Below are 72,089 nucleotides of genomic sequence, written 5' to 3' on the forward strand. Positions count from 1 at the left end.
CTACTCTATTAACAACCAATTACGACTTCAAAACCTAATTCCCAAATTCACAAACAACAACATGCTAAACTCAATTTGAGGATTATACAACCTAAAATTAGAGAAAGTTAATCCCACCCTTACCTTAGATTGATTGATTGCAAGGATTATACAGACTTCTCTTCTCTGACTCTTCTCTTCTCTAGGTTTCTCCTCTTTCTCTAGGTTACTCCTCTTTCTCCAAAACAGTTTTGCACGTAATATAATTTTCTAACTCTAGCTCTCCTTTTTATATAAACCTTAACCTATTTATTTTCTCTTAATTCCATTTCTGCCCCAAAGCCTCATTATTCTAAATAATTATATTTCCCCACTAAATATATTCTTCCACTAAATATATTTCTCCACTAAATATATTCTTCCACTAAATATATAAATAGGGGCTACTAATAAATATTAACACACAACAAAAATATCATTTATCAAATATATTAATGAATTTATAAAAGAAAAGACTCTAAACTCAAACAAATAAATAAATAATAAAATAGAGTGTTACAAGAGACACCGCTTTCAAAGTTATTTAGAAATAGAACGCGCCTTTTTAATGTTATTTTGTTAGAAAATTACACAAAAAAAGAGGTTTTAAACTGAGCTTTTCAGACATATATTTTTGAGGCAAATTTAGGACTAAAAGATTTTTTTATGTAAACCAGGTGTCTTCCGCACGTACAATTGCGGAGACTACTATCTCGAGCTTTCTGAGACATAAATGGATGGCAAACTCTTCCCTAAGAGTTTTAACGTTGCTGAATGTCTGAGGCTGAATTCAAACCCAACACCTTGATTAAGCTAGAAAAGGTTAACGAAATGACTCACCATATAAGCCGCTATGATTGGTCTAGAGGTGAAGAGTTTAAGTGGTAAGCAAGCATGAGGTCCTAGATTCAAACTTCATTGCCTCCATTGTAAAAAAAAAAAAAATGCTAACCATATATATCAACCACAATTAGCATTTCACATTAAATCTCTAAAATTGCACACGTTAAACTTCTTCCAAACTTTTTGTAAATATTGTTTTGGATAAATTAAATATTTGTTAATAAATATATTTAATTTTAATCTCAAATATATAAGGTATACCAATACCGTAGATAGTCCATCAAAATCTTATTTTTTTTTAATTTAGCCTTTGAACTTTTTCAAAAAGAAGGATTATTGAATCATGCATGTCTATTGTGTCTTACAATAAACCACCAACAATTAATGTTTTTTCTATTTTTCTTCATCTTCTTCCCTTCTATTTTTCTTCATCACGATCATCATCCCTCTTCTAACCCAAAAAATAAAAAAATTAAATACTCAAATTATTTATATAAAAAAAAACTCAATCTTCATCTCTTGTTCTCTTAAAGACTCAAACATCCCCAAATTAATTTTTCATATCAAAGATGGTACCGAAAGATCATATTAAAAATATTAATTAATAGAGCTGTCAAAATGAGCTATCACAACCGGCCCGTTAAACATAGTAAATTACAAGATTTAGACTTTAAACTTTTTGGCTCGAATTTTTCTTTTCTTGGGATTTTTAGCCTTGCCTTAAGTAATCCGCTACCCATTCGGGTTAGCTTGTATGAGCCACATGTAGGCCGTATAACATTTATAACCAAAAAAATCTAAAATAGATGTGTATTTTAAAATAATTCTCTGGAATATTGATTATAAAAGTAAAAAATAAAGTGAACAAATTTTAATTAATCAACACACAAAAATTATAATAATAAAAATTTGTATTCGCTCGTTGTTAATAATTTCAATAGTCGAACATACATATCGACAATCAATACGAATTAATTTGACCGTAAGTGACATAATTCAAAAGATACTTTGTACCACACTTTTTTTTAAACATACTTTGTACCGCACTTGTAAAATATAAAAAAGGCTTAAATATGTGTCCAGTCCCTGCAAATAGGCCTCAGTTGAATTTTAGTCCCTGTACTTACTAATCCTCCCAAACCTTCCCTGCAAATATTAATCACTTAAAATTTGGTCCAAATTAAATTAAACCGCCTACGTGGCAGGTGATTAGCGACGTGGCGCCTACGTGGCATCTGGTGACTGGGAATGTGTTAGGCTGACTCAGCTTTTACCACTTGAAGTTCCATTTTTGCCCTTAATGAAATCTGAGATGCGCGAAAAGACAATAGTACCCCTGGCTTTCCACTTCTTTCTACCCTATCTTCTTCCCACTTCATTCTGAACATTTTCTCTTCTTCTTATTCTCCTTCACCTCCACAACTCCCTCGACCCAACCACCGACACTCTCTCCTCCACCGTCACTTCCTCCACAAAATAAATAAAGAAGCTCTGAAGCTCTGTTGCAGAGATGAGGCCGTTCTTGTCCTTGTCGTACAGACCAAAGGCACCGCGAAGCTCATAAAGCGGCGAACCCAGCAAACCGACTCCGATTTCTTCTTCGGCAACTTCACCTCCAACACCAACTTCCACTGTAATTAAATATTGCACTGGCAGTAGAACCGATGACCATGCAAATTTACCAAGATACCCTTGTCTTCTTCCTTCTCCAAAACCCATTCAGATTCAATCTATTTTCTTCTCAGGTGTGAAACTGCAGTCGCTCACCTAGAACTTGAAACGAAGATGCAAGTGCGCCGAAAACTACAAATCGAAAGTGAGAAGAGACAACAACGGTTTGAAATTCATCACCACAATCATCAAAACGGCGGTGCTGTCACAAAATGGTGGTGAATCGATTTCAAAACGGCGGTGTTGTAACTTGATGGTGGTGAATCGATTTCAAAACGGCGATGATGTAACTTGATGGTGGTGAATCGATTTCAAAACGGCGATGCTGTAACAAAACGGTGGTAAATCGATTTCAAAACGGCGGTCCTGAATCTTGGTTCATGATTGTGTATTGTGCGAAAATAAATTTTTCTGAATTTGATTTTGTGTTGTTGGCTAATTAACTTTTCTGAATCTTGGGGGGGGGGGGGGTAATAAGTAGTTGGATTCAACTTGGTTCTATTTGTTTTGAATTTGATTTTGTGTTGTTGGCTAAATTATGATAAAATTCGGTCCTGGTCCTATTTGTTGGCTGAATTTGTTTTGAATTTGAACTTGGTTCTATTTGTGTTGTTTTGAATTTGATTTTCGGTCCTGGTATGTTTGACTGTGAAAATTCGGTCCTGGTCTTGTACTGATTTTTTTTTGTTCATCTTGGTTTTTTTTCCTTTCATATGGGTTGTTGTTGTTGCTGGGTTCATTGAGGTTGGTGGTGGTGGTGATGGAAGAGATCAATGGTGGTGGAAGGAAGAAGGAAGGGGCATAATAGTCATTTCCCCTTTCTCTACTTTCATTAAGGGCAAAATAGGAAGTTCAGGTGTAAAAAGCTGAGTCAGCGAGGTCCTTACCCAGTCACCAGATGCCACGTAGGCGCCACGTCGCTAATCACCTGCCACGTAGGCGGATTAACTTAATTTGGACCAAATTTTAAGTGATTAATATTTGCAGGGAAGGTTTGGGAGGATTAGTAAGTACATGGACTAAAATTCAACTGAGGCCTATTTGCAGGGACCGAACACATATTTAAGCCTATAAAAAATAACTGCTATATTTTTTTACAATAATTTTATTATATTAATAGTAGATACAAGTTAACAAAAGATCAAATTGTTTGACGTAATTCAAAATCAAGACATATTTGGTCTAGTCACAAATTTCAGATGCGTAAATGTCTAAGGTCTTTACTTTCAAGACAAAATAATGAATGATTTTTTTTTTTCCGAGTATTTTAGTGGTTAGATCACGCATTTTTAAAAATGTGGAAAAATAGAGAAACTGAGTTTCAAACCCCATTCAATCACCCGGTCCCTTAACTTAATTGATTGTCTCAATTTGGTCTCCTAACTATAATTTGTACCAATTTGGTCCCCTATGTTTTGCTTCGTTATTAGTTTTAGTCCTTTCTGGTAGTTTCTCTAAAAAGAACGTTAACTTATGTACCAATTTGGTCCCCTATGTTTTGCTCTGTTCCTAGTTTTAGTCCTTTCTGTTCACGTTTTTTTGAGAGAAACTAACAGAAAGGACTAAAACTAATAACAAAGCAAAACATAGAGGACCAAATTGATACAAATTATAGTTAGGGGACCAAATTGAGACAATCAATTAAGTTAAGGGACCAGGTGATTGAATAAGCCTATTGTTTTTATAGGTATCAACTGAGTTAAACTTACGAAACGGACCAAATAGTGATTTTTTTATGACAAAAACAAAACGATATTCATTCATTCAAATCGATAGAATACATCATTCAACACTGCTAAAAACATAAAGGATGAATCTGCGAACAAACTCACAACATTTAAATTAATAGTATAACGACATAATGTACAAAAATATATGATAAAATTAAGGGTCTTGTTAACGAGTGCCCCGGGGCACTATTTAAGCATACCAAATTTAACAATTATTCTTTTAAAAAGTCAACTATTACAATTCTCAATGCACTCAATACACAATTTTTCATAAAAAACTTACTAATTAAAGTGCTTAAAGAGTGCTCGGGGGCACTCGTTAATATTTCTCTAAAATTAAAGTGACTGAAATACTCATGTCTCCGAATCCGCAATGTTGGCGCCCAAATGAATAATCGATCTTTCGATGTGAATCAAATGAACACCGCAACAACAAGATGAAAATTCAAATAACGCCGCATAAGACGATGAACAACATACCATCACACTCGTACTCACATGATAAAATCATGAAGAAAAGTCCTCGTAAGCATAGCTCAGTTGATATGGATAATGCATAAAATATGAAAGGTCGGGGGTTCGAACCCCGGCCACCACAAAAAAAAAATCATGAAGAAAAAACCTAGATCTACGTGAAAATCACTAATTTAAATTGAAATATAATAAAAAAAAATGTAATTGAATGATTTTTAAATTGAAATATAATAAAAAAAAATGTAATTGAATGATTTTGGGGCAATAAACTCTAGTAGCTTTTCGAACGGCCTAAGAAGTTCCAACAAAATGGGGGCATTCTTTGACTTTTGAGGCAATTAACATTAAGCAGGTAGAATCAGATTCATTTCAAACTACATTTGTGTTGTGTTGTTATGTGTTTTGTGTCACTTTAACAACCTCTAATTTTCTTCCTTATTCTTTCTCTTTCTAGAAAAAGCACAAAGCATCAAAAATCATCTTTTTTCAATCAAAACACGTGAAAGAGTTCAGTGAAGGAATAAATGGAGCTAACAGTAACGTGATTTTTAACACTGAAGAAAAGGATCATGGCGGCCATGGAAGGAGGAATCGCACAAGAATTAACGCCAAGGTATTATGCCCTTTGCACCATTGGAGGAATGCTCAGTGCTGGTACCACTCATCTTGCTACAACTCCTCTTGATGTTTTGAAAGTTAACATGCAGGTTGGTTGCATTTTTATTCCATTTTTTATTTAATTTCTTTGTTTCATGATAATGAAGTAGTTTTTTTAGTTTGTTTGATTAGGTTTTAGAAATGGGGAAGTGGAAAAATTGGATTTTTTAGATACCCTTTTGTGTTGAGTATGATTTTGTACCCTAATGTTTAGTAATAGGTTTTGTTTAGAATGCCCTTTATGTTTGAGAGTGATTTTCACACTAATGGACAAAATATGTGGAAAAGTTGAAATTTTTTGGCTAACCTTTCATGGATGAGAATGATTTTGGACCCTATTGTTTAGTAGCAATTTATGTGGGATGGAAAAACATTAGTTTTTTTTTGGATACCCTTTATGCTTGAGAGTTATGTTTCACACTAATGGACAAAAAATGTGGGAAAGTTGAATATTTATGGTTACCCTTTTATGGATGAGAATGAATTTGCAACCTAATGTTTAGTAACAATATATTTGGATAAACAGTTTTTTTGGGCTGCCCTTATAGGTCTGGGAGTGATTTTGCACCCTAATGTTTAGTAACAAAATACATGGAAAAACAGATTAGTTTTTTTTTGGGGCTACCCTTTATGTTTGAGAATGATTTTTCACACTAATGCATAAAAAATGTGGAAAAATTTGGGAGTTTCTGAGTTTGAACCTGACTGGAACAATCATTGGTCGGACTTTACTTACCTCTCAGCTGAACTCTTAGATTATCAGGGCCGTTTCTCTAGGAACTGGAGGGTTAAGACAGAACAAAATGTGGAAAACTTGACTATTTTTGGCTACCCTTTGTGAGAATGATTTTCCACCCTAATGTTTAGAATTGATCTTGTTCGCGTTATCATATTTAATGGAGGAAGTGATGTTGTTACATGTAGGTGCACCCAATTAAATATTACAGTATTTCATCGTGCTTTACTACGTTATTGAGGGAACAAGGGCCTTCTGTCCTGTGGAAAGGATGGACAGGCAAGTTCTTTGGCTATGGTGCTCAAGGAGGGTGCAGATTTGGTCTCTACGAATATTTTAAGGGAGTTTACTCCAATGTATTGGTAGACCAGCACAGAAGTCTTGTATATTTTCTTAGTAGTGCATCTGCTGAAGTATTTGCCAATTTAGCTCTATGTCCATTTGAAGCTGTTAAAGTCAGGGTTCAAGCACAACCTAGTTATGCTAAGGGCATGTTTGACGGCTTTCCAAAGGTATATGCAGCAGAAGGCGCACGAGGGTAAAGAAAGATTTCAATACGTTCGTTTACTACTTGATGTGCATCTATCTTTAGGACATGATTTTGATTATTTATCTTCTATTTTATGTACTGCTTGCAGATTCTACCGTGGACTTGTTCCACTTTTGGGTCGAAACATTCCATGTAATTTCACCATCTCTTGAAACTTTATTTAATCTTGCACTAGTTAGGGCTGTACAACTTTATATTAAAAAATTAACGAAACATGAACACTATCTTTATGCTGGCTGCTATTCTATCTTGTGAAATCTTCTAGCATATAATATAACTGTATACTTAAAGATGTTTAGCTGGAAATCTTCTAGCATATAATATAACTGTATACTTAAAGATGTTTAGCTGGAAATTGGTCGACTTAAAATGTTTAGCTGAAAAAAATCTATTAAATTTTTACGCCTTGCTTTTCTCTTTGGTATATGTTTTGGTATCTTTATCATATCTGGCCTACTTAGTGTCTGGAAATTTTCTTCATTTTCTTTTGCTGAATCGTTTATTGTTAGTCACATGCTGAGGTCTGAGAAACTATTTGATTGATCAGGTTATAGGGCATTAGTTACCAGTTGGTTGATAAACTAACAAAAGATTTTTAATGCTAAAGTATCATTAGCTTTTAGAAGCTATGCATGCTAAGTATTCAGTCTATTCTTTTGGATTATGTTAAATTATTATGTTTCCTGTGACTATGTTGTAATAGTGAAATAGATGTTGAATTATAAATTATAAAATAACAATAAACTTCTTTAAAGCTAAGCATGGTGAGTGTTCAGTATATTCTTCTGGATTATGTTGCAATTATTTTGTTGAAACTACGTTCTTTTGACCAAGTTCCTGTGATGGTGATGAAATTTGTAGTTTCAGTGATAGTGAGCTATAAGTCTATAACTCGTGCACATGTTCATCACTGAACTGAATATTGAGTATCCTGTTTTTTTTTGTTGGACAGTTTCCATGGTTATGTTCTCAACATTCGAGCATTCTGTTGATTTTTTGTATCGCAATGTTGTCAAAAGAAAAAAGGAGGAATGTTCAAAAGCTCAACAGCTAGGTGTGACATGTTTAGCTGGTTATACCGCTGGATCCGTTGGTAGCTTTGTTTCTAATCCTGCTGATAATATAGTAGCTTCTCTTTATAACAGAAAAGCCGAGAGTCTTGTTCTGGTATTTGCTTCTTTGCAATTCATTTGGTTTACCATTTAGTCTTGTTCTGTTGTACTTGTACTAATTGTGTTCCACTTATTTTATGGCAGGCTATCAGAAAAATTGGGCTAGCCAATTTATTTACCAGGAGTCTTCCTATTAGAATGTTGCTTGTTGGTCCTTCTATAACTTTGCAATGGTTTTTCTACGACACTATCAAAGTTTTAGGCGGACTGTAAGTGCATTACTTCCTAAACTTTTAAGTCATATTTATTCCTTTATAGTTTGCTCTGTTGCATTCTTTTCTCTTGTTAAAGTATTATTTATCTGTGGATAATAGCAAAGTAAAAGACAAAATTGGAGAAAGATATAGACCCATTAAAATTTAATGAAATTTAGTCTGAAATAACTGTTGATTATTGAGTTTGGAAGTGAACCTTAATGTTAGAGGCAAAGTAGTCAAAATCGAGATTTTGCTTAGGATCGGAAAGGGGAGTGAAGATCGTAAGTTGTGGGATCGTAAGATCGTACAAAGTTGATATAATCCAACTCTCTCTTTCTCAACCTTTGAATCACTACAAACACTTTAGCAAACTTAAATTCAAAATCTACAAGGTCATATATAACTCTAGTCAGAAAATATAAACCTAAGCTAAAGTAGTATTACACGCTGCTTAACAACTCTAAATAGGCAAATACACAAAACACCAATTTTTTAACAAATACGCAGAGATGTGCAAGGGAGAGTAGTCTTAGAGTTGAGAGAGAGAGGTGGGGAGGGGAAACTGCACGGAGAGATGCCCGTGTTAGGGCTTCCATTTTCATCCAGAAAAATAGGTTTTCTAGCAACCAGGTTGCAGAACTGGACCCACAAAATGATTGCTGATTGAGCACTGCTCATGTAATGATCGTTCCGAGAGTCGTCTGATGTTACCGGTCCTACTTACAAGCACTACAACCTACCAAATTGAGCGTCATAAAATCTAAAGATCGTAAAATCGTACGATCTTACAAGTAAGATCACGATCTTGACTTCAAAAAAAAAAAAAAATCACGATCTTGACTGTGGTTAGAAGATATGTGTTGGGAGGTGTCCCACCTAATGTACTAGTCTTTTGGGTCGGGCTCTCTTCATGTGCTTAAGTCCTAACAATATGACAAAAATATTATAGTATCTTGAAATTATAACAGAGCATATTTTATCTCTTAAGGTTATTTGCATATTTCTTAGTCATTATCATGATTTATTTATTTATTTAGGATTTGACTCTAGTATTAAAGTAAGGGTTAGCGTTTATAGTCTTTTTCTTTTGTTTGTGTTTTGAAGCTCTCCTCTGTTATGTTATCCTCGTATTGTGTTTATAAGTTATCCTCCATTGTGTGATCTTTTTGGCATGTTCATAATCTCTCTTATGCGATCTCATCTTTGTCGCACTTTAAGAATCTTTCAGCTGTAGTTTGATACTATCACTGTCTCTGTTGCTGTTTGATATTGATATTGTCTCAGTTGCGGTTTTGAATTGGTTTTGTCTCAGTTGCGGTTTGCAATGGTATTTTTGTGTGTGGCATTTTGACACCATTGTTTTTGTCTTAGTTGTGTTGTTTTTGTCTTAGTTGTGGTTTGTGAAGTGATCCATTGGTGGACACATTTAGTTTTTAAGGACCGTCGTCAAATTGATTCTTGTTTAACTATGAGAATAAAAGTGAGACGAAGAAACAAGCAATAAAGGTTCTGCCTTGATGGAAGTAAATGATGCAATTGACTTCCTTTGAGGAAGAAAGAACAAAGTAACACTTTATTTTCTTGTAAAGTTGGCGCACATAATAGTATTGCATCACAATATAAATTTGAATCAATAGTTATTGAATGAATATTAGAAAGGGATCCTTAGGATTGAACCTTTACCCTCAAGTGGGCACTATTTCGTTTTGGAGAAGAGGGAACAAAGATCAAAGCTTTGTCCCCTACAAATATATTAAAAGACAGAACAACGAAAGTAGCACAGCAATAAGAAATAAATAACAAAAGCTAAAAGATTGATAAAGATAGATATGAAAGAAGACGCTACATTATTAGAGAGTGACAAATCGGGTTAGGACTCATCTTAAGAGTAAGGATGCTGATACGAATCAAGGGTGGTTCATCAAAGAACTTAAGAGAGCTATGCTCTCACAAACTCACAAAGGAGTGCAAATTCAAAATTCATTCGAAGTCCCAAAACAAGGAGATTACTAGGTTATTTAGAGTTATTCAATAGTGGAGGCTATTCATAATCTATTAAAGTAGCACCTACTGGCAAATTCAAGCTCAGATTTCACCATGATAGAAGCCAGATTAGTCTAAACCTACAAATACGACTAGTAAATAATTCTGTTAGCTTTCAAACACATCACGTAACTCTTCAATCGGATATTCAGATATGGTTAAAATAATTAAGAAAAGTCATCGCCCATAAGTCATTTAGTGCTTCTTCATTCTTTGTTCCATTAGGGCGTATTGGGCTTCCTAGGTCTCCATCAGTTAGGCTGGCATCAATATGTTTTCGTAGTTGCATCTGTCTTAGCTGCAATTTGGTCTCGATTCTTGTTCCATATGTGATTTGTCCCAGCTAATTTTCAAAATCAAATTATATTATTTGGTTATTTTTCACTTTCAAAGAATACATTTGTAGTAATCTTAAAAATTGTAAGCTTTAATTTAAGGGGTATTGTTGAAAGATATGAAAATATCTTATAGTATCTTAGATTATCCCTTAATATTAGTTTCACATTTTTTAGTTATTATCACAATTTCTTTACTTATTTAATTAGGATTTGGGATCTTGTATTGGTATTGCTGAGAGTCCCACACTGGATGTGATATGTCCAGGAGGGAGGAGGGTGTTTATAAATGGGAGACTTTCTTCGCCTTACAAGCCTATTTTGTGAGGTTGAGTTCGATCCAATCTGAATTCTAAGGCGGTATCAGAGACTATCCTAGATCCGTTGGACCAATTGTAATCGGGCTACTCGGGTCAAGTAGTAGATGTCTATTCCTAGCCATGAGGGGCATGTGTTGAGAGTCCCATATTGGATGTGATATGGGTTTATAAGTGGAAGACATATGTCACCTTTCAGGCCGGTTTTATGGGGTTGAGTTAGATTCAATCCAAATTATAAAAAAGAATAAGGGATAGTATTTAGTATTTTTGTATGAAATAAAAACTATCAATCATATTAAACCATATTCATCATAATCTGAAATTTTTATCCTTTCTCTCCTCTTTTAATCTTAAAAAATCCTATAACTTCTTCTACACTTAATAGACTGGATCTTTAATTTGTAACACAAACCATCAATTACCTTCTGCTTAACATAGTATATATTAGGCTGTCTTGCAAGAGAGAGGGATGGAGGGGAGGGACGGACACAGTATTGTAACCACTGTTTGTGCTTTCGGAGAGTTCTTGTCTGTCATGTCATGCCACTGTGTCAATCGACCTATATATGTTTTTTTATATATCACTATGCATGTTTGCGTTCAGAGCTTTTCTTTGGACTGCTATATGATTTTGATTGTTATGTAATAAGGGAATCAATTTAGGGGCAATGTTATTTTTTCGTGAAGGCATGTTTATTTGATGGACGTTGTCGTTATGTGGTATATTTACATTGATTTACATATGAGCATAAATGTTGGTGCATTCCTTATCAATCAAAATTTCACATAAATGGCACACATATTTTAGTAATTATAGTCTTCCAAAGAAATAATTTGTGTCATTTATCTTTTGGTGTCTGTGATAAAAGAGAGTAGTTTTGTTGAAATACGGGTCAAACTGGTTCATCGAGCCTCATAGCTTGTTCATGTTTAGGTTGGGTTCAATTTTAGTTGTCCATGTAACAAGCGGGCTGGCCCAATACAACTCATTTATATGTGCTAGCCCACTGGACCGAGGCGGGCTGGGATGAACTTAGCTCATTTGACAGCTCTGCTGACTAGTAGTAGTTTGATTTAACATTCAAATTTATTTGGGGTCATGCTAACTTGTGCCCTTGGGGCACATGTTAAGGAACCCAAAAGTAGAAATATTTTCTCAAGTTTGTGCATTATTTATTACAAATTCAAAAATTAAATTCAATGCACACATTCCAACAAAAAATTACTCCCCTCCTACTCTATTTTCTGATTTTATTTAAATATTTTGAAACCTTGCAGGCCAACTAGTGGTGAAGTCGCAACCGACTTAGAAGAAGGGTCTGGCTAGATTTAAAGAAATATTCTGCAGTCACACTTTTTTGTTGGCTGTGTATGATTACAAGACATTTGATTGTATACATAAGAGTAGTTTGCAGAAGTTTTGTTTTCTTCTTAAATTTGTCATTATAGCCTCTCATTAAGTTTGTAGAATATGGTTCAGAAAACTCAAAAAAGGTTTGGATGAGATGGTCTAAATATTTTTGAGCTTAGCTAGTGGTTTCTGTTCAAATCCAATTCTTGTGAATGCAACAACATCCAACTCTAGGGGAAGAACTTTGCTACCCATGTTGTCCTATCTGACACGAAAGATTAGTCTTTGCAATTGCCGATGAGATCATATATGTTGGAACATCTACCAGAAGTAATGTATCATACTGAGATACAGAAAGAACAAAAATATAAAAGATTTATTAGCAATGCTTGTGCTGGCAAGTTACCATTTTTGGTTTTGGCCATACTTCTTGGTGTGCTCCACTCAATTATCTTATCTTGAATTCTTGTAATACTCATTAACATTATCTTGGTCGTTTTCACTCTTTTCACAATTTTTGATATTATTGGATGCTATTTCTAACACATGAAAAACAAACATTTCACTGTTCAATAGATGATGTAAATAGAAACATCCATGTCAGCAAAAAATTATTTGGAATTGATTTGAGGACAAAGTTAGATTTGTCTGTCATTATCAAACATCAAGCAAATGAAACATAGAAGACGCCATTATTGAAAGTGTTGGTAACAGCAAAGCTCATAAACTCACGAGAGTGTAGATTTGAAGAGGGGACACACACTGTGTTGTCACCATTCATCAAATGGCTTTAAAAACTCATCGTGATGTGGTTTGTTATTGAAGGTGCAGGTTTCACTATTGGCTATGTGACATGTATTGTGTCATAATCAACTGCGAAATTTTTGGAGCACAATGAGTCGGTCCCGTTTATCTATTGTCCTTTTTAACTCCTAATTCATGATCATGTCAAGCCAAATTGTATCCATAAGGTAGGGTTATGGACCCAACTATCTCCCTCTCAACCCTCATAACAATGACACATACCTGAATGGTGATAGGTGAGTAGCATTGACAAGAATATGAGTATCTAATCCTTGGTCTAAAAACTTGGGTTCTAAGTTTAACTCATATTTACAAAATGGGTTTGTAATAATTGTCAACTATCGAAATTTTACACGAGTGGATGATATTGGTATTGAACATGTGACCATGGGTTATATCGGTGTTGAACCCTAAATTAGATTTAAATTCTAACTCAATCTTACAAAACTAGATTACAAGATAAGAACTGGTCCGCTTAATAAACACTATATATGGTTTATTTCTAGATTACGTGTGACATTTCTAGCATACAACACAAACTTTGTATTTTTTTTGTTGTACCAGCATACAAGACATGAGTTATTTTTTTCAAACACTACGTGATTTTTGGACCACATAATAGTAAAGGTAATTCAAATGACAACAAAAAATTTGTATAACTCTCAAGTTAACAAGAGTTTCAGACAAACAATAACATTGATTGTTTTCACTTTGTTATTAAGTTAAATTCTTGAGTTCTCCCTCAAGCTAACATCTAAAATAAACTCTATCTGTTTAATGCTACAAAGTACTCAAAAGACCATTCCAACTTGTGTGGCTTGGAATGTAACGAAAAATACAAATTCTATAACTCTAGTAAAGGAAAAGACACAAACACCAACACCAACGGAAGTAAACCATCAAAATTAAAGGCAACTCCAATTGTGTAAAGACAACCCAACTACTATATACAGTCACTGGTGGCGTTTAGGTTGGACCAATGGGAGTATTGGTCCATTATGGACCAATTTTTTCCATCACTAGATTAGATCAAGTGACTAAACTTATCATGGTCTAGCAGCACCAAATTCAACCCATTAGCTCTATCTCACTCATACTTTTTACCTCTCTTCCACGATTCCTTTCTCTTTCGCAATTTCACCTCATTTGTTGACCATAACTTTCCTCTCCACCTTTCCCCTTGTTCACTGCCTCAACTAAAACTGAAAAAAGATCAGGAACTCCAATTTGGGAGTGAGAAAAAACTCCGGATCTGGACATAACATGAAGAAGTAACAAAATTTTGCTGTCATTTCATTAAAGCTCCGGATTTGTACAAAAGTTAAATTATATTTTGTATTCGAAAATGGAAGCATCGAGAAGTTTATTTTTAATTGAAAGCATACCGGATTTGTAGATTTTCCTAGTTATACTTACAAAAAATATCTTCTTTTTGAAGATTTCCCTCATTAGCATGAACCTTTACAACAACTATCCTTAATACTCCCTCCGTTTCAAAATGAGTGTCGCTTTAGCCAAAAAAATTTGTTTCAAAATGAGTGTCGCTTTCGGTTTCCAATGCAATAATAACTTTTTCTTTTCAATTGTACCCTCCAATTAATACCATGCACACTACTTCCAAAGCATTACTTTTAAAACTAACCAATAGTTAATAAGGATAATTTGGTAAAATAACCATTCTCTTTCTCTTAATCATTGCATTTCTTAATATGTGTGTAAACACCTAAAACGACACTCATTTTGAAACGGAGGGAGTATAATATAAAACTTAAATAGAACTTTTATTTGACTTGGTTACTGTTCCGCCAACGCATTACGCAATGTGTGACTCAATTGGATAGGGATTGAACAATTTCATTAAACTCATTGAAATGACCAATGATCAAAGAATTGTTAGAACTTGAAGAACTTTGTGCCTGCAGGTTCTGTATCATGCCCTCTGATTATAGTAGTACTTTGATTAATTAATTAAATAATTAGGTGTCGTTTTCTATAAAAAAATTTTTTTTTTAATGAGATGTCATTCTATTCAGTACTCCATTTTCCATCGAAGAGAACATTGTTTTTGGTTTTTAAAGAAATTGAATACAACACTTTTTAAGATACGCTTCCTCCGTTTCAAATCTCTATTATAAACATTTGCACTATTTTTTTTTAAAAGTACACGTGGCAACCTTATGTTGAAAGGTGCATTTAATGTTTTATTTCATATCTTAATCTTAATAATATCAACCAATCGTAATTGATTATGACTCATTTGTTTTTTATCAACCAATCATAAAATGGATATGACTCATTTTCTTTTTAAGACCCAATCAAAATTAGTTATGACTCATTTCTAAACTAATATATGATTTTTTCCTATATATAGACAAATTGTTTTTCATCATTTTCATCTTCCTCTTCCTTCCATAAAAAATGTATTTTGTGTGTTTTTTAAAGCATGATAGTTTAATCGGTGGTAGATTGTGGGTTTGATTTGATTTTTTATTTGTATCTAATTACTAATTGCAAATTTCTAATGCTATTTTTGTTCAAATATGTATTTTCTTTGGTCAAATTTATTTTGTATCATCTCAAACATTGTCTACACATTGTTCTCTCTCACAACCTGATCCTGTCTAGCTCTATATCGCACACATTCCTCCTTAACCAATATATAATTTCACATTGATTTGGATGTTGAAAGATATTTTATATATATAATGTTATTCGTAAATACTTATTCTGTTTTATTTGGATTGTATATAGCTTGATTTTTTTTTTCTTCTGATGTTGGTATCATGCTATCAACAATTATCAAGTGCTATGGGATGCACTCTTTTACAAACTAATTTGTTTGGTATTAAAAAAAAAATCCAGCCTTTGAAGTTTAAATTGATTTAAAAAAGAAATGTGAATAATGAATATTTTTTTGACAAAAGAATGTGAATAATTACTATTATGATGACAACGACTATCATTCAAAAATGATGACATCGGTGATATTTATTATTGTAAATAACCAAAATTAAAAAAAATTACTAATCATTAAAACAAAATCAATTCAGTTATGATTCTAAAAAGGAAATGTAAGCCGGTTTTACAAATCAAAAGTAAAATTTCATTAAATCAAATTGTCCATCTCAAAAGCATATTCACTAATTACACAATAATCTTTATGATAATGATTTGCCTTGCACAATAATCTCCTGATGTCTGTCTCTCTCCCTGCTTTGCAAAAAAAAAAAAAACGTATCACTCTTTTACATTCTTAATCTCATTAATTGCATCCTCATCAGCCAAATTTATTTGCTTACTTTGATCACCTCAATTTTTCATAGCATGATTCACATAGAATATGGTTACTTTAGATGAAATTACTTAACTCACAATTGAATACAATTGAATTGTTTCGATTTGCTATAAAAGTGAATCATGATTTATAATTGGGTAAAAGAATAGTAGTAACACCTAATTATGTGATCAAGTTAAAAACAAAATTTAATTAGGTAAAAATCAATCAGGTTACTAATTAAAAGTAAATGATACCATGTAATCAAATTTAATTAATATGTGAATAAGTGCACATAAAAAAGTTGTCATTAAATTTTGAAATTTTGTATTTTTTTATTTTAAAATAATTATATTTTTTATGTCATTTGAATTGGGTTGATCCTATTTTATAATTTAAAATAATTATATTTTTGTGTCGTTTAATAGATCAGGCAAATTTTTTTAATTTTTTTTGAAAGTGGTCAGACAAAAAAGAACGTTTAAATAATATTTTTTATGGGTTTCAAATTTCAAATGTAATTCCACTTATTCCTCCTTAGATAGAGATGTCTCTTTTTAATGAATCATTTCCACTGATTCATTTTTATTTAAATTTTAATTTTTTGCTAAGAAAAGAGAAAGGACACGCATCAAGAGGAAACACCGACATCCCAACTAGGTTGGCATCCCGAGAAACCTCCACTAAGCATTTTTTATGTTGTTTTTTTCTATATATACTAATACGGTTTTAAGCATTTCTTCACTAAGCATTTTTTTATTCAAGTCATTATACGAGAAACAATAATCTGACAAAGATCATCGAAACAAGTTGGATTACGATAGGTTAGTCATATTGATCGGAGTCGTGTCATTATCAATTTTGTTTTTAACTCGAATTTACTAATAATTTCAATTTCAATTTTCTTTTTGCAGATTCAAACTCAAGTATCCAATGTTTAATCAGTATACTGAAGAATGGATTGCATTAGTTGTCGTTAAAAGAGACTAAATCATTGTAGTCATTGTGTTGTTAGTTAAAGTTAAAATCTTGCAATGTATTTTGTTGATATACATTCCATTATTATTATTTAGAAGGAGTTAGATCCATTATTTTATTAGACCCACATTTTCAACACATATTTCTATATGTAAGATTCAATTTTTTGTATCCATTTTCTAATTGTATTAGATCAATATTTTTATTCATTAGTTAAATAATTATATTTTTTAGGTTAACCTTTTTAGAAACCTATTTTCATACACATAATAATACTTATTTTTATTAGAAAAGTTTAGGGTGAGTAAGCTCTTATGACTCATCAAGGAAGACATGAGTCCACTCCTTTTTAACCGAGCAAACCTTCATTATCTACAATTTTTTTAAACCAGTATTTTAATTTGTTGTTTAAATCATACAATATTTTTTTTTTTTGCGGTAATCTAAAAGGAACCCGTTTTTTTTTTTTGGCAAAACGTAAAATAAATCTTTTTTTTTTTGAAACGGCAAAATATTATTAACCAACGAGCCCGTGCGAGAAGCACTAATAAGCTCGGGTGGAGAAAAAAAAATACACAAGGGGAAATCGGTTGCCATACAACGAAAGGCTCGAACAAAAACCCCTTAAAAAACCACCCAAAATAAAGGACAAAACCAAAAGAGAATTGGCGCAAGCATATACAATTGACAATACACAAGCATACCCTTGCGTCAACCCCGAAGCACACACGCTAAAGCAACACCCAAACACAAAGAAAGTGACCAACACAAACTGCCCAAACCCACCCAGAAGGCCACCAGCACTTCTGCCCAGCAAGCAGTAGCAAGCCGAATCTTAAAAATGAATCCCGTAAAAATGCATGTCTATATCCAATTGTTTATAGGCATGAAACAATATTGAATGATTGCAGACCAATATTATAATAGATTATTGAGAGTGATCCTTGCTTGATTCCTTAATTAACATGTTCCTTAATTCAGGTAGGTAATTGAATATGATTCTTTAAAACAATAAAACAATAATGAATGATTACTTCTTTAAAAAAATAAAATAATGAATGATTACTTAATATGACATTAGATGCACCTATTTTCAAAAATTTAAAGCCATTTAGTGAATGATTAATTATATTGTCTCCAGTTGGTAGAGACATTGCATAATGTATCCCAAACACCTCACTTATTCTCTGAAAGATAAAAGAGTGATGATTTTGTGCAATGTAGGGAAGACCTTAGAGATAAAAAGAGTTCTCACAAATATATTTACATTTGCATATATTCAAGGATACTAGCAGAGCTCGAAACTCGGAATCTCTAAATTCAAAATTTGTTCTTTTACTACTGGACTAATACCTTAGAGTTCGAAAATTGAAATGAACCAAAAAATGGATTTTTATTTCAAATTAATCATGACACATGAAATATCCCTTATACCTAAAACATCTTTCATCTTGGTTTTTTACTTAAAGAAATTAATGGTTTAACTGTTCTTGCTCATTGGCATCACTCCGTAAAATTTATTTTCCAAAAGTTGTTGGTACCTTTATGGTTTTTTTTTAAGGAATTGAAAAAATGCACTACATATTAAACCAAAACCTTAATTCATCATATATATCAGTCATCTCATTTATATTTTGATATCTCCCTTAAGTGTGGGATTCTCTGCGACTATAATATAGAGACATAGCCAAATAAGGCCAGAAGGATGCACAACATGCTAAAAATATGGGTTTGTTGTGGTTTCATACAAGGATTTTTTTTCCCTTTCTTTCATGAGAAAGCAAGGATTAAACAACACATAAAAAAATGAAGAAAACAATTCATCGTAATGATCGGACTTCCGCAGGAGCCTAAATTGAGTTGGATAATCACATTAGACTAAGAGAAACTGCACAAGTGAGATTAACATCACACCTTCATCCAAATTCTAAAGACATTAGATATAAGGGTCACCTCACTTATATGTTTTCCACTTTCTAATATTGCATCCAATCTGAAACTTTACTGATATAACACATATTAACATCTCTCCCTTTACGTGTTAGACTCTCCGCATCAGTGATTTAGTAACATAGGCAAATAAAATCAGATGAAGTCATTTAATGGGAAAAAAGGTCGGTTGATGGTGATTTAATGGATGAAGGTTTATGTTCTTTTAGTTCATGAGAAGTTAGAAAATAAATTAGAAAAGGAAAGAAGATAAAAAAATTAATTTGAACATGAGCGAAACAATAAGAGGAAAATATGTATTGTGTGTTTTATCGGTCAGAGTATATAACAGTTTGAGTTACAGGTAATTATAGGATTCTGTTGAAAAGTTGAATTTTTTTGGGTTATTATTATTAAAGACTATGACTTCATTTAAAAAAAATATTGCATCATTTTAAAATGTATAATAAACATCTATTTTGTAAACTCATCTACATTTTCCATTGTCACATCCCCAAAGACTAGACATGAAAGAATTTGAAATAGTAGAGGTCGAATAGAAAAATACAATGAAAGCTAATGACATCCAACAACAAAGTTTTACATAAAAAAAAGGTTAATTAAATAAACATTCCATATAAATATGATTTTTTGTTTTGTTTTTAGTCCCTAGAAATAAATCACATTTTTAATCGTTGTAACATTTTTCTTTGAACTTTTTATGGACCAAAATTGTTGACGAAATTTTTTACAGTGACTAAAAATGCTGACGGGAAAATTTTACAAGGACCAAAATGTGCGATTTATTTTTGTAGGAATTAAAAATGAAATTCTTGATATTTATAAAGACCTTTTAGTTAATTAACTCTACGAAAAATAGCAAATGACATCCAACCACCGACAAAATAGTTCATCATAATGTTGAGTCCACAAAGGAAGCCTACAATTGGTCAGAATATCATATTATGTTAATAGCAATCACACAAGTGAGACTGACACCACATCTGCGCTTAAAATGTCTAATAGAGCAGTGCTCTAGCAACACTCTCTTTTGAACACTATCTCTAATACTCACTTTCTTATTGGTTTAAATCATTGCGGATCGTCACTTTGTAAATAGAACTCGCATAAAGTGGTGGGACATATATTTTTTTCATCCAATAAAACAATGAGTTCTAAAGAGAGTGTGCAAAAGTGAGTGTTGCTAGCATTCAATGTTTATTTTGGCAACTCAGCATAACGCGTCTACAATTTTATAATCTATAAAATAATAAAGATTGACTAAAAAAATAGCATAAAACCGGATGTCATCCAATAACAAAAAATTTAGATAATTTTTTTTTAATCAAAGGACATCTGAAACTAACAAAATAGTTTATCATAATGTTATGACTTTCAGGGAAGCATAAACTGAGTTGAACAATCATATTACGTTAAGAGAACCCATAAAAGTGAGACGAACACCCATGGTCATTTAAAAACTTAAAGCATTATGTGTATGAGTCTCACTTATAGTTTTCTTACCACCTACTCATTCATATATGACAAATTAAATTCTCTCTTAAATGTGAGACTCTCTACATCTGTACTTGGTAACATAACCAAATAAAAGTCATACTGAGTACAACATGGTAAAAAAGATAGATTGTCGATGATTTCATGAAAAGATGTTTCTATTCCTCTCATTCATGAGTATAAAGAAACTAAACCAAAAAAAGAAATTTTAACTTGAGAGAAATGGTTAGGAGTAATTAATATACCATAAATTAGACTCAATTAAAAAATTGCAATACCAATTTAAAATTTCAAATAAACATGTATTTTGTCAACTTTGCAAAACACATATGTATTTTTCCACTGTGAAGTTCCACCAAAGACCAAAAGTTAAGAAATTTGAAATAAGGGAGGTTGAATAAAAAAAAAGCATGAAAACGAATGATATCCAATAACTAAAATTTAAAACACAAAAATCAAATAAATGAGATCTAAAAGCTAACAAAACAATTCATCTTAATTTCAGGACTTCCAAGGGATCCTATCTTGAGTTTTATAGCAATATTAGACTAAGAGACAATACACAAGTGAAATTGATATCATTCCATCTCGCTTATATGTTGTTCAAAATCTACCCTTCCATCCAATATAAATTTTTAACTCACACTTGACACATTAACACCTCTTATTAAAATTTGCAACTCTCCGTGTCCATAATTATGTGACATAGTCAAATAAGATCAGAGGAAGATGCATTATGTTTAAAAAAGTTTGTTGGTGATGGTTTCATTGCAATAGGTTTATGTTCCTTTCTTGCATGAGAATGGGAAAGGAAATTAGAAGGAAAAACATGGATACCAAAAAGGAATTTGAAAATGAGAGAAGCTAAACGAAAAAAAAACAAGTATTGCGTGTTTTGTTTATGAAAGTATAGGAAATAGTGTGAGTTGTTGATAAATATATGAGTTTGTTGAAGGAGTTGGAGATTTTTGGATAATCATTTTATCAATAAAATTAGATTCAATTAAAAAACGCCACATAATTTTAAATAAGTAATAAACATGTATTTATCAACCCTGCATAATACATCTTCAATTTTCCATTATCATTTGCCACCATCAACCAAAAGAAAATAAATTTGAAATAACAATGGTTAAATGAAAAAAAAAATCACAAGAAAGAGAATAGCATCCAAAAACTAAAATTTAAAATTGAAAAATTAAAGACTTAGTTGCAGTTTTAATCCTCTATTTTCAATAACTCCTGAAATTGGTCCGTTCATTTTAAAATCACTTAATTTTGGTCTCTTTCTCCTATTTTAAGACTAAAAAATAGTGATGGGCATATTTTAAATGATATGCCATACAATCTGATGATGTAAAATGATCAATACTAGGTGATTTTGAAAATGGAGGGACAAATTATCACCATCTATAAGTTTCAATTTAAATATGACATATCACCATCTTTAAGTTTAAAAATCTAAAAGAGGGACCAAAACTAGGTGATTTTGAAATGGAGGGACAAATTATCCGAGTGAGTGAAAATAGGATGACCAAAACTGTAATTAAGCCAAAATTAAACAAATGACTTCCATAAACTAAAAAAATAGTACATCATAATGTTGTGAGTTTTGAGGGATCCTATATTGAGTTTGATCATCACGTTAGATTAAAAGAAACCACACAAGTGAGTTTGACACCACATTTTCACCTGAACCTTAAGTCATTAATATATGGGGCATGTCACTTATATGTTGTTCAACATCTAAAATTGCATCCAATGTGGTACTTTAAATCACACTTGACACATTAACCTTTTTCTCTCAAGTACGAGACTCTCTGCATCTGTAATATACCACCAAGAAGTACTATTGTTTCCCCCCACAAAGTTGAATTGGGCTATGATATTGTCGTTGGACCGTACGGGAGAGCCAACACTGGTGTGGATTGACTTATTAAACACAAAGCGAGTGCATGATACCACATCTTCATCCAATATACTAAATTTGGCGAAAGTCTAGCCCGTGCTTGGCACGGGTTTCCAAACTAGTTATATATAAGTTTTTTTGGAGAAAAAAATTTGTCCTAATTTATAAGTTGTTTTATGATACCAATAAAACATTAAATGCTATTTTTCCTACTATACTATCAACTATTTATTACTCTCACTTATTTCAAATCTTTAATTTATCTTTTCTATACCGTTAATGAAGGATAATTTTATAAATTTACTTATAATTTTTCTTTGCCATACAACATTAAATACATTTTTTAATTTGTGTAAAATGACCAAAACATCGTATAATTTGAGACGGAGGGAGTGATATTTTATATTTGTAAAAAAAAAATACTATTATTTTATATTTGTTAACTTATCCTGTATTTTAAAGACAATTTCTAACATTTTTCTTGAATTACTAATATTTTGAGCACATAAGGCATAATTATATATACAATATACGTCGCTAGCCAACATATTTGAAATGTGAGTTTTTATTTTTTTGCACTAAAATCTTTAGTAATGGTGCTCTCTATTTCTGTTATGAAATGGAGAAATCTCAACTCTTATTTTACGCTTTATATTAATGAAAAATAATAATATTTGAGTGAGTAGGTCAATGAAAATAGAGTATATTTTAAAAAAGTTGTTTATTAAATTTACTTCTTAATTTATTAAAATAGCCTTAAAAGACGTACGTATAGAAAATGAAGGACTACATTAAATAACGACAGTTACCTTAAAAAATAGGGTCATGTTAACTAAGGACACATGTTAAGGAACCCAAAAAAAGCAATTTTGCATTGGAAATCATAATATTTTACGTAACTTTTAAGAAGTCAAATGCACGACTTTTGATGCGTATATTTCTATAAGAAATTTCTTAATATGTGCCCTTGAGGGCACAAGTTAACATTGACCTAAAAAATATCAAAAGGTGTACTCTAAGCAGGCATGGCTCAAGTGTATTCTTTCCCTTTGTACATGAAAGCTAACCCGTCATTAATTAACAATAATGATAATTTAATTGGCCAAATTTTTTATTGATTAGTGAAGTGGCAACTAGGGGAAACACCCTAAAGCTATGGGCTAGGCGCCAATGGTATGTTGAAATGTTAGACCAATTCAAAGGAATATTGCACAAGCTCAAACCCCAGTTTGGATAGATGATAAATATACAAATTAGAATGAAATGAAGTGAAATTGTACTAACTAGAACATTTTAAGGTTTATGAGTAGAGTATTCATTCAAAAAAAGTTTAAGTAACTTTTGAAGATTTGAACTCTTAACTCACAAGAAGGTAAACATATTATTCAGCTTTATAGGACATTTCTGAAACTGAATATATGAGATAAAGCTGAACTAATTTAACACTTGTTTGGATCTACGGCAAACCTCGAATATTTTCACGTCCCAATGCATTTTTTATGTGAATTTTATGACGAATTGTAATTTCACATGAGATTGCGAAGGTTGTAAAATTTCCCAGCTTTACATCCACCCTTTTCGTGTATTTTGGAAACAACAGTTGAATATTTGACCAAACATCTTACAAAACTAACACGTAAGCGATTCGCGAATTTGAGATAAAATTCCTTCGCGAGATATAGCATCTATCTTTTATGAAACTATAAAATGGAGCATAGGCTTAAATGTGCGTTTGGTGGGATGCCATCCTGAACTATTTTAAACATGTATTTTTTTTATTTTATTTTTAAGCCCAAATATGTCAACGTCTATATATTTTGTAGAGAATTCATACTAGCATAACATGTATGATCCTGGATTTACAGTTACCTTCACTTATTACAAATAAACATGTTTAAATGCACCACCACTTAGGTGTCCAAAATTATGATACGCCACCACATGTAATGTTTTTTTAATTCTCACAAATTGGACAATTAAGTGAATAAGAACCAAGAGCTGAATCTATTGGTTTGGTCCGTCCCACATGTATGTGTTCGACATTTATTTATATTTATATTTGATTGAATTGTAGGAAGGAATTATTGGCCACCATCCTCATCCTAGTTGCCAGCGTTACGAAAAAGCTGTCTTGCATGATTTTATGGACCCCTTTTAGTATAAACCAAATATTCTCTGCGCACAACTGCAAAGACTAATTTCTTAAGTTTTGTGGGATCAAATGAAGAGTAAACTCTTCCTAAAAGTCAGAGATGAACTATACTTTAGGGGGAATTCAGAAATTGATTTTTTAATTTCATGTAAACACAATTCGTAATTATTAGTTTGTTGATTACAGCTTTATTTGAACTTAATATCGATACTATCTATATGTGACCATCCATCTCTATCTCTTTGTCAAATAAAAATCTATATATCTTACTTTATATAGAAATATCTTCTATAACTCTTAAGACATTCTCAAAATTCATATAAAGATCGCATTCAACATTAACATTATGTTGAAGAATTATTTTTCAATTATTATTGTTAATGACGTGTGATATTAGACCAACCAACTTTCAAACGTTGGCAAATTTGAGAAGATTGAAAAGGACTTGTGTATTTGCCAAACTAATGCCATATTGGCAAATAATTCATTCTAAAAGTTTGGATCACTGTCAATTTTGGCAAATATTTTTAAGGAATAGACTATTCCTTCTGATTAGTCTATTTCCCCTAATAAATTGTCATTTTTATAATTTTTTTTTGAAAAATGCTAAACATCCCGAAAACTATTATCTAGAAAACATCCCGATGGCACTTGATTGGCTACTTATCACCACTACTTGGGTGATTTCCACAAATTCAGGATTTAGTCAACAATAGGTGATGCAGTTTCCCTGATAAATACACGCTCGGGATGTTTCCCGAAAAATAATTCGAGATATATAGCAAAACTGTTTTTTTTTACATAACCATCATGTAGTGTTATAATTTGGAAGGCGGTATTTAAAATTTTAAATATTTGTTGTACATCGTAAACTCTAATTGAACTACTCTGCAATCGAAGACGTAAATACAATTGATTGAAATTCTTTATCAAATATCATGTGTTATTGTCTTTTAAATATCTTGTAACAAGTTGTTTTTTTAACGCATACTAAATATAAGCATGTAAAGGAAAAATCGAAAAAGGTGAATTTTAGCCACTAGACTATCTAAAAAAAATATATATGCATGTAAAGATGTTTAAGAAATGGTTACTAAGGTCATCTCTAATTGAGAGCTTAAAGAGGTGCTAAGTTTTCAAGTACCCTCCATTATAGACATGAGTACTAATAAGAATAAAAGCTAAAAAAGCACTAATACCAAGATCAAATTAATTTAAGATGTTTGTACTTCCACCAATATCACCGTGACATTAAATCTGGGCCACACAAATCTGTGACATTAAATCCGTGACATTAAATCTGGGCCACACAACACATCCATGAGTACATTTGTGTGGCCCAGATTTAATGTCACGGATGTCACCCAAGTGCTGTCCCAATATTTTATAGTAGAGGCCAATAATTTTGATGATGGTTACATAAACATGGCTCAAGTTTAACCTCTAACTTTAAGATTTATGATTTTGCTTCTTTATTTTCCAATCCTTTGATGACAAATGTGTATGGCAATCTAGTAGTGTGATACATAATACAACAAAATGAGAGGGCAATAATTAGCACCAGCTAAGATACTGTACAACTAGCTAGCAAACCTCCAAACCTTTAGCCATCTTTTGTTCATAAATAACAGTACTATTCCCTTCGGTCCAGGGATGAAGCCAGGAATTTATATTCAAATGGTCCCCTTCTACACTAGTATGCACAATTAGATAAACTGAAATTTGTTTTTTAGTTAGTTAAGGAAAAAAATTCTCTCTAATTCTATCTTCACTAAATTTAGTGACGGTTTGAGGTAAATATTTCACATTTTCCTCTCTATTTTCTTTTGCTTATATTATTAAATAAATTTTATACTTTAGAAAACCAAGACTAATAAAGATGGGTAATTTTTTATATAACTTTTCTATACCAAGGATCAAAATCTATACTAAATTTTTTCTTATACTAATAAGTAGCTGAAGTATTACTCTGAATTCAAATATTAGTAGCTGAAGTATCACTCTGAATTCAAATATAAGCACAACAACATTGCCATATTTAAAACATAAGTAACATCTAGCTAACTTTACCATATTTAACGTTATTATTCCAAGGATAATTTAGAAAATACGATTTTTTTTTGGGTCAAGTTAACTTGTGCTTGAATGACGCAAGTTCAATATATAATGAAAAATAACATAAATGTATTGAATTTTCACTAAGATGCATTTCGCTGCAAATATCTTTTTCCAAAAAGAGTATGATAGAGAAATTTTGTACTTAAATAAACATTTAAACTTTTTTTTTTGAGGGAATAAACACTTTAAACTTTTAAATACACAACTTTGAAAATAATATTTCTATATCCGAATTCTTAAGAGGAAAGATCAATTTTATATCTAATTTCTTAACAGGTGATGTATAGCCTTTGTTTAACATTTTCCTAGGTTATGATTAACATCATAAACATACAAAATGTAAGAATATTCTCCAGCTGCCCACGTGATTAAATGAGCCAAAGATGGCTTGGTCAGCAATTAGATAATCAAGTGTTATACATCAAAGCTCTTTTTCAATGTTATTATTATAGTACTAGTCCTTCGATAGAATATTCAATTTCCAGCCAAGTAAAGTTTAACTTAACATAAAATAACAATCAGTAACAGTAACTATGAATCATTTAACAATGGATTAAAGGTTCAATTGTACATAATCACATTCACTTTCTCTCTCCATCATCTCTATTTTCCTGTTGGATTGTGTACACTTCCTAATTCCTAATTTCAACACAACAGAAATTCAAATGAAATAAAATGGAAAAGTTCAAAAAGAAATCAGAAAATATTGAACAAGAAATCTACAAATTTGTGCCGCCAATGCTGTCAATTCATTCTCACACCATTCATATATTGACCTTGGACTGAAAGATATTTGGTTTTGTCTCTATTTTCTCAATCCTTGCCAAACAAGAAAACGGAGAGAATATCGGCAGCCGAACCTTCTCGTCTCTGCTATGATTCTCACTGAAGAAATATAGCCATGTCACATGTAGTGAACCTAGATTAATATGAACAACAAAGATTTAGATTAAGGTTGCATACACTTATTGAACAAGTGTGTACTATACAAGTGTTATTGTATAAACTATTTTTGTAATAGAAGAAGTAATGTAGTTAACTGTTATCATAGTTGTAAACTCTTTCTTATACTATTTTTATAAACTCTTTCTAATAAACTATTTTCACATACTATTTTACAGCTTATGGCTTACAGCTTAATACTATTTTACAGCTTATGGCTATGTTACATACTATTTTAATAAACTCTTTCTAATACTTGCCTTGCTTCAGTACTGGTGATAAAGTTCAAAACGGCGTAAATAAGTTCTTCTATACACATCCTAAGCATATAACGGGTGCAGAAGTAATATTCAATGCTAGTTTAGTCGTTTATCGATGTATTGAAAAAGTAAAACAACTCAAACTTACTAATGGAATCAGTTCTTGGTGTGTCTTTAAAGGAAATCAAGCTTTCACGTAATCAGCTCCATCACGCTTTCTTTTGTTATTCCTTGAAAAGAAGCAGATCTGAGCCCAACTCTTTTTCTGCTTAAGTTGCTGTGGTTTAACATCTTTCTTATCCCTCTTCTCCACATACTCAGCCATGTACTGAACAACAGCCTAAGATGCACCAACACAATAAATTTGAGATTTAAAAAACATAATCGTCTTCGTTAAATTGAAATATATAAAAAAGAACTTGATTACAAAAGAAAGTATTAAAAAATACCTGTGCTCCCTTCTCAGCTATTTCTCTAGGTGGAACCTCAAGAGGATTTTCTTCCACTCGCAAGACACGTAGGTTTGTTAGCATCCTAAATGAATCAGGAAGAACACGTATCTGATTATTGCTGATATCCATTTCCTCAAGCAATTCGAGGTTCCCAATTGATCTAGGTAAGTATCTCATGTCAGCAAAATTATTTCCAATGTTCATCTTGACAAGAGAGGTAGCGAAACATAAGCTCTCAGGGATGGACTCAAGCTCATTGAAACTCACATTAAGTTCCTTCAGGTTTATCAATGTTGACATTGTTGTAGGTAGTTGTTTGATGTTATTGTACCGCACAGACAAAATCTCCAAACTCTCAATCTTCCCTAAAGCTTCTGGCAGGGCTTTAAGCTTATTATAGTCAGCATGAAGCTCTCTAAGGGAAGAACAATTACCAATAGAATGTGGAATTTCTTCGATATCATTAGTTTCCACATTCAACACTTTGAGGCTAACAAGCGACCCTATAGAGTCAGGAAGCACTGTAATTAGATTTGAACTCACATCAAGCTCCTCAAGACGTATCAATCTGCTCACAGAAGCCGGTAAAGTTGTTAAACTGTTTCCCCTCAGATATAAATGAATCAGACTTAAGAGATTTCCAACAGAATCAGGAATCTCTGTGATCCTATTGGAATGTAAGTCCAATTTGGTCAATGATGAAAGGCCTCCAATTGTGGAAGGTATAGCCACAATCCTATTCTCTGATAAATCAAGAGTGACCAAACTAGATAACTTCCCTATAGAATCAGGCAACCAATCAACTTGGTCCATCAACTTGCCCTGGAGCTTGAGATCACGGGTTCCTTTCTTCACAGAAACCTCAATTAGGCTAGCAAGTTTAATCAAACTCAACTTATCACCATCTTGACCTACAAAACAACATTCCATCAGCACAACATTCCATCAAAGTCAAACGCAGCCGCAATTGAGGCAGCATCAACCACATTAGAGACCACAATTCTCAACGATATCAAGAATATCGACACAACCGATCATTATCATTACTACCACCATGGTTTAAAACCTTGAATATGGCTATTCAAACAAACAATAATATAAATAACTAAATTGCAATAGTGAAATATTATACCTGCAGCAGTTGTGGATTTCAATGATGAATCCATTATTTGTGGTTTGGATGAGAAATTTGTTTCAATTCCAAACCCATTATGGTAGAATGTAGACTTGGACTTGCTCACATAACTATCATCTCTTGTTAACAATTCAGAACCCTTAGCAGAAACATCTTTCTCCACACGAACCAAGGAAGAAGAACCAGCACTTGAAGGAACCTGCTTATCAAAACCACTTCTAGAACCAGAACCAGAAGCCAAATTCTTCGAAAAATTCGTCGAAACCATGGAAGCAGAACCATTAGAACCAGTAGAATAACCAATTTTCCTAGAAATTGAACCATTAGAACTACCACTTGGATTTGAAACACAATCAGAAGCTCTCTGAATCAATTCATCAAACAGTGAATGAACATTCTCAAGATCAAGAAGTTTCAAAGCTTCCCTCTTCTGTTCATTACTCTGAAAACACACATAATTCTTCTGCATCTCTTGCAAAATCATGAAAAGTTCATCAGGCACATCATTTCCTTTACTCTGTCTACCTATAGAATCAAACCTAAGTTGATCTTCCTTTTCAACATTCAAAATCAACCCTTTTGCTGCTTCAACTTCATCAATCCCTGGTCTAACAGGTAAAGATCTATGAATCCTCATTATCTCTTCAACCACACCATCAACACTATTCCAACACTCCATTTTTTTTTTCACAACCCAGATTCTAAAAACTCAAAAAGTTCAAAACTTTAACGTCATAATGAAAACCCAATTGAAAAATAAACCATTTTCTAGTATCATTCTCCCTTTTCAGAGAGTTTTTAGCATTTTTAACATAAAAACGCACAAAAACATCGGTTTCTGCAAAACAACACAAACAAAAAAAACAAATTTTTGGACACAAAACGACAGAACAGAGAAGAAAGTCCTTAAAATTTAAGGATCTGAATTGGTTTGAATTTTGTGGTCTCTCACAAGTTTTTTGCAATTCTTGTTCTTCTTTCTTCTAGTAGTGTTCTGTTTTTCTGTTGTTGTTTTTCTAGTTGTTGTATGTTTTGTCTTATGCGTTATTTTGGGTAATGACGAATATACCCTTAGGTGGTTAGTGTAATAACGATGGATGCCAGCGTGTTGTTTTTGGTTTTTCTGTCACGCCCGCGGTTTTTTTAATTAATTACCTGATTTATGACATAAGTGCGGCTTTTCTTAATACATTCCGAAATTTCCGGATTTAGTCTAATTACAACACTACACTCCTACAATACTATTGCTAGTATTCATAACATACAATGGCAAAAACTAAATCAGGTTTTTTTTCCTTCCAATCAAGTTTTGAACTTAATTTAAAATATAAGATATGTTGTATACTTTCTTTTCTTTATCAAATTATAAAGAGTTTGACTTTATGATCTTAAAATATGAAATTCAAATCAACAAAATTATTAATAATAATTTCTCCTTCCATAGTTAAAAAATAAATAAAAGTTTCTACAACAATATGTAATCTTTGAACTTAACAATGTGTTATCACTTGCTAACACTAAACTCTCATTCTCGAACTAAAATAACTAATTATTATTTTGTTTATTTTTTGCATATTAAGAAAAGATATATAAGTGAAAAAGAAAGAGAAAAATGATTTTGAATGCTCTTGTCAAGTATTGATGCATTCTCGATTATCATAAATATAATGTAAAATATATTAAATTGGGAATGATGAAAGTAATATTAATTAGATTTATAATTGAAAAAAATAATTAATATTACATTCAAAATGAGATAAATCAATTTTTTTCTTCAAATAACTCAGTTATTTTGAGATAAAGGGAGTAACAAGAATAAAACTTTCTTGGGTTAATATGTGTTTTTTTTTTTTGAGAAATTCTTAGGTTATTATGTTATTAGCACAAAATTTTCACTTCTATTTAACATTGATTAATATCTAAGGAATCTACGAGATACATAAGATTGTCTAAATCACTTATCACTTGAATTCATGATGATATTCTTTTTTTTGTGGTCCCCGGGGTTTAAACCCTAGATATTGCATATATTATGCATTGTCTCTACCAACTGAGTTAACATTATAAGGACATTCATGATCACAATTTTAAAATACAATAAAAAGGGATAATGTTAATTTTGATATATTAAATGAATTGAATATTTTTTGAAAGAAATTAAATGAATTTAATATGTTATTAATAGTTTTGACAAAGCAAGTCTCTTCCTATTTATTTAGAGATCATAAAAGTTATATAGGTTAAAATAAATGTAGTAATACTATAACCTTTGAGAGAATATTCTATTATGTAGCCATAATTTTTTTTTATAAAATATCATATAACCATATTTGATTCAAGGTTTAATATTGGATTTCTTCTTTTTTTCCCTCAAAAAAAAAATATTGGATTTCCTTTTTAAAAAAAAATGTATAGAAATATTTGGTATTTTCTAGAAGTAGAAGCAGAAAAAGAAAGTGAAAATAAAATGGAAGAGACAGGTGTAAGTGTTGGGAAGGGGGACACGTCCATAGGTGTATCCAGCTGGCAAAGTAACTATTCACGTCAATGCCATTTCACTTTTCAGTAACATACAACGCGGCACAACCACATTGATTAGATTAGCCTCACTTATTAATATTTAATTCATTTTCTTTTTTTGGATTAAACCAGTATCATGTGTGGAGATTAAGTTCAAAATTAATTTTTTTTTTTCTGCCTGTCCAAACTAAATTCGAACCAAGATTTAGATTAAACTAAAAGAAATATGTATCTTCTCAATTTTTAATACATTTAATTAATTTTTTCCTATGATATGGTTGTTAATGTTGTGAGGGGTCGTGTTCATGGTCATGAGACTCATTGCGTTATGGCTCAAATCAATCACAATAGTAACTCCCTTTTTTATTTATCATATGATACGATTTATATAATTTGATAATATCACATTCATGGGTCACGTGTTGTGGCAATATCTGTCCCCTCACCATCAGGCTAAGCTCATGTACATGTTACCCACCTGCTGCTACATCTTCCATAAACTCCTTTAACTATCTAAATACCATTTTTTTTTTTCACATTTATATATTAAGATAAGATAATAACTAATTGGGTCATGTTAACCAGTGCTCCCGGGACACTGGTTAAGGAAACTAAAAAAGGAAATTTCAAAGTAAAACTAACACTTTTTAAGCTTTTGATGAGTTGACAAACACAAGTTTCAATACAAGACTTTTTACATTTGATTCCTTAACCAGTGTCCCGGGGGCACTAGTTAACATTTTCCTAATTAATAATACATTCCGCTTTTTATGTATAAACGTTTCTTCCACACAAATATGTTTCATTTTGTTTTTGTTTTTCCTTCAAGACACTTAATATTGTTAATTAAGAATACATTATATATTAATAATATTAACAAAAATATTTTTTGGGTCAAGTAGCGTAATGGTTAAAAATTCATGTCAAACTTACGACGTCATTTAACAAATATATTTTAATAATTTGAAATAAGATTTATATTTGGCCCTTTTTTTTAAACAAACTTCTTCATGGGTAGAGTGACTCTCACTCATTTCACACATATTATTTCATATCATTCACTCGTGTTTCTCGTCCCTTCTACGTATTAACCGCAATGCAAGTAAGGAATATGGATAACACAACATGTGAGGGAGTAACGTTATCTAGCTAGCCCCTGAAGCTTCTTATAGTTATGTTATAGCACTTTGTGCAAAAAATTATTCTTATTTCAGTTATGAGAATAAAATTTGATACTTGGTTGAGGATTATGACATGATAAGGGAGGCAATGCCAGCAAAACTCGACTGCACCTTTCACGCTCTATCTCATGTTCTGCCATTGTCCCCCCTTATCATTTTCAATTATTTTAATAAAATAAGTCTCTATGTAAATTCAGTTTCATAGGCTACCCACATCAGAGAAAATAATACAAACATACATTAAATTAAAGAGTTGAGCAATAATCTATGTGAAATAATATCAGTTCATAGAGATATTACATTATATAAGGGTTAAGTTCAAATCCTAAATACCACATTTATTCATTTTAAATGTGAGTTTTTAGTCGTTAAATTACTTGACAAAAAAAAAGAGTTGAGCAATAAATTTACTTTCTAAAAAAAAAAAAATTGTAAAAAAAAAACAAAATGAAATATTATCAGTTGAGTGAGACTACCTATTAAGAGAATAAACCTTAAGAGAGTTCATCCTAAATACCAATCCATTGTGTATGGCAATCCTTTAATTATATGCCACACTTTTTAAATTAGATTCTTCAATGTCAATTTTCTAACAATGTGCTCCGAAATGGAACTTTAGAGCCAAAGCCGGAATATACCATATTCGAGGTCGGATGTGCTAGGCCACAAGGGAGAGTCTTACTCGATTGGTTTATTACATTGGGATAAGAGCAACCACACAAATGAGTTAAATTTCATTGTTAAAGAGTCTTCTGAGTTTGTATATACCTTGCATGCTACAGGTGCCCATGATCCGAGTAGGTGGTGCAGGTTGGGCCAATGGACAATGGTGTAGGTGATGAGGAGATATCAGGTGTATCCATGGAGGAGGAAGAGGATGTCGTGGTGGCGAAGGAGGTAGGATAAGAATTATGTGATTTGGTGAGTGGGATATATAGATGTCAAGTATATGAGGTGATGGACTAGGAGGGTCAGTGGAAAGAGGTTGCAATGTGGGATTGATTGATGTATAATAGAGATGGGTGCAAGTCATCAGTAAAATGATGATCTTTCTGTGCAACAAATCAAAACATTTGTAACCTCTGTGATTAGATACCCTAAGAAGATAAAAGGGGTCGATCGTGGTTGTAGTTTGTTAATGGTAGTGGATGCGAACAAAGGATAACAAAGATAACCAAAGACGCAACAATGTGTGTAGGAGGGGTCACGATGATACAAAAGTTGAGTTTGAGAGTGATTTGCCAGATTCTTTTGGGAATGATATTAAGAAGATATGTGACCATTTGAAGTGCATGATGCCAAGATGAGGGAGGAACATACAAATGAGCGAGAAGAGTGCAAATCATATGTTAATAGTGCGTATTTTACGTTCCGCTTTATCATTTTGAGATGAAGTGTGAGGGCAATAGAACGAAAAAAAATAAGACCATTATTAACACAATATTTATGAAATAGTGAATTATCGACTAAGTGTTTGTTTTTATTGAGCTCGTCTAATGTAGCATGGGACGGCTCTAAACTATGTATTGTGTAGGCCTTGGTCCTCACTATGTCAATGATTTTTGTTTTTCAATACTATATACATGTTAAATATATCATAGACAATTTGACTAATTGCTAAATGTTGCCCACACATCCGAGACTATTTAATTAAGAGGTATTAGTGTTTTTTTTTTTTTGAAGGAAGGTATTAGTGTTCTTTATGTAAAGTTAGTGGAACTAGAGAGTGAGTAACATTGATATTTATTGTTGAAGTTATCTAAAATATTACATGTGAAAATTGCAACTACTGAAATAATTTTATCTCATATGTTATCAACAATCTGATGCAAAACCACATAAGAGATACATAGTGAAACATTTGTTTACTTAATTGTATAAAAATTGCCATTTTTGTTTGCATTGAAAATTAGAAAATCATTTAATATTTCTAAAATATGAAAACCACATAGAAAAATTATGATATATATTTATACTTTCAAAAATAAAATAATATATTTAATAATATATAAAAATTGCCATCACTACTGTAAATTTTTGGCTCTCTCATGAATGTAGCCAGTTTACAGATCTCTGATTATGAAGTACTTCTGCGTGGTCCGCGAATGCTGAAAGGTCATCTCCTTCTAACAATTATTACTTTGCCATGATTTATATACTAGATCCACTTATTCAATGACAATAATTTGTAAGGTTTCATATAAAACCATAAAATTTGAAATTCTAAGAAATAAGTTTATCTATAAAGCATCCAAAGTAAGTTACAAAATAACTTTACACGTTGAAGTCAACTTCTAGAACCACGCATATCTTTGAATTAAAATTTTCTCTAACGAAAAATAAAAAGATTTTATTTACACGCACTGCCAAAATTTATCCAAAAAGAATGCAATGTCACCGATGAGAAGAGCAAAATCAATCTTTTTTGTAAGGTTTTATATGGCACATCACCGACTAAAAAGAATATGATCAACCTAAAATAAAAAGGAGAATTTCTAAAAGAAAAAGAAAGATAATATAAATTAAAGGACACCCCCAAAATAAATCAGTTGCACTAAGAACTTAAATTTGACCAATATTGAAAATGAAAATTAAGTACGTAAAAGATTATGATTAGTGAAGAGTGGCTAATAAAAGATTATGATTAGTGAAGAATGGCTAATAAAGAATCTCCAAGTTAGAAAGAAACTTCCACGTTTAACAGAAGTTGTAATATGTTTATTTCTCAAGGCAACACAATTTCCGTAAAGTAAAAAAATCTTCATACTGTTGAGAATTAATCCATAACTACCATATCATAAGTTAGTTAAGAGTTTGTTGCAAGTTGTTTGTTAATTAGTTACTTGTAGCTTGATGACTTGTGCTACAAGCAATTATGTAACATCTATAAATAAAGCCATGTAATGTGAATATTCAACAACTCAATGAAATCATATTACAAGCCAATTATCTCTATCCTCTTCTTTCTCTCAATTTTAGCTTTTGTTTGTTATTTCTCATCTTGCTTAGAATAGCTCATCAGTAAAAGTGCTTATGCCGCGTTTAAGATCATTGAGTGTGATCTAACACATACACCTCTATCCTTTCAAGTTTACAATAGTAGTAGAGTTGTAAATTCTAGCATGTATACATTGCAAAAGAAGGTGAAGAGTGTCCAGAACGAGGAATAATCGGTAAAAAATGTTATTATAGAACGAAGTCTAAGGTCAGATTATCCAAATGGAAGAATTACTAGTAAACATGACTATGTTGTGCTTCGGTATCTTAGGGAAATGATGGTTGCAACCCAATCCAAATCTTCTAAAAGCAATGCTGTCAATTGCATATCGCCGTAAATAGCGGTTTGTTCAAATTCCACAACGCAACATAGCAATAACGCAGCTATTACCATAGCTGATACTTAACAATATTTTGTACTAAAAGATGCATCGTGGAACAATAACGATTAGTTTAAATATACGTGGTGTGTACTGTAATGAAATGAATGAAATTTGGAAAATACGTAACTATGGAACTATCAATTATTGATAAACTGTAATGAAAATGAATGGTAAACATTATTTATGTGTCAGTTCCTTCATATATGTGGTGTCCTATAGAAGCCACCAAAAATATGGTAATTGCCCTTAATATATTTATCAAAATTATTTTGATAGAGTATATTTTACTATCTAACTCAAAATAGAATCTCATACTTTAAGATAACTTTCCTTTTACTTATATAAATAAATATTAAATTTGTTTATATCACCACATTATTTAAATACAATCGAAATTAACCAATAAGCTACATAACTTTATATTTATCAATAATACTAATAACCCACAAGTTTGATTATAGTGTCGTTGTACAAGTTACTCAAGTACATCTTAATAAAACCAGTGGAACGCACGGGTTAAATATCTGGTCTCAATATATTTTGAACCGGGCTTTAAACACCACTCAATCTATATGAGGAATTAATTGGAAAGAAAGCACTCCTGATGTAAATAATGCTTTGAAAAACAACAAATTACTCCCATACATATTATTTATTTTTTCAAACTACAATAACCAGATAGAATGATAAAGTAAAATTGTATTCGTGTCTGTCATGCCATGACAATAACATTCAGTACGAGGAATTGCTTATAATCATCACAACGAACCCCTTTCTATTTTTTAACTTAATCCAACTTCTTTAACAAATAAGTACTAATAGTTACAAACTTATGACTTATTTTAAATTTACAAGATCAATCTTATAAAGAAATATTGTGCTGATGTTTAACTCCATTCTCGTGGTTACCAAAAGATGAATCTGATACACACAAAATCTTTGAGCTTATTCAGACTCTAAACCAATTCATAATGGAAAAGAGTATAGTTAAAACTAAATAAAACTAGATTAAAAATAAAGAATTCTATACCAAAATACTCGAATTCAAAAGTAATAAACGATAAGACTAATGAACATCAGTTTAATCTCTTTATCATTGGAAATGTAGCAACACCAAGTAGGTTCACTCTGTGAACAAGATCTTTGGTTAACTACAACCTCAGAGGCTCAGACTAGTTGGATTGTCATAAAACATCATGTACAAACAAAACCAGAACACACAATAGAACAATTTAACAATATGAGATGAGATGAGATGAGATAATTGATGCAAAACTATCAAGATCTTTAACCATTCTAATCCAAATTAAGTTTTCCAATAGCAGTTTTTATAGCAAAACAGAGAAATATAATAGCTTCAACATTCAAATCCTCGTTCAAATCCAATAATGTCATATGAATGTCCCTTCACCAAGTAGGTTATCCCTGGTAAACAGGGGCTTGGATCCAAAACACCTCAAATAATTCAATTATGATATAATCGTAGGCCAATCTGAAGCATAAAATAAATAATGTACGCATGGCGCAGAATATCATTACAGCTCTATCAATCACGATTTTTCAGAAGCAGAACTGGCATTAAGCTGAATTAATTCTCCTCACAGCCAAACACGTTCTCTGATACATTTAATTCAGTAAAGTATGACACTTAAAATTGGAAATAGCTAGAATGCATATTAATTTAAGTCATCAAGAGAACACAAGCTAAATAATTTATACAAATCATTTCACATTGGAAAGGAGGCAAACCAATAAGACCATGATACATATGCTCTATTGTGGGATGATATGTATTCACAAAACTGGCCATCTATCAAAGCTTTTGGTTTGCGTATGCCGTGCAGGTGAATTTGGGATGGAGAGACAAGAAAAACAACAGCGCAATTACTAGAATCCTTATCAGAATTTCAATAACCCTTATCTCTTTATATAATGGAATAAAATGTCAACCACAGTCAACAAACAATAACGACAATCCTTCCTATCACTACAAAACCACATATAGTTTACAAATATGCTCTTGACTACTTCCTAAAATGGCCACTGGATCCCTCCTATATTAAGTAGGGAATGAAGGAAAGCTGATTCACTAATAACCGGGATGTTCGAAAAAGTACCAAGAAGAGCACACCTGATGGAATGCATGATCATGACAAAATATGCCAACGCCACACCAGCCCAGTAATACATCCCAAGTGTTCCCTTGAAGTGTAGAAGTGGCATAAAATTGCTTGCAACCCATACTATCTGCAGAGCAATTTCCAATAGCATTCCCATCATTACATGGAATCTGAAGATAACGGGGAAGTCCTTGTTTTTAACGACTACCATGATAGCCAAATAGCAGTATAATATGGGAAACCAGGTCGGCAATCGGTTGCAAGCTCCTGGTATATAAAAGATCACATTTTCAAATAATTTGAATTTATCAAGCAAAGGTTCTAGATAATACCCAGCTGCAGACATCTGCAATGCTATTAGATAAGGTATACAGGATAAAGTCCTCCACCACCATTCCGGCTTCTCAGCATTCGCAGGGATTCGAAAGCCAGACCAATGATATATGTATGCTTGTGTACGGGTACTAGACCTGCTTCTTCGAGACATGGGAACATTGAGTGAGAGGTGACCATGGCTATCAGTAGATAGTGGAGATGAAACAGCCGCGACTCGTGCAGCTGATTTTCCTAAAATAAAATGTAGATGTTGCATTTAGTTAGCATCATAGAATGTAGATGTTTTCATGTCTTAGCATCAAAGTAAACAAAAATGTTACGAAGATATAAGCTAAGATAGCATACAAGTTTCATGAATTCTCCTATTTGATTATTCCTACAGTAAGGTCTAATATTTCATTAATTCATTACGATCATATTAAAAAAACTATCCAAAACTTAAAAATCATAGATAAAGCCATTAAAATATTGTTCGGAAACATGATGAATACTTACCCAGAGAACTGCCTGCAAGAGCTGTGATGGCAAGATTCTTTTCCTTCGTGTAGAACGTAACGCGTCTTTGTCGAATCAAATCTTTATTCCTAATTAAAAACCACATACACATAAATTGAGAGTTCTAGAATACAAACAGAGGATAAGCAATAAAGCAAGGAAACAACAACAACAATTCAGTAAGAACATTAACATGTGCAGAGATTTTCAAATCAACTGTGAAGTAAGAACATTAACATGTGCAAAGATTTTCAAATCCAACTGTGAAGTACCTAATTAGTAAACTCTGACATAAAAAATTTACTCAAAAATAAAGCAAGGCATATTGAACCTTCACATAAAACCTAACAAACAAAGACAACTTATCTTCCTACAAAACCACCTTGATTCATTTCAAATGAAAAAAACAAGTAATGACACATGATAACATATAATGTAGCTACCTCTGTAGGACTACCACGCATAGTAGTCAATAGCAGCCGATAGCGGCGCTATAGCGGCCGCTTCAGTTGCTATTTGTTTTTAGTAGGAAATTTCCAAATTGACCCCAACTCTTTCTCATTTCTCACCTGTGCTGCGAAACACACTCTTCTATCTTCCAACTGAAAAACACGACCTGAGGATCTCTGTTCTCGACTCACACGATCTCTTTCTCTCTTCCTCTATTGCGTTGTCGCCGATTCTTTTCCACCGTTCTCACATATCTCACACGATTTCCTCCTCTCTTCCACTGTTTAACTTCATTTTGTGCTATTCCTCTGTTTTCTTTTCCTCTGTTCTTTCTTTATTTGTTCCTCTATTTTTTGTTTGATAGTTTCTCTCTTCTTTCTTTTTATTTTTCCTTCCTCTGTTGTATGGTTTCTTTGTTCTTTTTATTTCTTCTGTTTTCTTTTGTTTTATGATTTCTCTTGTTTTATAATTTGTTTATTTGTTCCTCTGTCTTTTGTTTTTTGGTGTTTTGATTTATGAATGTTTCATGAGATTTGAGTTTTAAACTTAGTTTTATATTAAATATAAGTTTTTTTTGTTGAGAAATATGTAAGTTTGTTTATTCCTTCAAAAAAAAAATGTAAGTTTGTTTATATTTATAGTATTATTCATGTAATTTGTCCAAAAAATAATCAAATATCCGTGACCGCTAACTGTCGTATGCTAACTGTCGTATCACTATACGCTATCCTGCTAACCCACTTTTGGGGTCAGCAGCTACACACAGCTATCCAGGATTGCCTAACATGTCTGATTGACGGTGCCTACATTCAATTAATTCATTTTCTCAAATTATTAAGGTGTCATGTTCGATGTTCGTGACCATGCTTCATAGGTCTCCACAATTGAAAAATTAACATTTGCAAATGAGATAACCATAATTTTCAAATTGAATGCTGAAAGTCAGGTTATTACTAAATAAAAAAAAATAAAAAATATTGAATTGATCAATGGCAAAACACATTTAAATTCAATTTCAGTAGGGTTATACAAATTTTGATCATAACGATGCCAATTACTCAAATATTTAAGTAACAGTTGTAAAATACAAATTATCGAGGAAAAAAAAAACAGATAACAACAATAATATGGTAGTAAGAAACAACAATATACAAGTTTTGAAGAAAAAAAATGATGAAATTGTGAAACTGAAAAGGGAAATAAGAGGTAATTACGGGAGAGGAGGAATGCGGAGAAGAGAAGAGTAGGTGGTTGTTGCGGCCGCGTATAATTGACCGGTCATCATCGTTTTCTTTCTTCTGTGACCCTTGATTCAATCGACCTCAATAGCGAAGAAAAAATTGATGATCGGAGAAGAAAAAGCGATGTTTGAAGTTATTAACCCAAGAGCATTTGGAAATCCAATTTTCAGACAATTTTCCAGGATTGCTCCGAAACTTTGCACAGTAAAAAAAATCAAGGATTAAAATTCCCAGCAAACTTTTACATGACTCCTCCCCTCAAAATCTAAAATTCCTTTATTTTATTTTTAATTTTTCATATTTTCGGAAAAATCTAAAAAATTTGCTTTAGCTATATTTGATAATTTTTTGGTAGTATTTTGGTATATTTTTTTGATTTTAGTTGACAATTTTAATCATTTTTTTATTTTTTATTATTTTTTAAAATAAAATTCACAACTATTAAAATGAGAGAGATTTTAATTACTACTTATATATAAGCATATTTTGGATTCTATAATCGGAACACATCCTAAATCCGAAATCTCAAGGATATTTTGGTAAAAAAAAAGGAAGCGCAAGAAGTAGATAGGATGCAAAAATTAATAGTCAATATTATGGAGTAAATAGGCGATTACCCTCTGAAATTGTAAGTTTCGTTAATTGCCCCCTGACATTAACAAAACTTCAATTACCTCTTTGAAATTGCACAACGTTAATCAATTTACCCCTCCGTCAAATTCTTCTCTTAGTCAACATGACGTTTTGCAAATACCCCCATGAAGTTTTGCACTTATGTGCAAAATGCCCCTTGAACTTGAAAATTTATATTTATTTTCTTATACTTGACTCAAAAGATATTAAAGGCAAACAATTAATAGTTAGCTTTAATATTTAAGTTGTTTAAGACGCATTCTCTAAATTATCATGATAGAAACTGGTACCAAACATAGAAATATAACATAAATAACTTACTTTTATTGATGATACAATAGGAATATAGGATACAATGGATTCCCTAGAAAATTGAGAGTCTTGGGTCTCTCCCTCCAAAAATTCGAGAGTTTGGTCTCTCCCAAACCAATATCCAGTCCCAAATAAAATGTCTACTGATTTTTTATTTGATTTCCTTATTTATTTAATAACTTCTTAATAGTAACTGCTGCCTAATAACATAATAACTGCATCCTAATAACATAATAATCAGATGTCTAGCACAACATAACAACATTACAAAGTAGAGTCATAATATAGCTGCTAATCCCGTTTTGTATCCATGTATGCAATCCTACCTAATGAGTATTTTGAAATGCTTCTTTTTCTATCAAAACAATGCTGAATTGAAATTCTTTTTGGAATTCTAGCTTATGACTACCAAGATAGGTGACATACACATCAATAGTGCCAAATAGTGTTAGGCTCCATAGGGTAATGCTTATGTTGATTGTCACGTGCTCATTGTATTCACAAACAAAATATTATTAAGTTTGAATTTTCATATTTAATAAAGGATTACAAAGTGCTTATGGACAAGTATATTGTTTTGCTTTTAGTTATCTAAAATATTGGACTGTGATAAAAGATTCAAATGTTAATTGTAATACTGGATTGTAATATTTATATTGAATTTTAATATCGTAGAGTTTAAAGTATTAAAATTAATTGTTAATTGTTTGCATTTAATATCTTTTGAATCAAGAATAAAAAAAAATATAAATTTTAAAGTTCGGATGCATTTTGCACATAAGTGCAAAACTTGAGAGAGTATTTGCAAAGCGTCATGTTAACTAACAGAGTAATTTGACGGAGGAGGTAAATTAATCAACGTTGTGTAATTTCAGGGAGTAATTGAAGTTTTATTAATGTGTGAGGGTAATTGACGAAACTTACAATTTTGGGGGGTAATTGCATATTTACTCCAATATTATGTGGTGAGGTTGGAAGTTGTTGTCTCTCATACGTCGGTATATGCATCCCACAATCCATTCAAATCATTTCTTGGTATGTTTTGTGTATGCTAGCCTGAATCCTTCTATCTAAGAGATATTGTGGGCATGAACTTCAGAAGATCAATTTGTTATGAAATCACCTTAGTTTGTTGGGAGCTCTATATGAAGATTGGGTTAAGGTTAATAGGGATGAATCAGTGTGTCTTCTAAGACACCAAGCTTCTTGTGTTTGATTTTGTAGACATCATTGTGGTCACTATCTAGGTAGTTTAATGAGGAATCTTGGCCTTCTAATGCCCTTACAACGGAGATGTGCTGAGTATTCACTGCGTACGAGGTTATTTGGAGCACGGGTTTTCGTAAAAATATGGCAAAATGTGACTTGATGGTGGTGTTGGTTAAGCTTGTGGTTCAGGGTTGCGTGCCTTTTCACCTTGACTATTGATTTGTGCATAAGTGGTCGTAGGATATTTCTAAGGTGAGGCTGGTAAAGATCTCTCAATTTGTAGGGAAATTGATGGTGTTGCAGAGTGAATGGCAAAATTTTGCTTACAGACAACCACATGGAGTTCAGCGTCTTCCAACCCTCCCCTTGGATGTGCTCCTCTTCGTTTGCAAGTTGTTATGGGAATTGGGAACTATTGTTCCCTATCATATTAAACTGTATCTCCTTAGTATAAAAAAATGATTTGAATTCCGCTAAGTAAATGTATGACACACTTATTGATCTTGGCCATCCTATATCAAATCAACTTTAAAGATTATTTAAAGATCATTCTAAAGCAACAATTGAGATCAATTAACCCGTGTATACGTGAGATGTTATAAATGCAAGGAATTTGGGTCAATAATATTCACATGTTGAAAAACATTCATCCAAAGTTGGCCAAACTTTACTTACATTTCGGCCGAACTTCAGATTATCAGCGTCATTCCTCTCTCTAGGAATCAGAGGGCTAACAAAACAAAACAAAAAGGTAATTGTTGAAGAAGCATTTATCGTAAGCTAGAACTCAATAGGCTTGTAAGCACAAAAGACACTATCGGAAGTTAGTTAGTGTTCCAGCATGTTGAACAATTTGGGGGCCTGTACATCACCCCCCAAAAAAGAGAACTCCAAGGTTTTGAGATTATGTCGTTGGCGTCCATTTTGGTTTGGGATTCCAAAACCTGAACTTGTGCAGAATGGTGAATAAAAAGAAAAATATATTTCAAGTGGTAGTTTTAACTTGTGTGGTTATCTCTTTTTTGATTTGTTTAAGGACGGAGATTTGGCATCTTCGTGTCTTGGAAGTCCCTTTTTCAACCGCTTCAAGGTTGGACGTTGTACATCCTCAGAATTGACGAATTTGTCATCTACAAGTTGAGATAACACATAATAAAGGTCACACATGCTCATGAAATAAAAAATCAGCATATATTTAGTAACCGTAATCAGAATATAAATTACATAATACCTATGTTCACACGTAAGTATATTGATACTACTAACCAAAGTGACGTAACTTTTTAGTGGCTGGATGTCAGGAAGGATTTTAAAAGAAAAAAAACTTGCAAAATATCATCTATTCTGTCGATTAAACCGCTGTGGATTTAAAAATGAAGCATAAATTTCTATAAAAAAATAATATATCATCTTCACTAAACTTTACACCATTTCATTTGATGAAATTTTCTTTACAGAATGTTTGAAAGCATTCAAGTAGTATGTCACTCCTGTCCAGCATGAACCTGTGACTATTACCGATTTACTGGATTTAAAAATGAAGCATAACTTTTTTAATAAAAAATAATATACCATCTTCACTAAACTTTACATCATTTCATTTGATGAATTTTTTTTATACAAAATGATTGAAAGCGTTCAAGTAGCATGGCACTCTTATTCAGTATGAACCTATGACTATTTACCGATTTACGACAGCACCAAATTGCAAACAAACTTCCCAATTCACCCACCTATAGAGCATCAATAAACCACTTCATGCAATAGGTAAACCACAGGTTGTATGCTTTTTCCCATTTACAAGAGAGCCCTGTGAATTCCATCCCAACCCCACCTACCTTACAATCTAATCTATTAGTCAAAACAAAAGTAGCAACAGAAAAGGTTATATGATGACTGGAAAATGGACTGGGTAAATATTTTTTATGCCATCTAGATTCTAAAACTCATCCACCACTAAAATGCATAAACTTTCGATACCAGAATCAAAGGCATTCAATAGTTGAAAATTGAAATAGTACCAACCCCATTCTTTTAACTAAATTAAATTTTAAGCCTGGCCATTTGCAAGAGTAAGATAAATATTTGAAAGGCAGAACATCAAATTTTATATCCAACATATTAGAATTTCTGTATGGAACTTTTAACAACGTATTGCAAATATAATGGACCAATTTCGTAGTTTAATTATGTTTAAGGTCTAACCTGTTCCAGAAACATCAGCATCAGGTTCCATCTTGATACTACGAGAATCTTTCAGCATGCAATCATATCCTGATCGCTTCGTGGAAACAGCGACTATGCCAGGCTTCACCTTCTGTTCAGCGTCTGCACATTTACCTTTGAAAGGCTCCATATAACAGAACCTAAAATAGCAAGAGTTCATAATTTACTAATGCACAAAACATGCAATCATATTTGCTTTTGTCGATATTGTTATTCTTCCTTTAATATTTCCAAAGATTATATTCTACAATATGCAAAAATTAAATAAGCCAAAGTATTTCATAGAGAAATAATGGTTCCAATGTTATTTGGAGCTAATGATGGCTTCAGAGACAGTCACTGGCCACAACTCAAATCAACAATAGCAACACCCGAGGATGAACAATCAGGTTTTGGGTGATCCTGACATTGCAAGGAAATCCTGCACTCTAACTTCCGAAAAATTCAGGTCAATGCCAAACCTCTGGTGGCGGTTTGAATTTTTGAATCCCTCCCTTTATTATGATATTGACCAAGTGCAACCATTAGAGTTTTAGAGTTCAGTGAAATTAAGAGAATCTGAGAAAAGGGCAATGTTTTGTTTGATTTTATCAAAATCGGAAACTTCATTCAGATTGAATACTGAATGATGAATCAGTATTTATATGAATCATTATTTTTAGAGAGACAAGGAACTTGCAGAACTCAAATATTTAAAGCTATAAAACATGAGAAAATTTAGTAGATTTCAACCTTGAGGAAAAGGTTGTTTGTGAGGGGCGTGTATTGTTAGGATATAGAATATAGGGTAGTTAGGAAAGTTAGTTAGTTGATTGATTGGTTAGAGAGTATCATATATGAACACAAGAATACATTGATATAGGAGGAGGATTATTGAGTATTGTAAAGTTTTAGGAATAGACCAGTGGCTTTGTTGTAAAGGGGAAACCGGGTTCCTAGCACTACGATACATGAGCCGCTATATAGCTGTAACACACTAATTATGATTATAGTTTCATTATTGAATTAATAAGAATTATTGAAGTGCATTCTTCAACAAATATTTATAAATTAACAATGTTGTTATCTCTTGGTGTTCCTTATAGTGTAATCATAATCAGATTTCATTCATTCTTTCCACTATTATTCCTTCCTCTTATACCATGATAGACATTAGAATTTGATAGTGTCTAACTCATTCCACAAAACCGGTGAGAGATGTCTCTAACTTATTAACACTTATCCAGACCATATCACATCCAATGTAAGAGAACCCCCCCCCCCCCCCCCAAAAAAAATAAAATAAAAAATAAAAACGAGCCCAGGTGAGAACACCTAGAGCGTAACACAATAAAAACTAGTCTATATCACATCCAATGTGAGAATCTCAACAATAAGCCGATAGCCTATGCTGACTGATGAGAGCTCCAAATTTAGGGATCTCAGGAACAGTTTCTCTTGAATAGCACAATTTTTTTGTAAATGATACAAGAAATATTCAGATTCAATTCAAGTAATATGAATTTAGATAAATGAGTGAGTGAGAGAGAGAGAGAGAGAATATTGCTTATACAGTCAAGCAAAGAAAAATCAGTCACAATTTATTCAAACAGATATATGAATGTGAAATGTATGTTAGCATACCATTGCATAGGCAACTCTCGACTGTCAAAGGTGGGAGGCAACATTCTCCACTTTCTGCATTTGTCACACTGCACCCACTCACAATCTGGTTTGTAGACACAGTTGTCCTCATTGTCCTACGGAATATATAAAATTAAAGTTCAGCAATCTTCCCAGGTAAAGGATGATTAAGAGGACATGAACCATTCAAAATTTTAATTAAGTTACTGTTATCAAATTCAAATATTTGAAACAACCTAATATGATAAATTGGAAAGACGGCCCACATTGAGAAAGCAACTTCAATTTAAAACAATATATTGATTTTAGTCCTTAAGGAATAACAAGAATTTGACTCTTTCAGAAATGATAATAGAATTACCAAACTAAGTGAATCAAAATTATTGTCCCAGTATTCATCTGCTTTTTTCCCAAGCCACTGCTCAAGACATGCATATGCTTCACAGTCTTGGAATCCCTGCTTGTTATTGTGCACCCACACACGACCATCCTGATCATCCTATGCCAAAAAGGAAATAAAAGTACGGGATTTCAAATGTTGTGAAGATGAAAATAGCAATTGATTATTGCACAAGTACTAAGCATTTGGATTTAAGACTTCGATAAAATAATTTTATTAACAGTGATGATGATGAATCCTGTGACATAGATAGAGAAAGGTTTTATGCAAAAAATAATTTCCCTTCTCAGAAGTACAACTCAGAATTAAGCCGACATACATAGTAGTATCATTTGGGCAGATCGTACAAGCATATAAATGTTGCAAAAACATATTCAAGTACATACTGTTTCTTCATAAGTTTCAACTGAATTGTGGTAAACTAATTCTATAATATGATATTAAGAATAATAACTAAAAATTGGGCAATCTATATTTGAGTGTTACTCCAGCCAAAAAGTATGACATTTCACTATCCAGTTAACATACATACTATTCAAATTTTAATAATAACAAACCCACTGCAGATCTGTATAACAGAGGCACATCATATCATATCATTGGGAAGATTGCAGAAGCAACAAATACATTTGTAAACCTAAGCAACAAAAATTAATAAAATTATCCGACCATGCCCATTACTTTCTCAAAGGTGTCAAATAGTTAAAATACATGTAAATCAATGCCAAAACAATATAGTATTGGAGTAAATGCAATCAAAGGGTACATACCATTAAATTGGTCACATCCATGACACCAATTACACCCCGGCCCACATCTGCACTATGAATCATTCCACCAACTCTCTTGTAAGCCTATAAAAGTAAAAAAAAAAAATAGTAATTATAAAATGTTAAATAAGGAGGAAATAGTTACAGTTTAATTCAAAAAGACAAAGTACCAACTCTTAATTTCTATTATGAGTGGACTCCTGATTCTAATTAAGTGAGGAAACTAATCATGACAGTTACTAAACGTCTAGACCCAAAACCTTAATTAATTCAGGAAACAAATCAAGAAATATGAAAATCAATCGAAAGAAATAGTGAAAGCTGCTGTAAGTTAAAACTTACTGAGCTTTAATTTAAGTTTGTTATAAACTGTCAAAGAAAATATTATACAGACTACAAAATAATGGCTGAAAAGCCAACTCAAATATTTCAGGAGATGTGCATAGAAGAGCAGTGTTAGAATGATCATCAACCAAAAGAGTTGGTCGGTTTGTTGCACAACCAAAGGATAAAGGGACTCACTAGAATTATCGTCTCCAAAAATTTCTCACCAGACAATTATAGACAGCGAGAACTATAAATTCTCCAAATTTAATGGTTAGAAGCTTTAACAAAAATTAGGTATTCAAACCATGCCTAGTGTGTATTACAGCCATCTATTATTCATCAAGGCGTGACTCATAAGTAAAATAGGAGAAATCACTACTGTTATAATTAACTGTGGAAGGCTGGTACAAATCACAATAGTTTATTACAAATCGGTCATTTTTATAATACATCAAGGATTTCAAACTGAATTTGGGATAGCCAAAGACAAAACTTCATTTAGGATAGCTGGCACCAAACTGCATTAGGGATAGGCAAGGTCAAATTTTATCTGAGATATTAATTCAGTGTGTATCTCATTGGTGAAATAGGAGAAATCACCATTGGTATAATTCACAATAGGAGGCTTTTATAAAAGGCAAATGAATCACACCTAACCCTAAGTTTATACTAAAACTAAACCCCTGGTTTCAATTAAATTATGAAACAAATCAAGATGCTAAGAGAAAAAGAAGAGAAGAAATTGAGAGGTCTATGACTGAATCCATGTGTCTACTCTAAGCTACAAAATGGAGCTATCATATATGATATACAGAAAACAAGCAATAAATAGAAGAACTTTTGGTTATCCTAGTTACTGTTATTGCTAAATACAAAACATGGTATAATTACCATATTCAGTATATCTAATGGATTTATTAGATATTACACTATTATTTCTATCCTATTATGAGGCTTTCATAGTTTCCTTAGATAGCCTAGGCTAATTGATTTGATTCAGATATCTTTGGATCACGTTTCTCTTTGCTTCATGTATGTGTGTGTAAATACACCTGTAAATCCCATATGATTGTAAATACTCAAAACTCAATTCTTCCTCTCTATCATTGGCCCTCAAGTTGGAGAATATAGACAATACACACAAACCTTGTTATACATTACTCTTATCAGAGGACCTTACAAAGATTTAGTAAAATCATCAGCCTGTTAATCTTTGGCAGCACGTGAATACACAGAAAATTGGTGATGAACAAAGTATTAAGCCAACTGAGGGGCATTTCATTGCACCCGACATTTTCAGAACAGCATGCAGCTCACCCAATATCTTGGATGGATACATTTGGAATGCCTGGATCTTAAGTAGCCTTTTATGTAACAGACATAACAAAAACATATGAATTTTGTTCAGATCTGTATTGATGGTGGAACAAAAAAAGGACGCAAGGTAGAAAAAAGGGGCACATTTTGTTCATGTTTTGTTCCATGTGCCAAAATGTTATCCTAAGGACAAACATTACCCACAAGTCCAAGATCTACGTTTCTTGGGTATCCCATCTACATTTGAAGGCTTATTAATCAGCCACAAGATCTTAAGTTTGATGTCTTGATCAGGCTATTTCACATACCATAGTCTAACAATGGATTCCAAGCCCCTTAATAGCTACAAATATACACCAAGGGCTAAATCCTTACCTCAATTAGGCGACCATGCCAATACAAAAATACTCCACAGCTTGCTTGATCCCATTCTAATTGACTAAATCCTAGAATCAATTCAACCGGCCTTCCCAAGATGTCACCGGTTACAATAATAGTATTAGTGAGGAAATTTGCTAGTGGTCGACTTTTAACCTAAGCAAAGATAAAACAAACAATTAGAATGAAAGATTGAAGAACAAAATTTTCATCCTGGTTCCATTGACTTTCAAGAATGGAATTACCAGTTTCCTTTGAACAGATATCTTCATTCGTGGAACTAAGAAGATGACTTCCAAATAAGCTCGTAATGAGTAATCCAGAGGAACCTGAAGCCACAAGAAATATGAAAAAGCAGGTATAGTTTCAATTGCTAATCATCTCATAAAAGCAAAAGAGACACCAAACCTTTTGATTAAGTTGGCCTAGACGAGCACGACTCCTCTTGCTGCGGATGAAAATGTCACCTTGGTGAAAAGAACTCCCACCTTTTAATCCGTCATGCCACTCTAGGCAACACTCTGAACCCCATTCATCCAAGTTCCATATATATATTTGGGTTCCCGTACCACCACAAAACAGGGCTGCCTTTTCACCGATAAGATATTTATTAAACGGTGAGTTATCTTGAATAGCTTTCAAATTGAATTTGGCTAAGCTCTCAGACTGGGCTGATGGGTCAACTTCCATTTGTTGTCCTTGCCGGCAGTAACTAACTATCGGAATCTCTATATTCTACAATAAAACATTTAAGTACAGATACAGTAAAAATCAAAACAATAGTGTCGTCACTTATTTCTTCAGTATGATTAAAAGAAAATGCAGGTTGTGTAACGTACATCCTTGCCTTCATTCAGCGACTGTGAAAGAAAAGCTATAGATCTGGAATTAGCAGTCTGGGTTAAAACAAGAACATCTCTGCCAAGCCTCATTGCTCCTGTCTATTGTAGGGGGAACAAAAATGAACAAAAATTCAAAATTTCACTGCACCAGTACAATACAGGTGTGACTAAAGATATATTATAGTTTATATTTATTCCAATTCAACATGAAACAAAACAAGATCATGAATTAAAAGTATCTTATTATATGTCTTCCTTGTAACATCAGAAATACAAAATCAAAATAATAAAAAAACAAACTAAAAAGTAGATGGCATATGAGCTTCACTGACTAATATTTTATTAGTATTCTAAAATTACAAATTACAAATAATATGAAAAAAAGCAAAGATTCCAAACATGACACTTAATATGAAAAGAAGAGGGTAGTTGCTAAATCAGAGAGAGCCCTTTGTAGACTATCATAGATGTCGAAGACTATTCGAGAAGTTATACTAACTTACTGTATAATATTTGTTGCTACTTGTTAGTGTTGTGTGTTAATTCCTTAATTTTCATTAGAATAGTCCCTCGGATGCAATGACTCGAATCTTGAGATAAATCAAAGAATCTCTGGAAAATAAGTAATTTATAAGAACATAGGTCCACTAATAGTGTTTCGTATACAAATGCAGATTGGACTAGATGCTACAATGATCCACAATAAACCTCTAATGGGTGAGATGCCCCAAAGATGGGGGAATCTTACTTTTCTTAAAGTGCGAGAAGCAGGATGTTGTTGCTTTATCCATTAGGCAAACTATCAAGCTAGGAATCTTGCTACATGTGAGCTTATTTGGTTGCAGCAACTTCTATGCGAGTTAAGGAATTAAAAATTGGAGCCCGTGAGTATGAAATGTGATAATCAGACAGCCTTACATATTGCCCTCAATCCGGTCTTCTTTTATAAAACTAAACACATAAAAGATTGCTTGTCATTTTCTCTGCGAGAAGATCTTTTTAGGCGAGGATGTTACACCTATTTTGAATTCCCATGGTGAGCCAGTGGATATTTTCACCAATTCACGGGCCCAAGGATAACTTATATATGCTAAGGGTTACACATATGTCATATAGGCACCAGCTTGAAGAGTGTTATATTGCTTTTTTATCCTTCCTTGTAACTATTTTTCTGATGCAACTATTAATTACGATAAGTTAGAAAGTCTGTAGCTTGTACTTACTAAGTTACTAAATTAAATGCCTATAATCAATGGATTCCAATTGTACACTTATAACTTATAAATTCATAACGCTGATAGTTAATCTCTCAAGAAACTCGGTATCAAATTCATTTCCATTTTTTTTATTGAAATTCAACCTCATTCTCGTATTCAAATGTCAATAACAACAATCACGAAAAAACTATCTACGCTAAAGATAAGAGAAACTCATGTGAAGAAAACTAAGCGTGCAAAACAAAACTTAACAAATCATTTTTTCTTCTTAAAAAAGAAGAATAACCAACAATAAAAAAAACTCCTACAGACAAAAAAAATTAAGCATATTCACAAAAATACCCTTTTATGATATTTATTATTGGCTAATCTCATTTCAAGTGTCTGCTAGCACTGATGAAGGGCATTATAGAAACAATGGCAATAAATACAGTGAAGGTGATTGAAGATTGCTTATATTGGAGAGTAAAAAATGTGAATATTTTTGTTTATAATCGAGATTAGAGGGAGAAATAAACTACATAACAAAGAGAACTTGAACTGGTAAAAATCAGCAAAAGCAAAAGAAAAAAACATGAATAAAATGCAAAAGCAAACAACACCCTCCAACAATTTGAATATACATCAGTGGTAGCCCACAAAAATTACATTGACTAAACACGACATAGAAGATAAAGACATTTATGCAAATCATGTGCGCCAAAAGGCCAAAATTAAATTTAAAAAAAAAACACGTGGGCGAGGAAAAAAGAGTATGGGAAGAAAGCTACCTTGAATCCAACACCAAATCTACCAATTTGATCCTTATCATCATAACCAGATTGTTTGTGCCCGAGAGATACCATTTTTATAACCTCTTCATGGTTCATCCCTTGACCATCATCAATTACTGACAGCATAGGTACATCCTTCCCAGACTTTTTCAACTTTATCATTTCAACAAAAATATCCATCCTGTTGCATCAACATCAAAGGAACAATATGTAGCTTTTTAAGTAGATAGTCCAGTTACATAGATAAGAATGGAAACTGGATAAATGTTATTTACTACAAATCAAACAGCCACATTTTGACTTTGTAACCATAAGTGTGATAATATTGATAAGAATGGAAACTCGAAATGCTGGGTGATTATCTCTGTTAGAGAATATATGAAATATCTCAGAATATCTTTGAGATTATGTTAGAATATCTTAGTTTATCTCCTAGACCCAGTTTCTATTATTACTATTAGAGTATCTTAGATTATCTCCGAGGAGTAGTTTCCATATTATGTGGTCATTATCATGACTTGTTTCCTGATTTTCCTTTTTATTTAGGATAAGGATTCTTATGTTGTGTCCCTGTAAAAAGAGGTTAGTGATTAGTCTTTTTAATCGAGTTACTGCAAAGATAGTATCAGATCATTATAATCATATCACACCATACTTATATTTCTTCTTATTATTCTTCTTTTTTTATCTAAAACTCATAACTTCAACAGTCTTCTTTTAACATCAAATCAAAAGAACCAAAACCCTTCAAAAACACAGTCCTAAAATCACAGCCATTCACAATTTTTTTTAAAAGCAGTCGCAAGAAACACATGCCAAAATCCCCACAGAACCAACTCCAAGATGTGAAGATTGATAAATTTATTAATACTCCTTAAAACTTTCAACCTCAAACCAAAAGCCTTACCAAGAAAAATTCTAGATGTTAGAAAAATACACATTATTGATAGCAAGTTTGGTAACAAGGACAAAAACAAGACAACAGTGGCAGAAGAAAAAAACATAAACCTACTTAGTTGCTTTGGCATCCCTCGAATTATCAACAAGCTCAGCTATTCCACCAAAAATCCATCCAGAGTGAGCCTGGCCAAGTGTTTTCAAGTAACTTGGGTCTATTTTTACAGAATTTTTCCCATGCAGTCTATCCTGCATCACACGTGATTGACTTCCGCCACAAGTTTCAGATGTAAAATGATTTGCACGATCTTCCTCGGGAGGGAACTTAGGACGTGAAGAGCTGACATCTCCACCATTTGATGGACCTCTTGCCATGATAGTATCGTGTCCACCCCGTTCCTCAGCTAAGTGTGAACCTGGTAACGAAGAATCTACTACAATTACTTTCATTCACGGAAGAGGCAAAGGCCAAGCTTTAATAAAGATTTTCATACACTTCTTTTTTATGCATAAAGAAATTCCAAACCAAAGTTACAAATACGATCATTAACTTGAAAGGCAAACGTTAAAAATACAACTTAATAATTCCATAAACCTAAAGAATAGATGGTCATCGGTTAAGATGCATGCCCATTCTTTTTTGCATGCAAAACATTATGTTTGTAATGTTTTCATACCATTTGCATTGACTAGTTATAAAATAAGAATGAAAACAGTAAGCTGTAGATGGCAAACCTGATTCACAATCTCTTGGACGATTACATATACTGCTTATTTGATATGCAATATTAACTGTGCTTGATATAGATACTATAGAAGGAGGCAAAATGTAAAATTTGTACTGCTCAAAGCCTGTAATAGCAACCTGGAAAACAGAGTCTTATTGATTCCAGTTCAACTACTCAAAAGAAGAAAGCATAAGCAATGAGGGAAAATATACTAGTTTTACTCTATTTGTTAATCATGAATATTTCATAAAAGGAATGATATTTGGACAAACAATTGTAAACAACTTTAGTGACAACCTTTTTTCCTCTCTTATTGGACAATAACAATAGAGAGAAAATGGGAGAGAGAGAATAAAAGTACAATGAGAGTATGAGAGAGAGTTGTCACAAAAGTTGTTTAAAAATGATTGTTCGAATATCATTTCTCATATCATAAATGTTGGCACTTGCAGAATAAGGCAAAAATGTTCAGTGATCTTGACAACCAAGAGACAAAGACACGACAACAACAAAAACATGGTTAAGGAAACTGGCACATAATTTTTAAATTTTTACAATTTAATAGTTACAGCACCATGTAAATGAGAATATAGCCGACACATCACTAAGCACCAGAAATTGATTCGTGCCTATGTTTGGTAAATTTGTAGGTGTGTATTGTTCAATGAATCTATATATTGTTCATTGACAAAAGGGGGAGTCTCACTAACAACAAGAATATGACTAGAACACGTGGTGAAAAAACACCAAACAATTGAATAAAAACATTGCCATAAGAACTGCCACAATATCATCATATCAGTGATCATTAGCTGCTATAAAAGCCATAACTGGACCTTTGTCTCCTACTTCGAGGCATAATTGGTCCTGATATACATAAGTAATCTATAAAACTTAAACTACTTAAATTACTTCCAAACCATGTTTTGTAAAGAAAAGAATTTAGGCTGGAAAAATTAAATTTTATACCATATCATGTTTGTGCAGGAAATCCAGAAACTTTCTCCACTCATTCCCGTCACGTGAAGATTTTGGAGCAGGTGCTACTGAAAACTGCGGCAATGCAGAAATATCAGCTAGCTTTTTCTTTTTAACAATTGAATCTATGTTCAATTCTTGTGGCCTGCAAAAAAAAAAATATTCAGGTTAATATACTCATTAGTAAATAGAGCAGACTAAAAAATTTGTTTGTCTCATCATAAAATACAGGTAATAACATAACAAGTTCGTCAAAGTTAATATACAACCCATACAATTCAGTAGGAGGACTTGAGAACTTTATGTCGCATATCGGTTTCCAGTCTTTTTTAAGGCTAAGGGCCATGCTCATCTGCATAAATTCAGTGCAATAAAAATTAGCTTTACTAAAAAATCTCAAAAAGCTAAGCTTGAAAATGCAGTATCTGTTTGGTCTGGCATTAGGTTTGATGCAGTTGTGCGGTGAAAGAGAAGCTAGGAAATCCATCTTCACAAAATCATGGTAAACATAGCATTGGTACGTGATAATTGACATTATGACGCGGACCGAAACATTGCAGTATTCTTCTTCCGAACAACAAGGATAGTTATGATAATATTGATAAAAAAACAAAAAAAAAAAACGAATGCACCTCTTTTTTTTAACTTACAAATTATGATGCACAGACACAGACACTGATACCGGACAACACACAGACACGGGCACCTCAACACTACTAAAACTGAGAAAATGACATAATTCAATGTAATCACATGTGTCGTTATAAGGCACCGACACGTTTCAAACATTGGGACATGTATGTCTTCGATCACTGACACGTCTCAGACATCGGGACATGTCTTCGATCACATGTGTTGGTGTACACTAACACGTGTCGGACACCGGGACATGTCTTTGATCAAAAGTGTCAGTGATGCAGAGCTCACAATTGAACCTCAAAAAAGTTATAAAAAAACAAAAAAAACCTATCATATTGTACCATAATCACTACATTCATCTTTTCGTAGAAATTAAAAATGCTAATGTTCACACGCAAAGTTGATTTTGAATTTTTCCATGTCTATTCATATTCCCAAATACAACACAAGCAAAAATTAAGTAAACAACAACAAAAATTACACAATGCGTGACGAATTTCTCATAAGTGAAAAATCTAATCAAAGAAAAACAAAATTGCAGAAGTAAACACGCAACGCAACATCTATGAAAACGAGGGGAAAAAGACACACAAAAACTTTGAATAGAACTAAAATAAAAAAAATTCTTAAACTTGCATAGTTCATCAAAGAGTAGGAATTGCAATGTAGTGAACAAAAATAGCAATATTTGACGAGAATCGAAAAGTTCAAACGCAAAATAACAAGAATAAAGAGTGATAATAACAGTAATGATAAAGTGAAGTTGATATTCGAGAATGAAGGAAGAAGAGGAAAACCTAGAAATGGAGTGAAGTGTGAGACTGTGAGAGAGAGAAAGCGACGACGTTTGGACCGAAACCTTGAAGACGAAGGCAGCGAGAAGTTAGTTACATGAGAGTGTGAGTGGAGAAATAGAGCACCTTAATATACGGTCCGCGTATTTCTTTTCGTCGTTTTCTTCATACTGATTTTGTAGGTCCAATTCTTATTAAACTAAGGTTGAGTCTAGCGGGATTGGACTATACTTTTATCGACTTGAATAGAAAGATAGAATACGATGACCAGGAGAATGTGTCATAGTTAGGACATGATTGGGTCACATAAGTATTTTGTGGTGAATTCAATCTTTGGTTGGTGTGTATGGAAAGAATATTTGTTGAGAATGAACTTCTAATATGGATCTTTATAGTTTATGTATCAAAAGATTAGTCTTCGCGGTTTAACAGAAAAAAAAATTATAGAAATAACTAGGGAACTTATGAGAAATTAAAAAACAACAAATTTCAATAAACTAATAATAATGATGATGATGATAAACAAAAATGAGTTAATAGTATATTTTCGTTTAAATTGTGTGAGGTTTTATCATTATAGTCCGTATCAAAATTTCAAAAATATTCTAAGTAACTCTTTTGTTTTTTAATTTTATTGACTAATGAAAGACTCATATGAGTACTAAAATAGTAACTAATAAAAGACACATTTAATGATCAAAATGACTATCTAAATAGACACTTAAAATGTTTTGTGATTTTGATACATTAAAACACTAAATGATAGAGTTACACAGTCATGAACTAAAATAGTATACCCTCCGATCACAAATATAAGCAAAAATTCATATTTTAGATTCATTCAATAAATGATGTATGTTATCCTCTATATCTAATCCTAGCAACCATGCTTACTTAACCTAATTAACCCTAAACCTACTTAATTTGGCGCCCAAGATTTCTACTTCAAATGCTAGGCAAATCCCTCCCGTTTTATTTGAAAAAACCAAAAGTTATACACTCTAAACATTGAGCCTATAACCCTAATAAATGTCTTACGGTTTCCATGTGTTGGTTAAATGAATTTTACCTACCTTAAATCCTCTATATAAACACATATATCATTCAGCTTCTAAACCATCATTTCACACATAAAACAAAAAAACTCTGAGTCAGTTTAACAATGGCTAATAACTATGACATCCGAAGCTTGCTTACGTACCATTCTCTGACCGGTAATTCTTTTTTTTTTTTTCAGATTATATAATGATGTTCATATATTTTTTTTTTGTGTTAACAAAAATCTTCTTCATGATTTTACAGCACCACTTGATCCTAACCCTGTGACCGAAATAGATATTGTTATCAACAAGCTACGCCTGAAGTACCGCACTTACATTGTTGAGCTTAATTTGGATCGTGTAGGTGTATTTTTGTGTTTGTTTATTATTCTGGTTTGTTTTCCGACTCTTCAACCTAACAATTCCATTTTTTTTTCATGCAACCCGTTGTTCATCTCCCAAACATGTTTGCCCATGACTTTGGACACCAGGTTGGTCGTTATGCTACGTTGGTTGATAAACGCGACAACCAATTTGAAGTTTTGGTCGAGAGAAACAATACTGGCATATATCTGACTAAGGGATTTCTTGCGCTTCGTGATTTCTACAAGGTCAAGCTTGGTGCATGGGTGACACTGGTCTATTTAGGGTTGAGCACGTTCCAGATAAGGCTCAGGGATAGGTTTGGGAGGAGGTTGCGTCTACCAAAGTTCTCACCTTCAATGAAGTTTGAAATTGACAGATTCATGCTCCCTAATATGCGGTTGTTACATGGTTCTTCACTTTCTGAAATTCATGAGCGAACAGAATTCAGTAAATGGGTTCTAGGTATTGGTGACGGGAGCATTGGAGAAGTAATTGATGATGAGATCAAACTACAAATTCCAGAAGATCTATTAATTAAGAGCTCAGGTGACCACATAGCTTCTATTGTTGATTCCATATATCCATCACTGCTTGATAGAATGCATGAGCCATCCTTCTTTCAAGATAGCGCTATATTAACTCCCAAGAACGTGACAGTAGAAGAGATAAACGATTATGTTATGTCTATGATACCTGGTGAAGAAAAACGTATTTGAGCTGCGATTCTCTTCTTACAAACACATCCACTGAAACTAAACCATATGACATACACACACCTGAATTTTTGAACCCAATTAATGCATCTGGCATCCCCAATCATAAGATCAAGTTGAAAGTCGGAGTTCCTGTCATGTTGCTGCGCAATTTAGATCCAACTGTTGGCCTTTGTAATGGAACTCGACTAATAATTACAAAAATGGGTCGGTACGTTCTTGAGGCCAGAGTCATTACATGATCCAATGTTGGCGATGTTGTTTACATACCTAGATTGTCTTTGAGTCCTTCTGATACACGTATACCATTCAAGTTTCAACGTAGACAGTTTCCCATTTCTGTATCGTTTGCTATGACCATTAACAAAAGCCAAGGACAGTCGCTAAAACAAGTTGGTATTTATCTTCCTCAGCCTGTATTCTCACATGGTCAACTGTATGTTGCAGTATCAAGAGTAACATCTCGAAGCGGACTGAAAATTTTATTGCTAGATGAGGAAAACAATTGCATCAATTCTACATCGAACGTGGTGTATAAAGAAGTTTTCCGCAACCTATGAATTGTTTGGTGCTGATTAAATTATAGGAGCTTGCTGTTTAGTTTATGGATTCTTCTGCCATCAATGTAAGTATATTTTGTACTCTTATTAGTCGCTTTTATTATAGTCACACTTAACTCAAATGTATTTTCCTTACATTGTGATACAGGTTTCTTTGAACTACCTGTTGCATTTGCCATCATGCTTTAAACACAAGAGATGGTTGATTCATACAGGTATGTTGTCCAAAAGTACACATAAATGAATTATTCTCATACTTTAATTAACTTATAATATGCATTGCACAAACTAACGCCTAATTTTTTATGATCTATTTGTTTTTCTTTTCAGGTTCAGCATAATGATGACATTGCATTTTTGGGAATCATTATCATTGTTATACCTTTTTTATCTTCGATACTCTATGATTTTTAATGTTTTCAAATTTCATCTATGGACCATTATTGACAATTTATTAAGTTTCTCATTGTCAACAATATTGATTGATACAATATATATATATATATATATATATATATATATATATATATATATATATATACATACATACATATACACACACACAGGCAGAGTGTTTAACGCGTTAGCTGGGCCCCTGATCCACGTAGACCAAGGGCGAACACTCATCGTAACCATCAAAGATGTTACTTGCTTATCATTATTTCATGATATTTTTCAGATTAAGTACAGATATTATATCAAATATCGTTGTTAACTTATTACAAATTATTCGTCGTTTATCGGTATAGTTAAGTATATTTTGCAATTTTCTAATACACTTATCTATATCAAATTTTATGACCCGTGCGGCAGCACGGGTAGACGATCTAGTCTACAATAAAGGCCACATAAATCATTTATTGGATGAATAAACATGGATTTTTGCTTATATTTGTGACCGGAGAGTGTACCTATTTACTTCAAACGCACATCTTTTGGCAAAAACACAAGGAAGTTACAATAAAAACCCTACCATATTGTACCATATTCCCTGCATACATCTTTCCCGAAAAATTAAATATGCCAAATGTTCACTTGCAAAGTTGATTTTGAATACTTTCCATGTCTATTCATACTCCCAACTACAGTACAAAGAAAAGTTTCTTCAAAAAAAAAAAGTACTACAAAGAAAAGTAAGAAAACAACATTAATTGCTCATCACGTCACGATTTTCTTAAAAGTGAATATTTACGAATCGAACCAAAACGAAATTGCAGAAGTAAACGCCGCAACATCCATCAAAATGGGGAAAATGTAAAAAGAAGAAGAAGGAAAAAAAAACAAAACGAAAATAACTTTTTTTTTATCGAACTTGCTAATGCATAGTTCACGCAAATTGCAATGCAGTGAAGAATAATACTCCTTCCGGTCCTATATAGTATATGGTATATACTCCCTCAGTCCCTTAATGTAACCCCCTTTGCATTTTTCACATTTATTAAGAAAAGTTGTCAGTGTAATTAATGTGTCTGTTTTGTGTATTAATATTATGTGTAATAAATTTGACTATTCATATTTCAAGACAAATTAGTAGTATTAATTAGGGGTATGTTTAGGAAAAAAGTAATAAATGCATCTAGTAATTTGAAAAAGGGGTTACATTTAGAGACAAAAATAAAATCAAATGGGTGGTTACATTAAGGGACGGGGGGAGTATAAGAAAAGATTTTTTTTTTAGATACATTTAAAAATTAATGTATCTAGTCTTCATTGTAAACGAGATACATTAATTATTCAATGTACCTAGAAAAAGAATCTTCTCTTATACTCCTTTCGGTCCTTATTATAAGAAAAAGTTGACTTTTTAGGTTCATAGAATAATTAATGTATCTTAGTGTAAATATAGACTAGATACATCACTTACACAATGAATCAAAAAAGTTAATTGTTTCTTATAATAAGGACCGGAGGGAGTATAAAGGGGCCGTCCTTTTGAGGATTGAAAATTGATTTTTTTTTTTTGCAGGCCCTAGTTTCCAAAAAAATTATCCAATGTGCCCTACTTTCAAAATAAATATCCAATATGCCCTACTTTGCTAATTTCCCTTACATAGCTCCATCTCAGATGGCGCCATCCTACCTCCTTTTTATTCGATTTTAATTTTTTTTTGACTTATTATTTAATATCTCCTTTAGGATAGCTCCATCTCAGTTGGCACCATCCTACTAGCTTCTTTTTAGTTTTTTTGTTTAATTTTTTTGCTGAAAATTTATTAAATGAATTTATTAAATAGAAATAATATAAAATAACTTAATAATATAGATTGAAAAATTAGAAAAAAATTAAAACAACATAATTATATAAAATGATAAATATTACAATGAAAAGTACTATTGACGTGCAAGATTAAAATTAGGGCAATTTTTGCGATAATGACCCTCGCCTCGACACAGTCCACATTTTCTTGGAACCTTTTCAACTTCATCCATTTCGGTCCTAATGCGAGTGGTATTTGGACGACCCTTTTTCGGTCTTCGCGTAGACAAATTCGGGCAAAGTACAAATCCCACATACGGGGGCCAATAACTCTGGTGGTGAACAGGGTTGAAACTTCTGTTGTAAACATCGTATACTCTCTCATTTCGGAAAACTGGATCTATATAGGAAGAATAGTCATGACTTTAGCTCGAACATGCAGTTATGACATGTGAACATGGCATATGTAGAGCTTGGAATTTTCCACAATCACACCACCTTGCTAGTAGGTCGACCTTGTATTCTCCCTTTGTCATTCCTTCCTTATGATCGATAGTTTCACGAACAGAGAAGGTGTATCCCATTCGATCAAAATGGGTGACTTCGTGAGTGGTTGACTTACTCACCTCTTCCTTAATCAAATCCATGCACTTTTCTGCAAATTGCGCACCATAAAGTACTTAGAAAAACTAGAAAATAATGTAATATTTATATTTAAATATTTTTCATTGTAATATTTATCATTTTACATAATTATGTTGTTTTAATTTATTCTAATGTATCAATATATATATTATTAAGTTATTTTATATTATTTCTATTTAATAAATTTTCAGCAAAAAAATTAAACAAAAAAAAAATTAAAAGAAGTTAGTAGGATGGTGCCAACTAAGATGGAGCTATCCTAAAAGAGATATTAAATAATAAGCCAAAAAAATTAAAATCGAAAAAAAAAAAGGAGGTAGGATGGCGCCATCTGAGATGGAGCCATCCTAAAGGATACATGGTGCCATCTCAGATGGAGCTATGTAAGGAAAATTGGCAAAGTAAGGTATATTGGATATTTATTTTGAAAGTAGGGCACATTGGATAATTTTTTTCAAAACTAGGGCCTGCCAAAAAAAAATTCTTGAAAATTTCACTTTTGGTCTTGGGAACAACCTTTTCTGAAAAACAATGATGGATATCTTATTCCATTCCCAGGTATTCTTTAAAAATTGTGTTTGGTAATAATTGTCACATTCATATCAATTACTAACTCCGTCCTTAATTATAAGACCCTTTTGAAAAAAGAAAATCTATCCTTTTTTATAAGACCTCTTTGTTATTTTCAACTACATTAATTATTTCTTTACATACATGCCCTTATTTATTATATATTTTTTTTCTTCAATCAACAATAAATAGTATATTGAAAACATAAACTAAGGGCATGTTTGATTGGGTTTTGATTTTTAGTTTTTAAATACTCAATTAAAAATCAGTTTTCAAAAACTAATTTTAAGACAACAATTAAAAAGAAAAACTGCTTGGGAGTCCAATCTCAGTAGCTCTCACTCCGTCATCTTCAATTCTTATATAACTTGTTGCTATATTTACAAAATTGTCATTAATGAAAATTGTCATTAATTCTCTGTAGCAAATTACATTGTATACTCTCTTTTGTGATCCCCCCTTGCACGCCTTGTGCGGGGTACATCACCGTTGTTAATATATATATATCATTTTTGTTTGTTCAAAAAAAAAATTGTCATTAATGAAAATTGCTGCAATTTTCCGTGTTTTTAGAGTGAAAACCAAAATCAAAAAAGCAAAACACCTTTTTGGTGTTTCCATTTTTCAGTTTTAAAAAAGAGAAAAAGGAGAACAAAAGTTTTTAAAACTATCAATTACAAAATAGTAACCAAACAAGTTTTATCCTTTTCTAATTTTCAAAAACTAAAAAACTGTTTTCAAAAAGAGAATCAAACAGGCCCTAACTCTTTCTCTTAAGGATAAAATTGTAAAAACAATAGTGATTACAAACTGTTTTGCAATTTATCTTTATTCAGGGACTAAAATAATGACTCATTTTCTATTCAAGGATTAAAGTGACTAATCTCCCAATATTTTATACCTAAGAATAAAATTTGCTAATCTTGTAACAAACATGCATAACAATATATACTTTTATAATTTTATTCTCAGGAATCTATCCAAATATCTCGAAACAAAAACGCTCTAAAAGTATATTTATGTCTGTTTGTTAACAACAAATCACTATTTCCTTAACTTTTAAGAGACTTTAAAATCAAATTTCAATAGAGTGAAAATCCTCGCCCACTACATCGTATACTGCAGGTTATGATGATCTTCCACACAATTCATGAGGATATAGAATTACGTAACACACAGTACACATCATGATTTCTTCAAACCTAAATATATATATATATATATATATATATATATATATATATATATATATATGTATGTATGTATAATATATAACTAATTTATTTGTTCATTTTAAATTTCATTGATGATTTAAGCTAAACCTATATGGCTATATCTAGCTACACGATATGGGTTGCCTGCGACCGAAGGAACTTATAATCTCAAAGTACATCTTGAAGAGAAAAAGGACTGTGCCAACCAAAGCATTTTTGTTTGAACGTATGAGAAGTCGTAGAAATAGTAGATAAACGTATGATATAATCACATTTTAAGCCACAACAACAACTTGGTTTACTTCTATACTACGAAGCACGGATACAGACACGGATACCGGATATCGAGATGATACATTAACATCACTAATAATTTTAAAAAAAATTATATAATTCAATGTAATTATATATTTCGGTGTCACGACGGTGTCGGACATGACACTAGGATATGTCTAATCCGAAGAGGGTGTATGTTTTATACCTTCTATATTCCATGTTGGTAACAAACAAAACGACAGCTACTTTTTTTTGTTGCTTTCGACATTAATTCTCCTAACTAGTTTTTGTCTCGAGATATACCGACGCCTAATTTGTTTGCTAAGTCAAATGTCTATATCATAAAACTAATTCTCCTAGCTAGTTTTTGTCTCGAGATATACCGACGCCTAATTTGTTGGCTAAGTCAAATGTCTATATCATAAAACCTATGAAGCCCCGATACGGATACGGGTGCGGGTACGATACGATACGGGTACTCGAATACGCGAATTTTTTTAAATTTAGGATACGATACGGTTAAGATACGTTAACAAAAATTTATAATAAAACTTATATGCATGTAAAATACTTGAAGAAAATTAACATTGATTACTCTTCATTATTATACTATTATAAAAGTTAGAATTTTTTAAAAATAATACATGTGATCAAAATAATTTTTTTTGAAAGTTTTCTTATAACTATATTACATTTTCATATGTTGGGATATTGAGAGAAACATCATTAAAAGAACTCAACACAAATTTTATCTAATATTGATTAACTAAATCACATCTTTCACTACGTTCATCTACAAGAAGTATAATTTTAAGTGTTTCATCGAGAAACAATTCTATTGATGCATATCTAAAATTGAGTCATATACATCTATAATGAATATTTACAACATTGTCTCACTTTTTTACTCTTCATCTTTTTTTAGGATACGTGTCTGTGAAGTATCTTAGAAGTATCCTTGTGTATCTGTGGAGTATCACATAAGTATCCGATAAAATATTTATTAAAAATTAAAATAATTAATTCCGATACTTCGTGGATACGTATCCGCGAGTATCCGTGGAGTATCGGTATCCGATACGTATCCGGTACGGGTACGTCTCGGTTTTGGAGTATCCGGGCTTCATAGCATAAAACTAATTTTTTTTACATCATGTTATGCTTAGCTAGAAGAAAAAAAATATATCTTACATTAAGTTCATAATAACAGATTTCTAATTAAGACATATCTGTCTCAACTCTCGACCAGGTCCATATTTGGAAATGTAATTGTGATCACGATTCACAAATACTTAATGAAACATTTGAATCGGTTTCCATTTTTAGTTTTTAAAATTAGTTTTATAAATCTATTTTTAAAAACTGTTTTTAAAAAGAGAATAAAAAAAATCTGTTTGGAAAGCCAATTTTCTAAAACTACGTTGGAGATGAGAAAATGAGAAAATTCGTTTGCTAAGCTAATTTTTAAAAACAGTTTTAGATATGAGAAAATGAGAAAATTTGTTTGCTAAGCTAATTTTTAAAAACAGTTTCATGTAATATTTTTATAAACTGACAAAAAATATTAAAAAAATAAAATAAGTGACAAAATAATTTTATATATTTATAAAAAAATCATTGATTGTAATAAATTAAAATTGCCATACATATAAGTAGCACTAAAATAACAGTAAAGAACGATATATTTCAAACTTAAAATTGTCATACACATAAATAGCACTAAAATAACCATGAAGTAAAAATATATTGTCAAATGCATTTTAAAAAATTGTGCAGTAATCACTACATCAGTGATATATTTAGCAAATGATAGATGATCAACATTAGTAAAACTGCAATATATACATAGGCCGAGTTCGAACCTCGACCATCCACCAATTCACGTTAAGAGATAAATTTTTGTCCAATAAACTACTTGACAAAAAAATGAAAAGTAATATATAAAACGAGGTAATTAGAACAGTGAATTTTTTTTTTGGGACAAAGAACCGTGATTTTTTATTCATTTATGGTGAGTATGGAAGCGGTCATTTGAATTAATACGAAGGAGAAACATACATACACAAATAAAAGTTATTGAAAAAACTCAAATAAAATAAAAATTGCTTCTAAAATTGATAGTAGTACATGTCATTGGAATGGAACAGACAGTGCTGCATTAAGGAAACGAAAGGCCAATGAAATAGTTCAAACAAAATTAGTTTAAAGTTCTATTTATTTACAACTCTGCCATTAATGAAATTACACACTTTTCCGCGCGTTTTCAATTTTCTGAATCTCTTCCTAATTTTAAAAACCAAAACAGAGAATTGAAAAGCAAAACACATTTTACATGTTTCCGTTTTTTAGTCGTGAAAACTGAAAAACAAGAAACAGTTTTTAAAGACTCTATTTCAAAATTAGTTTATCAAACAGGTTTTTAGATTTTTATTTTTCAAAAATTAAAAAAGAGTTTTTGAGAAGTGTTTCAAACACACCCTTGCTGGCAGATTTTTTTTTTTGTGCAAAAGATGTTATATGTATCTGTCTAGAATCTTAATTAACAAATACAATATTACTCGCATAATTCATTAATTTGAGTGTTCTGGAAGATTAGAAATGAGAGAATCTTCAATGATATGAACAAGGGGGCGGATGTCATAGTGGATGACATCAAATTTACATTTTAGCAATGGAGTTTGAATAGAGTAAAGATTATTAAGAAATTATGAAAAAGAGTATTGATTCATTAGATTGGAATGAGAGTACATCATAGTATATATACATCAAGGAGTTGTACTATCTTATTCTAGATTGTACTATACAAATGACAAAATGTACTACACTAGCTTTGTTGCTTGTACTTCAAGTTATTTGTGTTCTCATGCTCCTTAGGTGTGGATGCTGTATTGTGTAATAGCCCCCCACAAGTTGGAGGGTGGTAGATGTCTAGCATTCCCAACTTGGAAAGTAAGAGACCAAAAGGTTGTGGATACAAAGCCTTTGTAAAGAAATCAGCAATTTGATCATGAGTGGTGACTGGAAGGAGTTTGAGTATGCCAGCTTGCAACTTTTCCCTCACAATGTGACAGTCAATCTCAAGGTTTTTGGTTCTTTCATGGAAAACGGGATTGGCAGCAATGTGCATAGCACTTTGATTGTCACAATAAAGCACAGGAAGCTGAACACAATTGACTTGTAAATCTCTGAGTAAATACAATAACCACTGCAGTTCACAAGTGGCAGTTGCCATGGCTCTATACTCAGCCTCAGAAGAAGATCTGGAAACTGTGGGCTGTTTCTTGGTTCTCCAGCATATCAGTGATTGTCCAAGAAAAAAGCAATGGCCTGAAATGGAGCGCCTAGTGTCCTTACATCCTGCCCAGTCTGCATCAGTATAATCTTGAAGATGCAAACCTGAAGCTCGAGGAAAAAAATGCCTTTGCCTGGTGAACCTTTCAAGTATTTGAGCACTCTAAGAGCTGCATTATAGTGAGTTTGAGTTGGTTTGCTGAGAAACTGACTCAATTGTTGAGTAATAAAAGTGATGTCAGGTCTGGTTGTATTCAAATAGATCAATCTGCCAATGAGTCTCCTATAGCTTGAAATGTCAGTAAGAGGAGAGGAAGTGTCATTGTATAGTTTGACAGAAGGATCAGAGGGAGTGGATACTGGCTTGGAACCAAGAAGACCTGAATCTTTCAGCAAATCCAAACAATACTTTCTCTGACATAGAGAAATCCCAGTATGAGAATGAGCAACTTCAAGGCCCAAGAAATACTTCAAAGTGCCAAGGTCCTTAATTTTGAATGCTTGGTGTAAGACATTCTTGATGATATTAAATTCAGAAAGAGAATTGCCAGCTAGAATAATATCATCAACATAAACCAAAAGGACAGTGAAGGTCTCAGATGCTGACTTTATAAACAAGGAAGCATCAGAAGCAGCCTGTGTGTAACCATTAGAAATGAGTAGTGCAGTGAGCTTCTCATACCACATTCGACTGGCTTGTTTGAGACCATACAAGGATTTGGACAATTTGCAGACTTGATTAGGTTTGGAAGTTGATAAACCTGGGGGAAGCTTCATGTAAACATCTTCATGAAGATCACCATGAAGAAAAGCGTTGTTTACATCTAATTGGTGAAGAAACCAATGATTAATTGAAGCCAAAGCAATAACCAGTCTGACTGTAGTGACCTTTGCAACTGGTGAGAAAGTATCAAAATAGTCCAATCCTTCAATTTGGTTATACCCTTTAGCTACCAGTCGAGCTTTATACCTCTCTATAGAACCATCAGCATTGTACTTGATTCTATAAACCCATTTGCACCCTATGGGTTTGGTTTGTGAAGGAAGATCCACTATTGTCCAGGTACCAGTTTGATCAAGAGCATTAAGTTCAACTTGCATTGCTTGTTTCCAACAGTCAAATTTGATGGCCTCAGCATAAGATTTTGGTTCAACATGAGAAACAATAGACAAAGCAAATGTATGGTGAGAATTAGATAAATGTGTATGTGAAATAAAATTTGATAATGGAAATGAAGAGCAAGCTTTATTAATGTGAGATGCAGAAATATTAGATGAAGGACATATGTAATCTTTTAGGTAAGATGGAGTTTTCTTATTTCTGGAAGAAACTCTAAGAAGGGGGGATGAAGTAGGCGTGGATGATGGGGAATTGTGGATGCTGTGGTCAGTAGATGAAATAGGTGGTGGAGGTGGAGGTGAAACTGGTTCATGGATAACAGGGGATGAGGAATGATACTGCCAATTGGAGGTAGGAGAAGAAGTTTGTGAGTTATAAGGCAAAACAAGTTCATGAAAAACAACATTTCTAGAGACAAAAATTTCTCTAGTGTCAAGATCATAAAGAACATAGCCCTTAGTGCCTGACTTGTAGCCCAAGAAAACAGACTTTCTTGCTCTAGGGTGAAGTTTTGATCTGTGAGCAAGAAGAGTGGATGCAAAACATAAACAGCCAAACACTTTAAAGGAATGTATATCAGGTAAAGAATCATATAAAAGTTGATAAGGGGATTTGTGCTTGAGGAGAGGAGTAGGGACTCTATTGATTAAAAAAACTGCATGAAGCACAACATATGACCAGAAAATTTTGGGAAGTTTGGATTGGAAAAGTAAAGCTCGAGCAACATTGAGAATGTGCTGATGCTTTCTTTCCACTCTACCATTCTGTTGAGGAGTTTCAACACATGATTTTTGGTGTATGATACCTTTAGAGGCATAGAATTCAGTAAGAAGAAACTCTGGGCCATTATCTGTTCTGATGTATTTGGGAGTTATTTGATAGTGAGTATGAATTAATTGGACAAAATTTTTGACATGACTAGAGACTTCAGATTTATTTTTAAGTAAAATGACCCATAGGAATCTGGTAAAGTCATCAACAATGGTAAGAAAATACTTATGTCCATGAACAACAGTAATGGAAAGGGGTCCCCAAATATCAAAATGCAAGAGCTCAAATTTAGAGGAAGCAATAGAAGTACTCAAATTATAAGGCAATTTTCTTTGTTTGGCAAAGTGACAAATGTCACAGATTGCTTTATTATCAATAGTAATAGAAGAGTACAAATGATGCATCATGGACAATCTTTGATTGGACAAGTGACCCAATCTAAAGTGCCAGATTGCATTGGAAGGAATACTAGAAACATGACTATTTAAAGAAACAGAATTACAAGATTGTAAAGACTCTTTATTTGATGGGAAATGAGCAGAAGTAATAGAATGCACTTGAGGTGAAGCAGGAGCAGAAGGATGCAGTCTATAGAGACCATCACAAAGATTACCCAAACCAATCATCTTCTGGGTTTTCACATCCTGTATAATACAAGTATTAAGCAAGAAATGCACATGATAAGGTAAGGTTTGACAAATTTTAGAAACAGAAACAAGATTAACTTTGAAAGAAGGAGAATAAAGAACATGAGTGATGTGAAAATGAGGTGAAAAAACAACTGTACCAGCATATTGAACAAGTACAGATGAACCATTAGGTAAGTTAACTTGAATAGGTTTGATTTTATAATATGAATGAAACAAATGCAATGATGAACAAATATGTTCATTGGCTCCAGAATCAATTAGCCAATGATCAGGAGGAACATGTAAAGAACAAGAGAAAACTGTGTTTATACCTGAGGTAAAATCAATAGAAGAGGGAAAAGAGGATGTTGTGACATGATTGGTACTAGCAGGATTGGAAGGAGTTGCTGAAGGCACCAAAGAAGATTGTTGTAACAAGGATACAAGGTGACCATATTGCTCTTGAGTTAAACCAGTATGAGAGATAGATGAATTTCCTTCACTAGAGGTATGAGATTCCATAGCATGCTCAGAATTCACAGCATTTGAAGAAGCAACAGGTTTATTCGTATTGGGATAACCATGTTTTTGATAGCAATACTCCACAGTATGGTTAGTTCGATGACAAAAAGTGCAATATCTGGAGTTGTTTTTGGATTGAGAGGCACCAGAAGGCTTACCACGTTGAAATGGTTTTCTGGCCTCTGAAGCATTAACCAAGATGCTAGAGTCTTCAATAGAAACTGATGGAGTAGGTGCAGTATTGTTACTTTCCTCTTGAACCACCATAGAATATACTTTGTTTATGGAAGGAAGAGGATCCATGAGAAGAACCTGAGTCTTCACAACAGAAAAGCTATCATTCAAACCAGTAAGGAATTGAATCACTTGATCTTCCATTCGAAAATTGCGAGCAGCACGCATAGATTCACAACGGCATGGAAAGGGACAAGTGCACATAGGCATGGGACGATGAGAGTTAAGCTCCTCCCAAAGAGACTTCATTTCTGTGAAGTAATCAAGCACATCTCGTCTCTTTTATGAGTGGTGTTGGAACCGAAAAATTGTCTTTTGAGATAGTTCTTTTATTGCTTTGGTTTTGGTTTATTTTGGTGTTTTAGGAGCTTTATTGGTGGTTTTTTTTTCTTGGGGTTGGGTTGCCGTATATTTACTGTGTCTGTTGTGGTTCTCTTCTCTAGCTTTGCCGTTCTTCTTGTACGTTGTAGCTTTTAATAATATGATGTTTAAAAAAAATATATAAGGGAAATATCATGAGCACGTCTCGAAAAGATAGCTTATCCGAAAATATCAGTTTATTAGGGAGTATATACCTCAATTAATATTTT

General features: G+C 32.5%; 4 protein-coding genes, 1 long non-coding RNA gene and 4 other non-coding genes across 15 annotated transcripts; 2 read left to right on the forward strand and 7 right to left on the reverse strand.

Annotated features, from left to right (window-relative positions):
* The first annotated feature begins 4,963 nt into the window (after positions 1 to 4,963).
* On the forward strand, positions 4,964 to 12,523 carry LOC146920350 (mitochondrial phosphate carrier protein 1, mitochondrial-like). The gene is made up of 7 exons (XM_085713760.1): positions 4,964 to 5,088; positions 5,191 to 5,443; positions 6,318 to 6,667; positions 6,768 to 6,811; positions 7,632 to 7,846; positions 7,936 to 8,060; positions 12,025 to 12,523. The coding sequence occupies exons 2-7, from the start codon at positions 5,306 to 5,308 to the stop codon at positions 12,071 to 12,073; spliced, it is 921 nt and encodes a 306-aa protein (XP_085569886.1). The 5' UTR covers positions 4,964 to 5,088; positions 5,191 to 5,305; the 3' UTR covers positions 12,074 to 12,523.
* A 14,775-nt stretch (positions 12,524 to 27,298) lies between these two features.
* On the reverse strand, positions 27,299 to 30,553 carry LOC146920351 (plant intracellular Ras-group-related LRR protein 4-like). The gene is made up of 4 exons (XM_085713766.1): positions 29,563 to 30,553; positions 28,428 to 29,341; positions 28,127 to 28,318; positions 27,299 to 27,695 (listed from the first exon to the last, which is right to left on the reverse strand). Exons 1-3 carry the CDS (start codon positions 30,242 to 30,244, stop codon positions 28,163 to 28,165), a joined length of 1,752 nt encoding a protein of 583 aa, XP_085569892.1. The 5' UTR covers positions 30,245 to 30,553; the 3' UTR covers positions 27,299 to 27,695; positions 28,127 to 28,162.
* Positions 30,554 to 37,350: 6,797 nt separating this feature from the next.
* LOC146920352 (small nucleolar RNA snoR8a) lies at positions 37,351 to 37,414 on the reverse strand. The gene has a single exon (XR_015013097.1). It is a non-coding gene; the product is annotated as a small nucleolar RNA snoR8a (small nucleolar RNA).
* Positions 37,415 to 37,516: 102 nt separating this feature from the next.
* On the reverse strand, positions 37,517 to 37,621 carry LOC146920353 (small nucleolar RNA snoR97). Its single transcript, XR_015013102.1, has one exon. It is a non-coding gene; the product is annotated as a small nucleolar RNA snoR97 (small nucleolar RNA).
* Positions 37,622 to 38,015: 394 nt separating this feature from the next.
* Positions 38,016 to 38,134, reverse strand: LOC146920354 (small nucleolar RNA Z278). The gene has a single exon (XR_015013071.1). It is a non-coding gene; the product is annotated as a small nucleolar RNA Z278 (small nucleolar RNA).
* Positions 38,135 to 38,163: 29 nt separating this feature from the next.
* On the reverse strand, positions 38,164 to 38,256 carry LOC146920355 (small nucleolar RNA Z223). Its single transcript, XR_015012913.1, has one exon. It is a non-coding gene; the product is annotated as a small nucleolar RNA Z223 (small nucleolar RNA).
* A 295-nt stretch (positions 38,257 to 38,551) lies between these two features.
* Positions 38,552 to 41,593, reverse strand: LOC146920356 (protein TIC 20-IV, chloroplastic-like). Of its 2 annotated transcripts, XM_085713768.1 has the most exons (4): positions 41,262 to 41,546; positions 39,598 to 39,686; positions 39,099 to 39,333; positions 38,552 to 38,936 (listed from the first exon to the last, which is right to left on the reverse strand). In XM_085713768.1, the coding sequence occupies exons 1-4, from the start codon at positions 41,330 to 41,332 to the stop codon at positions 38,678 to 38,680; spliced, it is 654 nt and encodes a 217-aa protein (XP_085569894.1). In that variant the 5' UTR covers positions 41,333 to 41,546; the 3' UTR covers positions 38,552 to 38,677. The 2 variants fall into 2 exon arrangements, with proteins under 2 accessions (XP_085569894.1, XP_085569893.1); XM_085713767.1 differs by having other exon boundaries at positions 38,552 to 39,333; positions 41,262 to 41,593.
* Positions 41,594 to 44,005: 2,412 nt separating this feature from the next.
* Positions 44,006 to 57,619, reverse strand: LOC146920357 (uncharacterized). Of its 6 annotated transcripts, none has more exons than XM_085713774.1 (15): positions 57,355 to 57,619; positions 56,194 to 56,270; positions 55,910 to 56,063; positions 54,948 to 55,077; positions 54,328 to 54,628; positions 53,313 to 53,496; positions 51,323 to 51,424; positions 50,892 to 51,218; positions 50,729 to 50,812; positions 50,481 to 50,639; positions 48,462 to 48,545; positions 47,653 to 47,790; positions 47,292 to 47,407; positions 45,648 to 45,808; positions 44,006 to 44,572 (listed from the first exon to the last, which is right to left on the reverse strand). In XM_085713774.1, the coding sequence occupies exons 2-15, from the start codon at positions 56,268 to 56,270 to the stop codon at positions 44,454 to 44,456; spliced, it is 2,136 nt and encodes a 711-aa protein (XP_085569900.1). In that variant the 5' UTR covers positions 57,355 to 57,619; the 3' UTR covers positions 44,006 to 44,453. The 6 variants fall into 6 exon arrangements, with proteins under 6 accessions (XP_085569900.1, XP_085569897.1, XP_085569901.1 ...); XM_085713771.1 differs by having other exon boundaries at positions 54,328 to 54,643; positions 57,355 to 57,494; XM_085713775.1 differs by lacking the exon at positions 57,355 to 57,619 and adding an exon at positions 57,271 to 57,335.
* Positions 57,620 to 59,094: 1,475 nt separating this feature from the next.
* Positions 59,095 to 60,526, forward strand: LOC146920358 (uncharacterized). Its single transcript, XR_015011747.1, has 3 exons — positions 59,095 to 60,095; positions 60,179 to 60,245; positions 60,361 to 60,526. It is a non-coding gene; the product is annotated as an uncharacterized LOC146920358 (long non-coding RNA).
* The last annotated feature ends 11,563 nt before the right edge of the window (positions 60,527 to 72,089 follow it).

This window comes from Medicago sativa, chromosome 5 (genome assembly GCF_051527215.1).
Source record: "Medicago sativa cultivar Bolivia chromosome 5, Bolivia_mono, whole genome shotgun sequence".
NCBI lineage: Eukaryota > Viridiplantae > Streptophyta > Magnoliopsida > Fabales > Fabaceae > Medicago > Medicago sativa.

Excerpts from the sequence above, each read along its gene's own strand:
- LOC146920350 (XM_085713760.1), top strand. The coding sequence starts at position 5,306 with ATGGCGGCCATGGAAGGAGGAATCGCACAAGAATTAACGCCAAGGTAT. Across the intron at positions 6,668-6,767 it reads GCAGCAGAAGGCGCACGAGG|ATTCTACCGTGGACTTGTTC; the intron begins GTAAAGAAAGAT and ends TACTGCTTGCAG. Across the intron at positions 8,061-12,024 it reads ATCAAAGTTTTAGGCGGACT|GCCAACTAGTGGTGAAGTCG; the intron begins GTAAGTGCATTA and ends GAAACCTTGCAG.
- LOC146920351 (XM_085713766.1), bottom strand. The coding sequence starts at position 30,244 with ATGGAGTGTTGGAATAGTGTTGATGGTGTGGTTGAAGAGATAATGAGG. Across the intron at positions 29,342-29,562 it reads GAAATCCACAACTGCTGCAG|GTCAAGATGGTGATAAGTTG; the intron begins GTATAATATTTC and ends GTTGTTTTGTAG. Across the intron at positions 28,319-28,427 it reads TAGCTGAGAAGGGAGCACAG|GCTGTTGTTCAGTACATGGC; the intron begins GTATTTTTTAAT and ends GGTGCATCTTAG.
- LOC146920356 (XM_085713767.1), bottom strand. The coding sequence starts at position 41,332 with ATGATGACCGGTCAATTATACGCGGCCGCAACAACCACCTACTCTTCT. Across the intron at positions 39,687-41,261 it reads CTCCGCATTCCTCCTCTCCC|GAATAAAGATTTGATTCGAC; the intron begins GTAATTACCTCT and ends GTTTTTAATTAG. Across the intron at positions 39,334-39,597 it reads TCTTGCAGGCAGTTCTCTGG|GAAAATCAGCTGCACGAGTC; the intron begins GTAAGTATTCAT and ends ATTTTATTTTAG.
- LOC146920357 (XM_085713769.1), bottom strand. The coding sequence starts at position 56,453 with ATGTCAATTATCACGTACCAATGCTATGTTTACCATGATTTTGTGAAG. Across the intron at positions 47,791-48,461 it reads TGGATGTGACCAATTTAATG|GATGATCAGGATGGTCGTGT; the intron begins GTATGTACCCTT and ends TTTTTGGCATAG. Across the intron at positions 45,809-47,291 it reads CGAGAGTTGCCTATGCAATG|GTTCTGTTATATGGAGCCTT; the intron begins GTATGCTAACAT and ends TTGCTATTTTAG.